Genomic DNA, 72,089 nt, shown 5'->3' on the forward strand with positions numbered 1-72,089 from the left:
AACACAGTTGCAGTCCCGTTTGTTATATACGGAACCGAATATAATCTAGTTGGCTGGAATGAAATTACTAAATGTTCCTCAGAAACAAAGATAAACAATGGTTTAAGACAGTTCAAATGGCTCTAAGCACTATGGGACTTAACAGCTGAGGTCATCAGTCCCCTAGACTTAGAACTACTTAAATTTAACTAACCTGAGGACATCACACACATCCATGCCCGAGGCAGGATTCGAACCTGCGACCGTAGCAGCAGCATGGTTCCGGACTGAAGCGCCTAGAACCGCTCGGCCACAACGGCCTTTTGGGTAAAATAAAAACAAATAACAGACGATGTTATAACGATAAGCATAGAATGCGTAGACACAGATTACCACATGCAGCCATGAACTATGCCCCAAACGGAAAAAAGGGTTTTACGAGCCTGCTTCTTGAATAGAAAATTAAAAAGAAGAAGATGATGATGAAAAAAGGAGAAGAAGGAAAGGAGGAGTGATTGTTAGGAGTGTGTACCTTGTTGTTGCTGTGGTCTTCGGTCCAGAGACTGCTTTGATGCAGCTCTCGATGCTGATCTATCCTGTGCAAGTTTCTTCATCTCCCAGTACCTACTGCAACCTACATCCTTCTGAATCTGTATAGTGTATTCACTTCTTGGTCTTCCATTACGATTTTTAAAATCCGCGCTGCCCTCCAATACTAAATTGGTGATCCATTGATGCCTCAGAATATGTCCTACCAACCGATCCCTTCTTGTAGTCAAGTTGTACTACAAATTTCTCTTTTCCTCAATTCTGTTCAATACCTCCTCATTAGTTATGTAATTTACCCATCTAACCTTCAGCATTCTTCTGTAGCACCACATTTCGAAAGCTTCTATTCTCTTTTTGTCTAAACTATTTATCGTCCACGTTTCACTTCCATACATGCCTACACTCCATACTTTCAGAAAAGACTTCCTGACACTTAAATCTATACTCGATATTAACAAATTTCTCTTTTTCTGAAACGCTTTCCTTGCCATTGCCATTCTACATTCTATGTCCTCTCTACTTCGATCATCATCAGTTATTTTGCTCCCCAAATAGTAAAACTCTTTTACTACTTTAAGTGTCTCATTTCCTAACCTAATACCCTCAGAATCACCTGATTTAATTCGACTACATCCCATTATCCTCGTTTTGCTTTTGTTGATGTTCATCTTATATCCTCCTTTCAAGGCACTGTCCATTCCGTTCAGCTGCTCTTCCAGGTCCTTTGCTGTCTCTGACAGAATTACAATGTCATCGACGAACCTTAAAGTTTTAATTTCTTCTCCATGGATTTTAATTCCTACTGCAAATTTTTCTTTACTGCTTGCTCAATATACAGACTGAATAACATCGAGGATACGTTACAACCCTGTGTCACTCCGTTCCCAACCACTGCTCCGATTTCATGTCCCTCAACTCTTATAACTGTCATCTGGTTTCTGTACAAATTGTAAATATCCTTTCACTCCCTGTATTTTACCCCTGCCACCTTGAGAATTTGAAAGAGAGTATTCCAGTCAACATTGTCAAAAGCTTTCTCTAATTCTACAAATGCTAGAAAGGTAGGTTTGCCTTTCCTTAATCTATTTTCTAAGATAAGTCGTAGGGTCAGTATTGCCTCGGCGTGTTCCAACATTTCTACGGAATCCAAACTCAATATTCCCGAGGTCAGCTTCTACCAGTTTTCCCATTCGTCTGTAAAGAATTCTTTTTAATATTTTGCAGTTGTGACATATTAAACTGATAGTTCTGTAATTTTCACATCTTTCAACCCCTGCATTCTTTGGGATTGGAATTATTATATTCTTTTTGAAGTCTGAGGGTATTTCGCCTGTCTCATACATATTGCTCACCAAATGGTAGAGTTTTGTCAGAACTGACTCTCCCAAGACTATCAGTAGTTATGACCAAACTACAAGAAGATTAAAGTAATGTTGGCTCATTATTAACGCTTGTGGGGCATCATTAGTTACTCCCTGCTACACGTAAGAGGCAGATTCATTCTACACTGCCCGTTAGTATCTTAAAGTCACTCTCTGCTTACAGACGAAGCGAGACGGCAATAGTTAAGACACTGGATTTACATTCAAAGTGACTTTACGCTTTCTATGCCGTTCTTAAATTGCCAAATGCGAATGCTGGATTGGTTCCTTTGAAAAGAATGTTGCCAGTCACCTTTCTGATGTCTCTTCAATCCGTGCTTGTGCTTAATCTTTAATGACAACGTCATCCACAGAACGTACTTTCTATACCCTGTAAGGTAGGTATGATGAAAGGCAGTCCCTCGTACATTTCAAATTTCTTGATTTTTTACTGTCCCTAGTAGAACACTGTCAGTCCATCAACAAGATAAGACATGTTGACGTATCAACGGGCTACAAGTCTTGAACTTGAGCGGATAACGCCTTCTTCGTGCGTCGGAGGTAGCGAGTAACTGCTCTGACGGCAGCATTCCGCTTCCTACCATCTCGCGGTCATCTCGGCCGATGTTTTCATCAGCCTTTATTGCCTCGGAGCTGCGCAGTTGGACAAATTGAAAGGCCCGTTGCAACAGCCTCCGATGCCACACTCGCCCGCTGCCCCCGATATTGCAATTTTTTTTAACCTTCTCCCCTCCTCATCTTCCGCGCATTCCGCCTTTTTCTCCTTCCCCGCCGCTCCCTTCTGTTCTCCGCGGGCGTCTTCGTCCACGGCCGTCTGCCTCTTGCGGCCATCGCGCCGGCAGCAAACTGCCTGTGCCCACCGGGTGAGCCCCCTGCAGAATTTCTTATTTCCATCCAGTTAAGCACACCGTTCCGCTATTACGCGCCCTGGACATTCCGCACCGCCAGTCAGCGCCGCTTAACTCAGACGCTGGACGGGCCGCGGCACTGTGCGTGCGCCTCACTGCCCTCTGTCAAATATTTCTTCTTTCTTTCAGCCCCCTTCACCGTTTAGCCCTTCTCCCTACCCGCCGTTCCGACAAAGTAATGCCAGTCACCAGTCTCAGAGAATTGATGGGTTCTTGTTTCCAGTCGGCTGAACGTCAGGTATGCTGGCCGTTGGCAGTATGTATGAAATTAAGAGATAGGAAAACATATATGGTACTGTTAAAGCTAAATCTATAATTCTCATTCCTTTGCGAGATAACAGCGAATGAGTAGTTACAAGCCGCCACAGACTTCAGTGGAGATGTTAACCTAGTTACTACATATGCATGCCGGCCGCGGTGGCCGAGCGGCTCTAGGCACTTCAGTCTGGAACCGCGCGACCGCTACGGTCGCAGGTTCGAATCCTGCCTCGGACATGGATGTGTGTGATGTCCTTAGGTTAGTTAGGTTTATGTAGTTCTAAGTTCTAGGGGACTGATGACCTCAGATGTTAAGTTCCATCGTGCTCAGAGCCATTTGAACCATTTGAACTACATATGCATATGAAACGTAAACTTACCGTAGACATACTTGGCGAACTAGTTCAGATTTCTCCCATAGACCATGAATTGGAAATACAATATACCTATGAGGGGACACCTCCGCATTTTACTGCCCATGTAGTACGAAACCTACACTGAGATGGCAATAGACATCGAACAGCGATATGCACATATACAGATGGCAGTAGTATCGCGTACACAAGGTATAAAAGACAGTGCATTGGTGGAGTTGTCATTGGTTCTCGGGTGACTCATATGAATAGTTTTCCGGCCTGATTATGGCCGCACGAAGAGAATTAACAGACTTTATTAAACGCGGAATGGTAGTTGGAGATAGATGCATGGGACTTCCATTACCGAAATCGATAGGGAATTCAATATTCCACGATCCACGTCGTCAATTGCGTGCCGGGAATATATTTCGGGAATTACCTCTCACCACGGACAACACAGTGGCCGACGTTCATAACTTAACGATCGAAAGCAGAGGCGCTTGCGTAGATTTGTCAGCGCTAACAGACAAGCAACACTGAGTGAAATAACCACAGAAATCAATGTTGAACTACGAGGACGTATCCCTCAAGACAGAGCGGCGGAATTTGGGGTTACTGGGCTATGGTAACAGACAACAGACGCAAGTGCCTTTGCTTCCAGCACAACATCGTCTAGAGAACCCCACCTGGGCTCGTGACCATATCGGCTGGATCCTAGACATCTGGAAAACCGTGGCCTCGTCGTATGAGTCCTTATTTCAGTTGGTAAGAGCTGATGGTAGTGACGCAGACTCCACGAACCTATGGACTAAAGGCACTGTGCAAGCTGGTGGTGGATCCCTAATAATGTGGGCTGTGTTTACTTGGAATGGAATGGGTCCTCTGATCCAGCCGAACCCATCATTGACTGCTAATGGTTATCGACGGCTACTTGGAGACCTTCGGCAGCCATTCATGGATTTCATTTTGCCAAACAACTGTGGTAATCTTATTGATAATAATGCCCCACGTCACCAGGCCACAACTGTTCGCGATTGGTTTGAAGAACATTCTTGATGATTCGAGCGAATGATTTTGGAACCCAGATCGTACAACATGAACCCCGTCGGACAGTTATGAGACTTAACTGAGAGGCCAGTTCCTGCACAAAATCTTGCTCCGGGAACACTTTCGCCACTGTGGACGGCTATAGAGGCAGCATGGCTCAGTATTTCTGCAGGGGACTTCCGGGAGTTGTTGAGTCCCTGCCACGTCGAGCTGCTGCACTATGCCGGGCAAAAGGAGGTCCGACACGATACTGGGACGTATCCCATGAGTTCTGCCACCTGCGTGTAATGCGACAATATGGTGCAACATGGATCACCTGATCTCAGTCATTCGAATTTTTCAGTGTGACATCATCTCAGAAATGAAATGTACACAAATCCTATTGATACGCTTAAAGACCTTGAACAGCGAACTGTACAGTCTTATCTAGATTTACAAGATGCCCTGGAGTGTTTAAAAGAATTCGTAACTCACTTCAAAGAAGTATGCAGTACTGCATCCAAATACAAGAATGAACCGTAAAACATATCTTTACCAGCTCGAGTATATTATATCGAACGTGCTAAAGCAGTAATGTATATCTAGTATACGTGAGCCACACATGAAATTTGAAACCAATTAGATGGGTGCTCAATCGTAAAGTTTACAATTCATATAGAGCATCCTTGACTAGTAAACAAATCGTCCTTGATCCCAGGTTCAAACCTATCCACTGCTTAAATCTTGAATAAAAATCATCAGCAATGATGGCCGAAGACTCTCTATAGACAGATTCCCCCGTTCCGCCAACGAATTTCCCAAACAGTGCGGAGGAGCGGAAAATTGCTGCTAAAAGACGGAAGAATCAGTAGTGATCAACGCCATTAGAATGCAATTTAACCACTGGATTGAAATCACATAATATGTGTCCGCATGCATTCACACGTTGGAACATGTCGGCATTAGTACTTCGACATTCCATAAAAGTTTTGTTTATTTTATTATTACGACTTTCCATCTGTTAATACTACATTCAATGTCTCCCTTTGTTATGGTACAGTATGTAAATAGTGATCTTGCTGCTTATGACGAACTAACAGCCTCGGCAATTGAGTCCCCAGTTACGTTTTAAATAATAATTTTTATCTTGCGGACATATGTTTTCCACTCGACAACGTACTTTAGTCACGTATCTTCCTACTTCGTTGCAGTTAAGTTTGCTTACTATTATCAAATCTTTTAATCCCTGTCTGAGAGTTAGAGAGGCATAAGTTCGATTTCCGCGGCTTCGACTGAATACAATATTTGTGATACCCACACAATGGTTCATATGTGGCAGCAGTGTGGCAGTCCTGCCCCAACCCCTGGTAGATTTCTGCAAAGCTTACTTATATGTGCCCTTTTAACGCTGCCTAAGTTGTAATTGGGCTCTTGCAAGACGGCCGCCCATCTTCTATACATAAAGTAGTTGTTGGGTATTACAATTTTCGTTTCCAATCGAAGATGCCGAAATTGAGATTATGCCTCCTCTTACCTCTCAAATACGACGTTCTAATTCAAAATTGATATAAAGCATAGAAATGATAAAAATAACAAATAGATCTTTAATGACATAAAGTAAAAAACTCAATTTTCTTATAGGTTCAGAGCAGTTTCCTTGCTATTTATTTTAATTCTAGGACATGTATATCATAGTGCTTCCATCGCCATGTGATAGGGAACTTTGTTTTCTTTACACTGAGAATTACAGATAATAGTCAGCTGCATTTATGGATGACGATTTAAGGTGCTATTCCGGAAGCGATACCCTGCATTTCTTGTTTTATTTCTTGTATATTTAGTAATCGTATTGACACTGTAATTATTTTTTTTTGCCATCACATATTCTGATAATGAGTTCGCAGAAGCACTTTCAGTGTATAAGGAGATCACGTAAAGTGAAATCCACAAGCAAGATTGGTTTTTAATTACAAAATTCACTGACCGTAAGGAGCTTTTATTGTACATTTGGACCATCTGCAAGCCACATCTTGGGTGGGTGAATCTAATTTGAACAAGAGTTTTCAGAACGCAATTTGATTACGGATCGGAATTCAGTTTAAAACGCTGTCACTTGAAGCTTGATGCTGTCACTAAATATTTATACGCCTTCCTGCATTTCACGCGCAGTACCGGGAAGCAATTCGTTGCTTGGTGCTTGGTAGTTCATCCGACCAACGTTCCCCCCCTACAGGCAAGTTCAGTATAATTTATTCAATCCAGTAATTCCCTACACTACCTTTTGTGACTATGTCATAAATATGTGAAACGCTGCAAAGCTGGTTTTGCGTGTATTTCGTGAAGATACTAGTATGGCTTTATTATACTAGGACAAGTTACAATACAGGTATGCCCCGTCATATTTTAAGCGCATGTTTCTATGTCCATGAAGGTAAAAGTTCTAGTTATGACTTATTTTATTGTTCTAAGACGTAATCTGTCCACTGGTTGTATTTATTTCATTTCCCATGTTTTGCTTCAGATTTGAAGACGGTCATTATAGACCGAAACAGGTTGTCTGAGGAGCAAAACCGTTGTGACCATTGGCGGAAGCAAGAGAACTTTGCTCTACAATACTTGCATAGCTGTTTTAATCCACGGCTATGCCACAGCTTGTGAAATTGTATTTCCACCTAAATCACATTTCCCCGAATTTCAACTGCGTCTCTCGAGAATCATGATTATAATACGCAGAATGGAAGCAGATATGTTAAGTGACATGTTTAGGTTGTGCATCAGAGACATTGAAACCAGTGTTTAATGTATAAAATTTTAGATGCCAGAGCGCACCTGTTCAAACATTCAAACCCCCTTCTCCCCTCCACCCCCACCTCCCCGGCCTCCCTCTCAGCCATAAAAGTTGAAAGTTTAGATTTACTTTTTAAATTTATGGTGAAACTTACAATGAGATATTATTTTGTAGAAAATACCGTTCTGAAATCTAGGTTCTTAAAAAAAATAATTTCTTGTAATCAAAAGAGTAAAACCGTGAAATTCCTGGCAGACATAAACAAAAGGCGGTCGCCACGAAGTTTACCCAATGTACCGATTATAACTAAGAACGGAAACGCAAATTTTATACTTACGTTGTGATTTAATATAAGTTTACAATTTTAAATTTCCTGTGCCGACCTATTCCAGTGAATTCAAAAAACATTCCCTGGCAAGTATCGGAATGCCGTTTCGCCGCGTTCCGGTTGAAATGAAGCCCTTTTTGGAGAACTGATTTTCATCCCCGTAGGTAGTCCTTAGTATTATTCACTTTCTCCTTGCAGCTGCCGAAAATATTCGCAAGTTTTCATGTGATTCCCAAAAAAGGCCAATCCCTGTTTGATTGCCGCGTTCGACTGAGTCTCAAAATCACAGCCTCAACACAAAACCATCAAGAAGGAACAGCACATAACTCGCGGGAGCTCGTCACAGTCCCGCGTTTATGCCCCCAAGTTCCTGTTCCCTCACAAAGGGAAAAAAGAAGTTCAATGAACTCGTGGTATGACGAGTACTCCGTTATCAGTTTACAACCCCTCTTTGAGATTAGGGTCTCGCACATAAACGTTAAAAGGACGGAGACGTATCAGACATAAAAAGTGCAATAATTTTCGGGAGCGCGCACGTGGTAATGGGTTTTACGAGCGCCCACCTCGCGAAGGAGCCTGACACTTGGCCGCGGTTCGCCAGGAGCGCACTCCGCTTTTTATGGCGGCCGCGCCATCTGACACGTCTGCACGCACAGCCGGCCTCAAAGTAAGGCCCGGCTGAGGTTTGGAAACAGTGAAGTAATGAGTCGGAACAGACGTCTCGGAGGCATACCCAATCCTCGTCTATTAAGTGATACTGATTTATGTAAGAAATAATAAACTCCATGCAAACAGGTCTTGAAGGCTTAAAAGCACCGACCGACCGACCGCCGTGTCATCCTAAGCCCATAGGCGTCATCGGTAGCGGATATGGGAGGGCATGAGGTCAGCACGCTGTTCTCAGTTTACGAGAGTGAGGTCGCGATTTCCTCAATATGCCTCACAAGCGCTGAGTGCACGCCGCTTTGCCAACAGTGCTCGCTAGATCCGAACGGTCACCCATCCAAGTGCTAGTCATGTGAAGGGAACCGGTGTTACCACTGTGGCAAGGTTGTCGGTGATACTAATTACAAAGTCCGTGATACGTTTCAAAATAATCGGTACAGATAACAAATGAGACAGTACGTGTAAGATACGATCTCAAAGTTTTGTATGATATTTATAAATGTCCTATGTGTCCACCCTTCGTCACAAGGCACACATGTGATTGGTTGTAAATTTCTGATCATACTCACCAAGACTATCACGAGCGACGGTAAAAAAAAAATGGCGATATTAGAGTACAAAATCATACAGTATGTGTGAGACAAACGGTCAAAGTTTTTTCCGATGTTTATGAATGTTAGAATGATGCCCATACCAACCTAGCATATCATGAGGAACAGTAACAGCAGCTGCTGCGTTGAAGTGTTCCAAGTCTTCAAGGTTCTGCGTTAAACGTGTAAAATAAAAGCTATCCTTGACGTAACCCCACAAGGGAAAAATATGATTGCAAGTCTTTAAGACGAGGACCGAGGTGGCCACTCGAGTAGTGTTCATTCAGCGGTCGCAACACGGCCTATCTAGCAATGCGGAATAGTCTCGTGCACATAATCCTGTACATAACTGTCGAAATGCGGAGGTGGCGCCATCTTTTTGAATGACTGAATCCCTGCTATAAGTGCTTACCGGACCTATACTTCCACATAATTTGCTATCAATGTCTAATGGACCTACACATCCGTTTAATCAGGATTTTTAAAAGACACGTGCACCTAATATTCGCTGTTGTTTTTGAAAGGCGTCTGTTTTGAAGAACAATGAAAATCCGGATAAGAGCATTTACAGTTATAACCGAATAATTACCGAACGACTTCTTTCGAAAGAAAATTTACCAAAAAAGTTAAAAAATAAGAAATAGTTAGAAAAGTTTTGAATAAATAAACCCAATCTGTTATTATTTTAGACAGCAAATTACTTAAGAACTGTCAGCAGCTCACAGTGAGAGGAAAAATTACTGTATGATAACTAAGCCTTCAATGTTTTAAATGGCTCTGAGCACTATGGGACTTAACATCTGAGGTCATCATTCTCCTAGAACTTAGAACTACTTAAACATAACTAACCTAAGGACATCACACACATCCATGCCTGAGGCAGGATTCGAACCTGCGACCGCAGTGGTCGCGCGGTTCCAGAATGAAGCGCCTAGAACCGCTCGCCCACACCAGCCGGCAACTAAGCCTTTAATACCAGAATATATTTCTACTTCAAAAATCAAAATTCATAATTTGTTATCAGTAATGAAGTTTTATGCAGTTCGTAAGGTCAAATCTGAGCTATATTATATCTGTCAGTTATAACTGGGTAGGTAGCATATTTTCGACAACAGGCATTTGAAAAAATGAAGCCGGCCAGGGTGGCCGAGCGGTTCTAGGCGCTACAGTCTGGAACCGCGCGACCGCTACGGTCGTAGGTTCGAATCCTGCCTCGGGCATGGATGTATGTGACGTCCTTAGGTTAGTTAGGTTTAAGTAGTTTTAAGTTCTAGGGGACTGCTGACCTCAGAAGTTAAGTCCCATAGTGCTCAGAGCCATTTGAGGAAATGAACACTTGTAACACTTCATTTACTAAAAGTTCTTTTTTATCATTTTGGCGATGCATTGGTAGGATCTCTATACTTACCAATGAAAAATATGAGGTGGTATACATTTTAAATAATTATATATAACACAACAAAGCCTTACTCGTGAAACTCTCGGAAACAGTTTACTCTTTCCTTTAGACACACACGACGTTTCATTCAGTATACCTGAATACTGTCTGTCCCTTATAATTTGGTATTTTTGATCTTTGCCTTGTGTCTATAACATGAGACCAATGACCTGCTATATCAGTTAGAGGAGACTTTTCTGGAACCTCTTTCGTTGAGGCGTGATGCCTCTTGCATAACTGTTCTGCTGCTTAATAGCTGAAGACCTATCCCACTTTTTATTTGTTATGTCTTCTCCCTGCTCGCAGAGTGTCTCTTCTGTTCTGGATTTGATTTCGAGTAGATCGTTTTGTTTATTAGGGGAATTTCGAAACTGTCGCAGTATCTCTCCGCAGGTGGTACACGTGCTTTGGAATCTCCTTATGCATTTCGTGGAGCATAAAACCGCGTTAATAGAATAAAAGCATCAACTTATTAGCAGGTCATATCAATTTATACTTATTAATAAAAATGAAATGAGGCGGGATGTCCACGTAATTATTGAATACTTGCAGTACATTTTATGTACGTAAATAATTAACACAATTGGTAATTGAAGTATTCTCGTGCTACATATCAGCTGAAATATTTGCTTCCACTTCAGTTGATTTCATCTCTTGCGTGCGCCCACATAGGTACGCAGACGCTTAATGGCACGTATTTTACACAAACAGTATATTCAAATTCAACTGAACGTACAACCAGTTTATTACATCGAAACGTGATCTGCATCACGTCTCGTTTACTATAGAACAAACAAATAATTTTCAGAACTGCACTTCCCTTTGACTGTAGCTGTAGTGGTCCAAACAACGTCTATAACTTATCGTGTGTGTGTCGTTAACAAATGCCCGAACAGGAAGTTGCTCTGGAAGTGCCCGAGACAGGAGACGGAAACACAAATCAGAGCCTTCGGTAGCTTCGTATAGAATCTACAACCAGCGTCAATCTCATTTACTAACGTCGCTTTAAGAGGTTAATTGTTCATAAACTGCAATTACGAACTAATCATTTAATTGTAATCAGGCGAGATTGGAACCAAAGGCACTGACTTGAACTCAGATGTAAAAATACAGTTAACACAATGAACTAAACTTAGTTACAGAACTAGTACAATAACTGGCACTGAACATGTGGACTTAGAAGTTAATTGTTTGCAAAACGGTTCGTGTAATGAATAGCTTTGCTTTACTCTCCGTATTGCTGTTATTGATTTTGGATATACTAATTTTCACAAATAACTGTTTTCTATCATAGTAATTTTTTTATGGAAAGTTCATGAAGTGTTATTTAGCGAAGAATAAGTAACTTTACACTACACTGTTACGTAATTTGCAAATGTGAGCAGTTTGCAATACACACAAAACACGTAAAATATACTTTAGTGGTGGTTTTAAACTGTTATTGTTATTTTCTTTTGAAATTATTATTTGTTTTTTTAGTATTTTGGCTTTTAAAAAGTTTGAACTGAAATGCAAATCTGAATCAAATTAAAATTATCGTTGGCTAAATGTGTCGTCAATTAAATCAAGAAAAATTACTTGCTTGAAAAATCATGTAAAAATATTTTTTTAAACATTGAAATTGGAACGCAATTATTACCACCATGGGTAATGGTTGATTTTTTTTTCTAGGCTTCTCTACCAGGATTCTCTGTTTGCGAGTATGATTTTGGGGCTCGATTTACGCCTAAAAGCTATCGGACCTCATTTTGCAAAAAGTGAAATTTTAGATGCGGGTTCTATTTTGAAAGCAAACCTAACGTATTACACTGATTGGTGACGTTAATATGCGGTCATTCACCAACAGACATCCCCACACACAGTCACATTTACTTATCAAATTCATTAAAAAAGCTGAGGAAAAAAGGCATGATTAGTCGTAATGATAAACACAATGAAATCAAATAATTATTATTACGCAAAATGAGCACAAAAAACGGAATCTCTACGTAACACAGATTACTGCGACCGTACCGTACAATGGCTGAACAGGAAGAGAGCGAACAAAAGGTTGCCGGTCCTGTTCATTTAAAATTAGATAGATAATGGATTTAGAGAGAGGTTTTATTGTAACCGTAGTGTCTATCAAGCAGCGATGAAATGGTCTCAGCGTTACTACGAGAAAACACACATTCACGAAATCCGCTAACACTTGGGGAGAATTACAGTATCATTATGAAGTAATATTTTGTCAACAGTTATTTAAATTATGATTAACACTTTAACTGGTAGACACTATTCTTTAACTAGTTATTCTACCAAGCAACAAAGTTCACTGCTGTTAAACGAAAGTTTTTGATAGTTCTCAGTCTTTTAGATTACACTTCTTTATCTCAGATACCGAAACTACATAAGATCTCAATATTTTACTATTCTTTTACTGGTGGTATTCTTGGAATCAATAATGGTGATAGGATACGGCCCTATTAGGTAAATTATTGGGGAAAAGTTCATTTACAGTATTAACACTTGCTGCGTTAAACATTCTGTTAGTCAATTAAGAACAACTACTACGCTGGCTAGCCTTGCACAATCTCAAGATGAAACCGGTCGGATCTTACTTTTATGAGCTGATAAAGGTGTGATGTAAGGTATTATTCGTCAACAATGTATGGCCACAGGTTCTCTTTTTCGTCGTTCCATATATCGGGTTCGAGCCCAGAGTACCCTCCTTGAATATTAATCTCTCTTCATGAAAATGCACTGCGCCCAATTACAACCACGTGATAGGCCGTAGTTTATTCCTTATTAGTTCATCTAATGACATCACAGTTACATTATGGTTACACAGTTACATAATGGATATGAGCAGAAAATAATTAGGCACTGTGTTGTTGTGTTTGAATTGCAGCAAGTAGAGAGATGCGTAAAACCCATAATTTCGTGCTGCTCAATGGTCTGGTGTAAGTCCTTCGACTGGACGCCGCTTCGGCGACTTGCGTGACCTTAACCCACACCAGTTACTCAACCAGTGAATGGAGACATACAGTTTAACGTGGTATCCGAGCCATGTGTGGTTACCGGGGATTTCTCACCTAGTTCAGAGGTGAAGGCTAGATTAAGGGTGTATTCTCCTCAGTTAGCTTCTAAAATAAGCGATTTTTATTGTTTTTTGGGAACAGCTAATGAAGCAATCAATGTAAGTCTTTTCGCAGATTATTTATTGATTCTTGGACAATATTTTTTGATTTGTAAAGGAAATCCAATCATTTTTGAGCTCCCCCTCCAACCCCCTCCCCCCCCCCCCCCTCTACGTGAGGAGTTCAAATTACTCTGTCCAAAATGAGGTGTTTCCACGACGGAAGTCCAGCAGTCTGCAAACCTTATCTGAAAAAAAAAGCAATTTTCCTAACATGTGGGATATTGCACACCGAGTAATAGAATTGGTTTGTAAAATTTGAAAAAAAAAAAAGAAAATGGCGAACATTTGAAAGAAAGATGTATTTTGCCTTGTGTTTTTGGGCCCGAGTTTTGCAATTACAAGTAATTAAATTTAAATTTAAAATATTATAATAGTTGCCAGTATGCCAAATCTTCCGTGCATAGCATTATGGTAGTCTACAGAACTGATAGCAATACCAGATAAAGCACTCAGACCATACACTTCCAACTATGGAACATAATGGAGCATCTGAGGTAATTTCCGTGATCTGTAGTGATTTTAAGAGCACCTTATGGTCACGCGGAAAGGAAAGTGGTACAGTTATAACAACAATATTAGGCGATGAAGTTTCGTAAGTGTAGCATGCATTAACTCCAGCATTAAGTAGCACCCATCCAGATAATGATGCCTGTGTTAGTACAGTTGTATCTGTCTACGACTGATCTGAAGGAGATGAAACGGTACGCGCTTTCCCTGGTTTCCACATTATCTGCATCTGGAAAATAGTGAGCCAGCGTGACTTTTAGTGGAAAAATAGGTTGTTTCCTTTTTTGACATGCTTTAGGGAGATTCTTTACAAAGATTTGTACAGGATGGAGCAGAGAAACTTGCTTATTTAGAAATTTAGTTGAAAAAAAGTCATGTACATACATAAAAGGCAGTGCCCTGGCTAACTCTTCATCGCTCAGTCATTACCACTACGGATAAAAACTTGAGAGTTGGAGAGGCTGTTCATCTTATACTATAGGCGTGGTTTAAGACGGGATTTTCTCGAAACTCCATATCAGAGGGGGTGAAGTAGGGGAAGAAAGGTATTTTGAAAATACGAGTATGTTGTTATTAAGGCAATTTAGAAGCTAGACCTACGGATTATGGTATTTGGCTTTTCTATCAGAAATATACGATTCAGCATTAAATTAAACCTCTATGAGATTTACATAGTGAGTGAATTATTTTTAGATAAATCTTTAAAGAACTACTGAAGTACATTTTAAACTACATCTATGACAACTGGTATTTGACTTTTAGGTTACAAGTAAAGAAAACACGTGTTCATTGTTTTTGGAAAATCAACCCCTAAGGGGAGTGAAATAGAGAAGGAACATCCTTTTGGAAATATTTCATTACGCAAGCATCTTTAAGCTAAATCTATGAAAATCTGTATCCAGCTTCTCTGTTAGAAATTAAAAATCCGCAGTTCACTGTTTTTGGAAATCCAGCCCGTAAGCTGGTGAAATGGAGGTGAGAGTTTTAAGATAAAAAATCGTTATTTAAAAAAAATGTAAAGCTAGATCTATGAAAGTTAGTATTTGACCTCTCGGTTGGATATAAAGAAACATTTGTTTGGGGATGAATGTTTCTACGGAAATACCATCATAAGAACGCAAAAGGCCTGATTAACAAAATATTTTGATTCCAGCTACCAGAATCACTTCTTGATCAGAAGTACATTTGGAAAATACCATGCTTCTATGGCCTTAATTAGCATAAAGTTTAGAAGGTGTTATTATTTGTGAACAACATAAAAATTCGACCTGTGCAGGCAATACAGCCTACGCGAGCGAATCAGCGGGCAGTTATGTAGTACAGATATATACGAGGGTTGCCCTGAAAGTAATGCACCCCACTTGTTTTTCTTTAACAGTTCTTCATTCAACATAATGAGAATTACAAACATGAAAGAATGGTGTTTTATCTACACACTCTATTTTTCGACGTCATCTCCATCCAGTTCTGCAGCCTTCCTCCAGCGCGAAACATGGGCGTGTACGCCTTGCCGGTGTCAATCCTTGTCCCGGTGATGGAGCCAGTGCTTCACTCTGTGTATCACCTCCTCATCATCCTCAAAACGTCTTCCACGAAAGGCATCCTTTAATGGGCCCGACAATTGGAAGTCCGAGGGGGCTAGGTCAGGTGTGTCAAAGGTGACAGTCGTGGTTGGCCTCCCCGACCTCTACAAATCGCGGATCTGCGCCGAACCGCCTTCTGATGACCTCAGCCTCCGTGACAGCGACTAACTGTACTTCTGTCGACAGCAGATGCTCCGTTGACTTTGCACAAGTGTTTGTCAATATTCATCTCAGTTCCTTTCTCTGCAGTGAGAAATTCAATGACGAAACGTTGCTTGTGACGTGCGTCACGTATAGACGCCATTTTGAAACTATCCTGCAGTTCTACAGCTACGCTCTCTGTCGAAAGTGACGGAAACTTGGCGCACTCATTCAGGAGACATCAAATAATGTAAGTACATATGTAACAATTCGCATTAGTAGCATAGTTTTTGGCTGAGAAAAAAAAATGCGGTGCATTACTTTCTGGGCAACCCTCATATTTTATTCACTGAACGGCGTCAAACACAACATTTATATTTTATGTTTATACAGTTTTAAAGATGATCTGGCATATGGCGTCCATTATTCTGAAGAGACTGCATTAATTGAACTCGGTAGTTTCTTTCAACACAATTCTGCTTATTGATGGGTATGTTGGCTACAGTTCCTAAATGTTCAGGTGTGCCAGGGTACTGAATGATCGTTGTAGATAAGTGATTTTACATAGCTCCGCAAAATAATGAAAGGTCTCTGTTGGATTCCTTTCATGTTAATTTCTTAAATATGTTGTCATTTACGGCATAATATCCTCTTCTAAATTTACTGTGGTATTTCTGACTATCTGGGAGGAGACTGAGCAGTGAAACGTGTTACTTTTACACATAAACAAGAACGATCTGTCACACTACTACACTTTAAAACACAGTTTATATGTAATTCATGTCACACAGTCTCATACGGAACCTACATCCACTTTCTTTTATATACTGTATATGATAAGATACTGTCATCCCCCTTCTCTTCTGTGTGAGAGGATGAATAAGCAAATGTATTTCTAGTTGCATGCTGGATGGTAGCAGACAAGCCTGTCTGCTAGAGAACAGTAGGACCAACGTCGGAACAGGTAGCTACGCTTTCTAAAAGCAAAGAGGTTTCTATCCTTAGTATGGTCCTGTCCGGTCCTTGTCATGTTGGTATAGGGAGCTGCCTCTCTGGTCACTTCCGTTTGTATTTGTAAAGCACGCTCGGTAGGAGCCCAGCAGGTCAGTCTGTCCGCGGCGAGCGTCTGAAGTGGTAAGATCTCCGGCTAAGCGCGTGTCTGCTAAGTCCGCAGGACACTGGATTTCTTAAGTTCAGCCTAACTGAAAATTTAATCGCCTTTATTTCAGGTTTAGCTCTAAAATATCTAATGTTATCTTAAAATGCAACGCAGTGTAATTCGAGTGTGAAGTTCAGAATATATTCCGGTAGTTGCTTTGTCACTACTTTGTGAGTAAAGTGGAACCACGTGTTGATCAGTAACTCTAACTAAGTTCATCAATCTTAAATGCGAATGTGCATGAGATTATAACGTCTCGTCTTGACAATATTTTTCAAGATAGCAACTTTTCTTTATGTTCAACCAACGTGGGGTGTACTTTGTGAGACCAGTACCACGTGCTTATACAATTGTTTGACCCATCAGGTTAATAGTAAGACGATAGTAACCAGTTCGAGGTTTTTCTTTTGTAAATTGCTTTTCGATCTAATTTATTTTAATTATCAAAATTATGGTGGAGTTACACTCTTTGTGTAAACCAAGTTGACCACGTGAAGCATGTGGTGTAAGCATCAAAGTAGCCCTCAGCTATTCTTTTTGGGAAGATTTCACAGAGAGTTTGTATGAATTTAGTATACCAGTGTGTGGTAATTACATGACGGACAGGATTGCACTACGAACGTAACTTCTTTGGGTGAAAATTGAATCGGTTGGTTGTGGTTAATTTCCTCTTGCATATGTTACAACGTTCTTCGTGTGTTATTTTATGAATGCAGTGTTGTATGTAGTCTCCCAATCTTGGCTCCCTATTTGATGTGTTCCATAAGATTACAAACTCACATTTTCACAGTCCTAAATAAGGCACCAGCTTAGTTATGACTCAGTTAAATATGCTGAAATTTCAATGATCAATGTTAAAATAAATTTCCAAATATAGACTGATTTATTTCTTTTTATTAAAATTCTCTTTATATATATATATATATATATATATATATATATATATATATATATATATATATATATGTCACCGGTTGTCGGTATGACTATTAAAAGATTATAATTAATTTTAGTCTGGTTGGGAATTTGGTAAGCTAGACTGGATATCTGGTGAAACAGTAGCGCAATAATGCAAGGTTAACTTCCCCAGACAGCTCACAGCTTTTAACCCGCTTCTATTGCCTATCAGTACCGCTTTCATAGCAAATTATAGCAACATCATTACAATATACTCGCAGGAGGCTTTATCACGCCAACGTGCTGGCCAGTGCAAGGAAGTTAGTGTACCACAGCCAAATTGTAGCCATGAAATTTTTGTTCTTCATGAAGGGTTGCCTCATAGAACAAGCAGACAATCCAGCAGCTGCAAGTGTTGGAGCAGAGCGCTGAGGGATTCGGAAAGCAGAAAGGCTTGCCTTATCAATGTTTTGCGGTGTCCTTGCTGTACATGGAATCCCAATTTTCTTTTTCTTGTTTATATCACCGGTTTCCCTGAAGTTATTTACCAACGAAAAAATCGAATGCCTTCCAGGAACACAACCACGGGGAGCAACAATGAAATGGGGGTCTGATTGCGCGTTGCGTGGCGACGATTGAGCGAGTGTTTTTCTAAATCAGTGTCGACTGTGTGTCAATAGACAGTTTTCTTCGAGATAATTCGTAATGTCCGAACATAATATACGTTCCAAAATCCTGCTGCATATGGACATTAATGATGTTGTTGTAGTTGTGGTCTTCAGTCCAGAGACTGATTTGATGCAGCTCTCCATGCTACTCTATCCTGTACAAGCTTCTTCATTTCCAGTTAACTATTGCCGCCTACAGCCTTCTGAATCTGCTTAGTGCATTCATCTCTTGGTCTCCCTCTACGATTTTTAGCCTCCACGATGCACTCCAATATTAAACTGGTGATGCCTTCATGCATTAGAATATGTCCAACCAACCGACCCATTTTTCTAGACAGGTTGTGCCACATATTCCTCTTCTCTCCAATTCCTGCCAGGACGTCCTCATTAGTTACATGATCTAAACATCTAATCTTCAACATTCTTATGTAGCACCACATTTCTAAAGCTTCTATTCTCTTCTTGTCTAAAATATTTATCGTCCACGTTTCACATCCACACATGGCTACTCTCCATACAAATACTTCGAGAAAAGACTTCCTGACACTTAAATCTATATTCGATGTTAACAAATCCCTCTTCTTCACAAACGCTTTTCTTGCCATTGCCAGTCTACATTTTATAGCCTCCTTACTTCGACCATCATCAGTAATTTTGCTCCCCAAATAGCAAAACTCATGTAAAACTTTAAGTGTCTCACTTCCTAATCTAATTCCCTCAGCATCGCCTGATTTAGCCGGACTTCATTCAATTATCCCCGTTTTGCTTTTGTCGATGTTCATCTTACAGCCTCCTTTCAAGACACTGTCCATTCCCAATGATAAAATCTTCTCGGGTTGACAGCCGTGTCAATGTGTTGTTTTCCAGCAACGTTTCAGGCCTGAAGATGGCAAGTAAGAAACTTGTTGAAACGTTGCTGGAAAACAACACATTGACTCGGCTGTCAACCCGAGAAGATTTTATCATCGTGATTCGCCGAGAAAGCCTGCATTCTCATACACTGTCCATTTCCTTCAGCTGGTCTTCAAAGTCCTTTGCTGTCTCTGACAGAATCACAATGTCATCGGCAAACCTCAAAGTTTTTATTTCTTCTCCATGGATTTTAATTCCAACTCCAAATTTTTCTTTTGTTTCCTTTACTGCTTGCTCAATATATGGATTGCATAACATTGATGATAGGCTACAACCCTTTCTAACTCCCTTCCCAACCACTGCTTCCCTTTCAAGCCCCTCGACTCTTATAACTGCCATCTGGTCTCTTTACAAATTGTAAATAGCCTTTCGCTCACTGTATTTCACCACTGTCACTTTCAAAATTTGAAAGAGAGTATTCCAGGCAACATTGCCAAAAGCTTTCTCTAAGTCTACAGATGCTACAAACATAGGTTTGCCTTTCGTTAATCTCTCTTCTAAGGTAAGTCGTAGGGTCCATATTGCATCACGTGTTCCAACATTTCTGCGGAATCCAAACTGATCTTCCCCAAGGTCGGCTTCTAATGATATGAGCCTGTAATATAGTGGATTACACCTACTACCTTTCTTAAATACTGGTGTGACTTATACAACTTTCCAGTCTTTGGGTACGGATCTCTCGTCGAGCGAACGGTTGTATATGATTAGTATCAGCATACTTCGAAAGGAACCTAACTGGTTTACAGTGTGGACCGGAAGACTTGCTGTTGTTAAGTGATTTAAATTTCTTCACTACTCCGAAGATACAGAGTTCTACTCTACTCATGTTGGCAGCTGTTCTTGATTCGAATTCTGGAATATTTACTTTCTCTTCGTCGGTGAAGGAATTTCGGAAGACTATGTTTAGTAACTCTACTTTGCCAGCACTGTCTACGATAATATCTCCACTGCTATCGTTCAGAGAAGGCATTGAGTGTGTCCTGTCGCTAACATATTTCACATACGACCAGAATTTCTTTGGATTTTCTGTCAGGTTCCGAGAGAAAGTTTCGTTGTGCAAACTATTGTAGGCATCTCGCATTGAAGTCAGCGCTAAATTCCGAGCTTCTGAAAAAGATCGCCAATCTGGGAGATTTTTGCGTTTGTTTAAATTTGATATTCTTATTTCGTTGCTTCTGCAACAGTGTTTTGACGCGTTTTGTGTACCAAGGAGGATCATCTCCGTTGTTTGTTAATTTACTTGGTATAGATCTCTTAATTGCCATTGATACTGTTTCCTTGAATTCAAGCCACATCTGGTCTACACTTACAATGTGAATTTGGAAGGAGTGGAAATTGCCTCTCAGGAAGGCGTCAAGTCGATCTTTTATTTTCTTTTTTGAATATGTATAGTTTTCGTTTATTTTTGGAGGATTTGTGGGTTACAATATTCAGTCTCGCTACGGCAACCCTGTTTCCACTAATCCCTGTATCCCTGTTGGTGGTCTCTATTAACTCAGGATTAATTGTTGCTAAGAAGTCAAGTGCGTTTTCACAAATGTTTACTATTCGCGTGGGCTCATGAACTAAGCGTTCGAAATAATTTTCAGAGAATGAGTTTGGCACTATTTCGGATGATTTTTAATGCGTGGGGCTAACCTCCGGAATTCAACACGTATTTCCGCCAATATATCGAGGGTAAATTAAAGTCACCACCAACTGTAATTGTACGAGTCGGGTACATGTTTGAAAGTAAACTCAAGTTTTCTATGAACCTTTCTGTAATTGTATCATCTGAATTAGCAGGACGGTAAAAGGATCCATTTATTATTTTATTCCGGTTGCCAAGAATGACCTGTGAACGTACTAACTCACAGGAATAATGTTTCATCTTTAACAATCAGATATCAATAGTGTGCAACGGTGGCATCGCTTTGGTTTAGGTGACAAGGTCGACTCCACTCTGGTTCGATGAGCGCTGCGCAGACATGGTGTGTGCTGCTTCTAACGGTAACAGTGATATCACGCGGGCCGGAGCCGCGGCAGGGAGTTCGCCGTGAGCCGAGTTTCTGACCTGTAGGCTAACGGTGTGCTGGAGGCCACGGGGGACACACTTGGCGTTCTGGGACGTGTCCCTCTGTGATGTTGAATGTGCAGGTGTGACTGTGATATCTGCCACGTTGAATACGGCACGTCACTGCTTGATTCGCAATTAAATGCAGTGTTCGATTTGTGCTTTTACCAGTGGGGGGGGGATGACTTAGGGGTTTATTATAATTATATATGTTACTAGCTCGGACCCTGGCGTTACCTATGGTTAAACAGTTATTTGTAAATAGATGTTAATGCCGAAACTCACTATTCACGCATAAGCACTATCAGAAAAGCGATCCCTTGTTATATATTTAAAAGTACATTATAGATAAATCTTATTAACAAAATAATCTACATGCAGGTATACGCTGCAATGACGTCTTCATCACTTTCAAATCTTCTTCCCTGTAGTGCTTCCGTTAAGGGTCCAAACATGTGAAAATCGCTTGCAGCCAAGTCTGGACTGTATGGTGGATGTTGCAGCACCTCGGATCTAAACTCCTTTGTCCGTTTGGCAGAATGTGGGCGAGCATTATCTTGCTGCAGGATGACACCTCTTCACAGTTTTCCACGACGTTTGGATCTGATTGCAGGTTTTAGTTTCGTACGGAACACATCCACCATACAATACAGACCTGGCTCTAAAGCCTCATTTACGCTGGGGCGACGTCTTGGAACATTGTGGCATGCTACGGCGTTTCGTTTAGTTCTAAATGTTTTGAAATGCTTACCTACGACATAACCCTGTGTTCAAAATTAATAAGCAAACATATTAATTGTATTAATAGTAAGACTGTATTAAAAGCTTTGAGTGTTCGGCTCCACAAATTTAAATAATATGTAAAGTATTACTCCAGTGCGTGGAAATAAACATCCCAGGTTGGGATGCATAAACTAAAACCAGAGGAGGGGATGGTCTGATGCAGAGGGGGGGAAATCCCCCCGATCCCCCCCTGCAAATCGCACACTGATTAAATGTGATTAGCACGTGCCTAGACCAACAGTGCTTCTATCGGATAGTGTAAGCTGATGGTTAGCTAATTATGTCCTCGCTTAGTCACCATTCAGTATCGCTGCAAACGGTTGTAACTTGTTTAAGAAACTGACTGTTGGTAGTCAGGTTACAAGCCGTAGTTCATGTAAGTTGATGTTGTCAGGATGTTGTTGTGTCTTTTGTTTAACACTGAACCGTTTCAGGTAAATCTTCTTGATATGCGCTATATACTTGGATGACGATGGATTGTTTTTAGCCAAGAATTGTGTTACCAGTGCGAATGTCTAATAGAACCAAGGTGGCGTTTAGCGGCAGCTAAGTTTGAGGAACATTTTCTGATGCCGAAACCAGGAACCAACAAAGATCATTCTGAAAGGGAAGCTACTTTTCTAAAATCCTTGATGACTAAGCGGCGTATAATTCGGAGCTCCCTTCATCATTTTGAAATTCTGTTCTTTTAAATCTATTACGCTGTGTTTTAAAATAGCTCTAGTTTTATGCTTGATGTACATACTCTTGTTAAGTTGCCATTATATTCTTCAGAGTTTGAGTTAAATCCCTTGTGGACCTGATTTTTACCGCTGTTAGTTTTCTTCTGTTTAGCCTGTTACTGGCTTCAGCTCAAGTTACATGTTCTGCTGAGAAACTGTAAGGAGCGATCTGTAGAGTTATTGTAGCAGATTGTGTAGTTTAAAGTTATTTTTAAATGGATTCACCAGTTCTCGCATTCGTAACCCAACATCTTCAGTCGGTCCTATCATTCCTTCCTACTACCCAGTACACTCCAGCAGAAAACAGTGGTAAATACCACCGTGGGCACACAACGTACTGTTTTTCTAGGTCGCGCCAGCACCTTGGATGTGGCTGACAAATGTTTATTTTGTAGCATAAGTAATACAAATACACTCGTTCCGCATTCCCTACTCATTGAAAGCTTTCTATCATGTGAAATATTCGTTTACGATCGATTTCACATCTGAACATACTCTAGGCCAGAATGGTCAGCCTTGGTCTGTATTTTATAGGAGATCTACTTTTCAGCTAACAGCGCAGCTATCGTCAGTACGTTGTAGGTAGTCATGCAGATTCAGCACAGTTACAACGTCACATAGTGCAAGAAGAGCATCAGTTGTTGCTTGTACATGCCAAACTGGTATTGTAATATGCGTCATTATAACTTTGTTGAGTCTACATGACTACCTACAACGCACTGATCATATCTGCGCTGTTAACTGAAATTTGTCTGCAATAAAATACAGATGATATTACGACCGATGCTATCCTTCTTTCTGTCCTGGCTTACATCAAGGTCGTGGAGCACAATCATTCCCATGGAATCAAACCTAATGAAAGTAAGGCTTTCTAGCTGTGACGGTACTCAACACGACTTTTCTCGATATTTAGGTTTCAAATGACACACTTTCCTACCAGACAGCAGTGCGTTTAATATTAAAAGTAAAGAAAATTAATGTTCTTCATCCCTTAACTCCTCCAAAACCACGCTGCTGATCACCAAATTTGCAACACAAGGAAAAATACCAAATAAAGCTATTTTACGTATCAGCATCCATAAAGCTTTATAGTACGAGAGGGAGTACACTTGGTTAAATTTGTAAATGGTTTGGGAGTAAACAGTGTGCGAAATGCAGTAGACAGACGTGCCATCTGTGGCAGCAGCAACGGCTCTTACCTGTGTGGGCACTGAGTCTAACTGAGCCTGAATGGCAGACCAGGCTTACGTCATACCAGGTACTTCAATTCTACGGCGGAGTTCATCAATGCTAGTCGATGGCGATAAGTGGTGAACCAGCCCCTCAGCAATCCATGGCCAGGTATTGTCAGTAGATTAGAGGTCTCGAGAAAGTGCTGTCCATGGAACCTCTCGAACACAAACATCACTGGCAATAAGGGGTTTTGCATATTTTTATTAAAGATACCATCAAAACGTCGATGACAGGGCATAGACACTGGCCTTCAAACCTGGTCAACACGTAAAGTTTCGTCGGCAGTCGTGCATGTTCGTGCAAGAGCGAGTACAAGACTGACACAAATTACGCAGCTCCATATCGCGTGGGAACGTTTACTTTCTTCTTCTCTTTGCGGTAAACTAATCGAAATGAGTTGATCTTTTTGGTGACGATCTCTTTTATTGCTTCTCGGCGCAGTTCCTTGTACTTATTAACCAAATCATCGCATGTCTGGTTTTTCTCGATTCTATTTCTGTATTCCTTAGACTTTACTTTCCAGAGGCAAGGAAAACTTTGGTAGGGGTCTATGAACACCGTGAAAAATTCTAGAGTCCAGTGCCGTAACTAAAATAACAGTTGGGCCGTCTAATGTCACTAAGGGTAGACTGACAGCAGAGCTAAGTTCGAAAGATAAAAATTACGTGCGTTTACTTGTACAGTCTTGCCGCCAGTCTTACATGTACATAAAGCTCGAGCCCAGACACGTTACGTTTTATTTGACAAATCCGGCACGATCACAAGACAGACGAGAAAACGTTACTTGTAGACCACGCTTAACATGTCGGAAACACAACGACTGCTGTCGAAATGCGAATCACAGGTGATCATGATGCGTACACAGAGGTACTCGATAAAATCACGCCAGGTGATGGAGCCAAGAGAAGGTGATAACTTCAGTGTGACAGACATTGTTTACCACTGAGCCTCCGCACATGAGTACGGGTACACTATGCGATCAAAAGCATCCGGACACCTGGCTGAAAATGACTTACAAGTTCGTGGCGCACTCCTGCCATTGGTAATGCTGGAATTCAGTATGGTGTTGGCTCCCCCTTAGCCTTGATGACAGCTTCCACTCCCGCAGGCATACGTTCAGTCAGGTGCAGGAAGGTTTCTTGCGGAATGGCATCCCATTCTTCACGGAGTTCTGCACTGAGGAGAGTTGTCGATGTCGGTTGATGAGGCCTGGGATAAAGTCGGCGTTCCAAAACATCCCCAAGGTGTTGTATAGGATTCAGGTGACGACTCTGTGCAGGCCAGTCCATTACAGGGATGTCACTGTAGTGTAACCACTCCGCCACTGGCCGTGCATTATGAACAGGTGCTCGATCGCCTAGAAAAATACAATCGCCATCCCCGAAATGCTCTTCAACAGTGGGAAGCAAGAATGTGCTTAAAACGTCAATGTAAATCTGTGCTGTGATAGTGCCACCCAAAACAACAAGGGGTTCGAGCCCGCTACATGAAAAACACGACCACACCATAACACGACCGCCTCCGAATTTTGCTGTTGGCACCACACACACTTTTAGATGACGTTCACCAGGTATTCGGCATGCACATACCCTGCCATCGGGTCGTCACATCGTGTACCGTGATTCGCCACTCCACACAACGTTTTTCCAGTGTACAGTCGTCCACTGTTTACGCTCCTTACACCAAACGAGTGTCGCTTGACATTTACCGGTGTGATGTGTGGCTTATGAGCAGCCTCTCGACCATGAAATCCAAGTTTTCTCACCTCCCGCCTAAATGTCATATTCCTGGCAGTGGATCCTGATGCAGTTATAATTCCTGTGTGATGGGCTGGTTAGATGTCTGCCTATTACATATTACGACGCTCATCAACTGTCGGCGGTCTCTGTCAGTCAACAGACGAGGTCGGCCTGTACGCTTATGTGCTGTACGTGTCCCTTCACGTTTCCACTTCTCTATCACATCAGAAACAGTGGACCGAGGGATGTTTGGGAGTGTGGAAATCTCGCGTACAAACGTATGACACTAGTAACACCCAATCACCTTCCCACGTTCGAAGTCCTTCTGTTCCGCGGAATGCCGCATTCTGCTCTCTCACGATGTCTAGTGACTACTGAGGTCGCCGGTATGTAGTACCTGGTAGTAGGTGGTAGCACAATGCACCTAATATGAAGAACGTATGTTTTTGGGGGTGTCCGGATATTTTTTATCGCATAGTCTATATCTATCATGGCACAGTACGAAAAGCAGGACCCGTTTATAAAGACAACGTGCTGCAACTCCTGTGTTCAGAGCTGTCGGGGGAACAACTGTAGGTGTCCCTCTCTATGCTGCTGTGTCAAGAGAAGCCGCAACAATGATCCGCGAGGTACAAGACATGGTCACGCAGTCTTGTGGGTACTTTCGCGGCTGCAAAGCAGCGGCGCGGCTGTGCAATCATGAACAGCCACGCGAACAATAAGTCTTTTCTTTCGGGCGTTAGCTGCGTCGATCGTTGAGCTCGTTCGTGGAGTTGAGTACTGCTCCCCTAAAGGTAGTAAATTCATTATTGTTTACGGTTGTGGGATACCGACCAACGCCAGCAACAATATAGTAGGAAGACGAAACGCATTTTCGAGAGACTACAGAATTTCGATACCTGTTGACTGACGAATGAGAAATCGCTGCGTAATCCTTCCGTACATGCAGACTGTTCCATGTCCGTTGCTAAATTTTTGCTTACTCAGTTATTAAAAAACACATAAAAGTTAAGGCAGTGGTTGTAATACTTCAGGTGTTCTACATAATCTCCCTTCACTTGAGTACAATGCACAAAGCGTTAATACAGCCTTGTGAAAAAGTCTTCAAAGCCCTTCTTTGGGATGTTGTTACACCCGCGCCTCACATTTGCTTGAACGTCACTACATCGTCAAAGCGTTGATCCTTCACAAGAATTTCTGCACTTTGTCGTTTGTCCAGGAATAAAATCAGTCTCGAAACCGACAGTGTTGATAGTGATATCTCCTCCACTTTGTCCGATTGTGCCTAAATGATAATCACTTAATACCGAAGCTTGTGATGCTCTTAACGCCAATTTGACGTTCGTTGTATGTGTTTTCGTCCTGTTGCTATCTTAATGAGGGGCAGTCTACTCGCGTGATTTTGAAATTTGTAACATGTGTGTCTTTTCCAAGTCTAAAGTACTAGCACCAGACAATACAATAATTACATTTCAAATAAGAACTGATGTTAAGATCTGCATCACTGTACTCACTGTTAAAACACCGATACAACTTGTAATAAAGTAAAGACCGTAGCAGAATTCATTTGTCTGGAAGCGAAATTACGATATCTTAAACAGTCGGATAAATATTTCATATTAACAGCATATGTACAACTGTTACGTAAAAAAAAATACCCTTCCCATCATTCAGGAGTAGATTAAATAAGACATGGATTCAGTGGATAGAGAATCCGAGTTACAACGAACGATAATGATGTGATGGTTGATGAAAGAAGAAGCGTCTCAAGACAAGAACTTAATTTGGAATAGAGAAATGTACTACTACTATTTTTATCCGAAACCTCTACACTCTATGCAGGGTTAACATTAATAAAACCGTCGAACTGCAGGGACGGATTCCTGACTAGTAATGAAGGAGAAACGGTTCTATGGACATGTATCCGGAAATGCGTCATGGACACGTGTTCTGTGTGTGTTGCAGGCTATGTGATTGACACTGCGTGACTATCCGGTATTCATGTCAGGAGCAAGTGGAGATAGTATTTGTGTACGGCCAAGCAGAAGGGAACCGTCGAGAAGCAGCATATCCTGTAGAATCCGAACTTCCACATCTGGTGTAGCCACAGTCCGCCCCCTCCCTGCGCGTTTGTCAGTAATCTGAAACTGCCCATGATCACGCAAACCCCCATAAAGGTTATGAAACGTTGTGTGTTGTGGCAGGTGCCTGTGAGGGTACCTGTTTTGGTATAGTTGTATTGCCTCGCGATGGTTTCCATCTGCTTAGCCGTATACAAACACCATACCGACTTGTTTCCGAGATGAATACTGAACAGTTCTGCTGCTTACAGTACGCTGCGTCAATCACGTAGCCTGCAACGTACAAGGAACACTAGGAACGTAGTCAGAGGAACCGTCAGTCGTCAGCGCCATCTACTGGGGCAACAAGGCATTTACGGACACATCGTCATAGGACATTTTTTTCCTTCATTTCGAGTCAGGAATTCGTTCCTCCAGTTTGTCGGTTTTATTAATGTTCACTCTGTGTTGACGACACTACTTGTATATAACCGAGTAATTAATGCTAACAAAGAGGATATTCTACAAACAGCAATATATCAACTTCAAGTAATTTGTGCTCCATACTAGTAGCAGACATATGATGACAAAACAAAGCCGATTTCATTTCATGGGAAAATAAAATTTGGTCCCTCATAGCTATAAATAGCAATATAATTACTTTAATTTTAATAACAGCGTAGCATACAGTACCGCTGTTGTTATCAACCATTGCATTGTGTAGGCTTTTGTTTGACGGTTAGACTGTCACTGAGAGACCACTTCGAATTCCTGCTGCCAATTAGCCGAGTACACCGTTCGTTTGTTACATATTTTTACGAGCTTCAAGCAGCAGCGACTGCACTAATAGAAAGGAAATGTGAATGCTGTGTACAGATGCGAGCTGAGTTGGCAAACCCTTCTCCACAGCTCCAGGCTGCGTTGGCTTCCATCACACAGCTCGAGGCTGCTGCCAAGGGGCCTGCACTGAGGTTGAGTTCTCACCTGTGGTCGAGTGAGAGATCTTTCCAAAGTGTGGCAGGCAGCGAAAAATTTTCCGAGGGGCCCATCGTAGGGCCTCCCCTGTTCGTTTGACGAACAGGTTTCGGGCGTTATCTGTCGCTGACAATGTTTCTAAGCCGCCTCCAGTCGTCCACTCTGCTCCAGAGGAAGCTTCTCGGTCTGCAAGGTCTGGGCATTCACAGAGGGTGGGTTTGCTGGTAGTTGGGAGCTCCAACATTAGGCGAGTAATAGGGCCCCTTAAGAACATTGCTGCCAAGGAGAGGAAGGAAGCCAGTGTGTACTTCGTGTGCATAGCGGGGGGAGTCATTCCGCATATGGAAAGGGTGCTTCCGGACGCCATGAAGAGTACAGGGTGCAACTAACTCAGGTGGTGACTCATGTCGGTACCAACGACGTGTGTCGCTTTGGATCGGAGGAGATTCTCTCTGGTTTCGGTTCAAATGGCTCTGAGCACTATGGGACTCAACTGCTGAGGTCATTAGTCCCCTAGAACTTAGAACTAGTTAAACCTAACTAACCTAAGGACATCACAAACATCCATGCCCGAGGCAGGATTCGAACCTGCGACCGTAGCGGTCTTGCGGTTCCAGACTGCAGCGCCTTTAACCGCACGGCCACTTCGGCCGGCCTCTCTGGTTTCGGGCTGCTAGTGGAAATCGTAAAGACTGCCAGTCTTGCTTCCAAGATTAAGTGCGAGTGGACGGTCTGTATCAGGCTCGGGCGGTTCTGTGACTTTGTAGGCTGCAGACTCCTTGACTTGTGCCATCGGGTGGTGGGTTTCCGGGTTCCGCTTAATACTGTAGGTCTGGAGCACGCTACACAAAACGGGTCAGATCCCTGTTACAGGAGCAGCGAAAGAAAGCATGCCAATTTTAAAATAACACAAAATAACCTAGACTGGCAAAGTTTTGCAGGAGTTCGAAATATTGCCCGTACTTCAATGCGAGATGCTTTTAATAATTGCCACAAAGAAATCAAGCAGAAAACCCAAAGAGATTCCGGTCATACATAAAGCACACCAGTGGCAAAGCGCAAACAATACCTTCACTGCGCGCCGGCCGGAGTGGCCGAGCGGTTCTAGGCGCTACAGTCTGGAACCGCGTGACCGCTACGGTCGCAGGTTCGAATCCTGCCTGGGGCATGGATGTGTGTGATGTCCTTAGGTTAGTTAGGTTTAAGTAGTTCTAAGTTCTAGGGGACTGATGACCTCAGCAGTTAAGTCCCATAGTGCTCAGAGCCATTTGAACCATTTGAACATTCACTGCGCGATAACAACGGTAAAGTCACTGATGACAGTGCCACTTAAGCAGAGTTATTAAACACGCTTTTCCGAAACTCCTTCATCAAAGAAGACGAAATAAATATTCCTGAATTCCAATCACGAACAACTGCCAAGATGAGAAACATAGAAGTAGATATCCTCGGTGTAGCAAAGCAGCTTAAATCACTTACAAAAGCCAAGGCCTCCGGTCCAGACTGTATAGCACCCAGCTTCCTCTCAGAATATGCTGATACAATACCTCCATATTCAGCAATTATCTACAACAGCTCGCTCACAGATAGATCCATACCTAAAGACTGGAAAATTGCTCAAGTCACACCAATACCTTGAAAGGGTACAGTACCGCCCAACATTGAAAATAGGTACGAAATTCTTGTCAGAACAACACATTTTTTGTGTAAAAGTAACTCAATTTCAATTAATACAGCGAAGCCGGATACCAGTGTGGGAAAGAATGACAATTTATTTATTTAATTGATCACATGTGCACTCCCTCAAAATAAATCCCTACATCCAGTTTGGTGAGATCTGTGAACTGAATGAATGTATGGTCGTCTGCTAACCACAGATAGTGAATGGGAATATATGATCATCTTTGAGTCGATCCTTTGGCTACCTTTGGTGAGATCAAAGAGATGGAAGTTACCAGAGCTTTTGAGCGTCTGAAATGTGGCTGACCAATAAGGTAGCAAGGTGCTTCTCCCACTTCGACAGAGGTGCGAGAGAACCGGAATACGGCCATGTTTCGGCACTCTGGCGCTGAACCTTCTGCTGTAAAGACCTGTTTTTTTGTTACTTTTACACAAAAAATGTGTTGTTCTGACAAGAATTTCGTACCTATTTTCAATGTTGGGCGGTACTGTACCCTTTCACCCTAAAAAGGGAAGAAGGAGTAATCCACTGTATTACAGGCCCATATCACTAACATCGATTTGCAGTAGGGTTTTGGAACGTCTACTGTATTCGAACATTATGAAGTATATCGAAGAAAACGATTTATTGACACATAGCACGGTTTGAGGAAACATCGTTCTTGTGAAATACAACTGGCTCTTTATATTCATGAGGTAATGAGTGCTATCGACAGAGGATATCAAATTGATTCCATATTTTTATATTTCCAGAAGGCTTTCGACACCGTTCCTTACATGCGTCTTCTAACCAAACTGCGTGCCTATGGAATATCACCTTAGTTGTGAGACTGGATTCGTGATTTCCGGTCAGAAAGGTCACAGGTCGTAGTAATAGACGGAAAGCCATAAAGTAAAACAGAAGTAATATCCGGCGTTCCCAAGGATGTGTTATAGGCCCCCTATTGTTCCTGATCTATATTAGCGACATAGGAGACAATCTGAGTAGCCGTCTTAGACTGTTTGCAGATGATGCTGCTATTTAACGTCTTGTAAGGTCATCAGATGATAAAAACGAATTGTAAAATGAGTTATATAAGGTATCTGTATGATGCGACAAGTGCCATTTGACCTTGATTAAAGAAAAGTGTGAAGTTATTCACATGAGTACTAACAGAAATTCGATAAATTTCGATTATGCGATAAGACACACAAATATCAAGGCTGTAAATTCAACTAAACTATTAGGGATTACAGTTACAAATAACCTAAAATGTAACTGTCACATAGATAATCTTGTGGGTAGAGGCAACCAAAGACTGCGATTCATTGGCAGAACACTTAGGTACAACATGTCTACTAAACAGACTACTTACACCACGCTTGTCCGCTCTATTCTGGAGTATTGCTGTGCGGTGTGGGATCCGCTTCAGTTGGGACTGACGGATGTCATCGAGAAAGTACAAAGAAGGGCAGCTCATTTGTATTATCGCGAAATAGGGGAGATAGTGCCACAGACGTGATACATGAATTGGAGTGGCAATCACTAAATCGAAGACGTTTTTCGTTGCGACAGGATCTTCTCATGACATTTCAATCACCAGTTTTCTCCTCCGATTGCCAAAACATTCTGTTGGCATCCATCTACATACGGAGAAATGATGGTCACGGTAAAATAAGAGAAATCAGGCATCGCACAGAAAAATTTAAGTCGTCTTTTATTCCGCGCGCTCTTCGAGAGTGGAAAGGTAGAGAGACAGCTTGAAGGTGGTTCACTGAACCATCTGCCTGGCACTTCATTGTGAATAGCAGAGTAATCACGTAGATCCAGGTGTAGATAACAGAGAAAGCGACATTTTTAAGTAGAATAAAATAAATACATGGGCATGTAATTGATCTTCATAATAAGACAGAGAAATAAAATATAATAAATGGTACAACTAGACGAACCTTACAAAGGAGAGTAAAGTAACCGACACTTCGAAATTTGTAAAACACTGTCACTCCTAGTTACTGTATGAAAAGTAAAACCATGTATAAACAAAATACTTAGACTCGTAAGTGTAGTAATGAGATGTTTAGGTATGTAGCGGGACACACAAGACTGAAAATGGATTACTAAACTTGGAGCAGAATTAATAAAATTAGGAGTGATATTTCGAAATGAGAAATTACATGAATACAGAAGCATATGTAGTAAACAGAATAAATAATAACTGGGAGACCCAAAACTATATGGAATGAGTCTAAACTCTGAAGGTAGGCATAACAGGCAAAACATGATTCGTAAAGAAGATGCTCTCATTTAAAACTAGATTTAGAACGATACACTGCTTGCCTCTAGTACTTAACATTGATGTCACTGTGTTCTCATACCGAATGACACTTGAAAGAGAGTAATTTACCAGTCTGGAATTGCATTTTGTCACTGGAGTGACGTGAGAACAACTGCATTAAGTCGGCGGCCTCCTCACAGTGGGCGTGGCCTTAACCGAGACTCGGCGTCGTCGTCGTCGTCGTCCCCGCAGCCGCGTTCAGGTGCGTGCCTTCACGCGCCTCCGCCACTCCCGTTTCCCTCGCAAAGGCAGGTTTATTTTCCCCCGGGCGAGCCGGCGTCACAGGCCGGCGGGAGCAGGGGGGCAGAAGAGGCGGTTGTTTACCCTCTGTCTTAGCCGGCATGCCAGTACAAAGGACTGGCGACGTGTTTCTGTTTATCCGAGCCGGCGGTGAGTGGTCGCGTTTGGGGGAGAACGGGCAAGGACGCCGCTGTGGAAAGGGCTTGGAGGGGGGTGGTAAGGGGAGAGGGGTGCTAGCCGAAGCACGGCGCTCGGGACTGGGACGCGGGACACCGCTGTGGGTAAATACTGGCCGACACTCTCAAGGTCACGTATACGTCTGAGGTGGAGAATGGCTCAACTGTGACTTTCTGAAATCTGGGATTTCTGTGAATGCTACTTCCAGTTGAGATTTTTCACAATTTAAAACCGATGTTTATGAAAAAGCTTGCATCCCCCCACAACATTAAAACTCGATTTCTGCGATTTATCACCGCATATGTTACACATTGGCCACATGTACCAACTGACAGACAATGGCAATTATACATGCTAAATGGTACACTGAGGTGACGAAAGTCATGGGATACCTGCTAACATACACACCAAAAATGTTTTGCATCATCTCGGCTCCGAGAGTTCCGGAACCTGTACAGAAAATTGGAATAGAGATCAACATAAACATCATTTCTGCTTTATTATTGCTCATGAAAGCCGGCGTGTGGCCGCGCGGTTCTAGGCGCTTCAGTCTGCAGCCGAGCGACCGCTCCGGTCGCAGGTTCGAATCCTGCCTCGGGTATGGATGTGTGTGATGTCCGCCGGCCGCGGTGGTCTCGCGGTTCCAGGCGCGCAGTCCGGAACCGTGCGACTGCTACGGTCGCAGGTTCGAATCCTGCCTCGGGCATGGATGTGTGTGATGTCCTTAGGTTAGTTAGGTTTAAGTAGTTCTAAGTTCTAGGGGACTGATAACCACAGCAGTTGAGTCCCATAGTGCTCAGAGCCATTTGAACCATTTTTTTTTGTGTGATGTCCTTAGGTTAGTTAGGTTTAATTATTTCTAAGTTCTAGGTGACTGATGACCTCAGAAGTTAAGTCGCATAGTGCTCAGAGCCATTTGAACCAATTTGCTCATGAAAATCACACATTGCATGTCGTACCACCAGACAGTGACACCTTCAAAGCTGGTGGTCCAGTTTTCTGTACATACCGGTACCTCTAATACCCAGCAGCACGTCCTTTTGCACTGATGCATCCCTGTATTCATCGTGGCATACTATCCACAAGTTCGTCAAGGCATTGATGGTCCAGATTGTCCGACTCTTCAAAGGTGATTCGGCGTAGATCGCTCAGAGTGGTTGGTGGGTCACGTCGTCCATAAGCAGCCCTTTTCAGTCTATCCCAGGCACGTTCGATATGGTTCATGTCTGGATAACACGCAGGCCACTCTAGTCGAGTGATGTCGTTATCGTGAAGGAAGTCATTCACAAGATGTGCACAATGGGGGAGCGAATTGTTGTCCATGAAGACGAATGCCTCTCCAATATGCTGCTGAGTCCCATAGTGCTCAGAGCCATTTGAACCATTTTTTTTGTGTGATGTCCTTAGGTTAGTTAGGTTTAATTATTTCTAAGTTCTAGGCGACTGATGAACTCAGAAGTTAAGTCGCATAGTGCTCAGAGCCATTTGAACCATTTGCTCATGAAAATCACACATTGCATGTCGTACCACCAGACAGTGACACCTTCAAAGCTGGTGGTCCAGATTTCTGTACACACCGGTACCTCTAATACCCAGCAGCACGTCTTTTTGCACTGATGCATCCATGTATTCATCGTGGCATACTATCCACAAGTTCGTCAAGGCATTGATGGTCCAGATTCTCCCACTCTTCAAAGGTGATTCGGCGTAGATCGCTCAGAGTGGTTGGTGGGTCACGTCGTCCATAAGCAGCCCTTTTCAGTCTATCCCAGGCACGTTCGATGTGGTTCATGTCTGGATAACACGCAGGCCACTCTAGTCGAGTGATGTCGTTATCGTGAAGGAAGTCATTCACAAGATGTGTGCCCGCATCTCGTGGTCGTGTGGTAGCGTTCTCGCTTCCCACGCCCGGGTTCCCGGGTTCGATTCCCGGCGGGGTCAGGGATTTTCTCTGCCTCGTGATGGCTGGGTGTTGTGTGCTGTCCTTAGGTTAGTTAGGTTTAAGTAGTTCTAAGTTCTAGGGGACTTATGACCACAGCAGTTGAGTCCCATAGTGCTCGGAGCCGAGCCACAAGATGTGCACAATGGGGGAGCGAATTGTTGTCCATGAAGACGAATGCCTCTCGAATATGCTGCTGATATCGTTGCACTGTCGGCTGGAAGATGGCGTTCATGTATCGTACAGCAGTTATGGCGTCTTCTATGACCACCAGCGGTTTACGTCGGCCCCACACAATGCCACCCAAAAACAGCGGGTAACCTCCATCTTGCTGCACTCGCTGGACAGTGTGTCTAAGGCGTTCAGCCTGACCGGGTTGCCTCCAAACACGTGTCCGACGATTGTTTGGTTGAAGTCATATGCCATACCCATCGGTAAAGAGAACGTGCTGCCAATCTTGAGCAATCCATTCGGCATGTTGTTGTGACCATCTGTACCGCACTGCGTAGTGTCGTGGTTGCAAAGATGGACCTCGCCATGGACGTCGAGAGTGAAGTTGCGCATCATGCAGCCTATTGTGCAGAGTTTGACTCTTAACACGACGTCCTGTGGCTGCACAAAAAACATTATTTAAAATGGAAGCATTGCTGTCAGGGTTGCTCAGAGCCATTATCCGTAGTTAGCGGTCATCCACTGCAGTAGTAGCCCTTGGGTGGCCTGAGCGAGGCATGTCATCGGCAGTTGCTGTCCCTCTGTATCTTCTCCACATCCAAACAACACCGCTTTGGTTCACTCCGATACGCCTGGACATTTCTGTTGATGAGAGCCCTTCCTGGCACAAAGTAACAGTTAGGACACGATCTAACCGCGGTATTTACCATCTAGGCATGGTTGAACTACAGACAACACGATCCGTGTACCTCCTTCCTGTTAGAATGACTGAAACTGATGGGTTGTCCGACCCCCTCCGTCTAAAAGGCGCTGCTCATGCATGGTTGTTTACATCTGTGGGCGGGTTTAGTGACATCTCTGAACAGTCAAAGGGACTGTGTCTGTGATACGATGTGCACAGTCAACGGATATCTTCAGGAGTTCTGGGAACCGGGGTGACGCAAAACTTTTTTGGTGTGTGTTTCATGCCGGACCTCATTTTGCTTTTCGAATGTGCTGTAACGCGACGTGGCACGGATTCATCAAGGCGTTGGAATCTCCATTCTGCCTCTATAGCCGTCCATAATTGTGAAAATGTTGCCGGTGTAGGATTTTGTGCAAGAACTACCGATCACACCCCATAAATATTCGATGCGATTTAAGTCGGACAATCTGGGTGGCCAAATTATTCACTTGAACTCTCCAGAATGCTCGGATATGCCGGGATGTCATCCACAAAAATTATATCGTTGTTTGGGAATATTAAGTCAATGATTAGCGGCATATGGTCTAGAATTAGCCGAACATAACCATTTCCAATAAGTGATCGGTTCACGTAGACTAGAGGACCCAGTCCATTCCATGTACATACGGTCCACACCATTATCGAGCCACTACCAGTTCGCTCAGTACCCCATTGACATCTTGGGTCCATGGCTTCGTGTGGTATGTGACACTCTCGAAACCTACCATCAGCTCTTACCAAGTGAAATCTGTATTTATAAGACGAGGCCACGGTTTTCCAGTCGTGTGTTGTCCAGCCGATATAGTCGCGAGTGCAGGAGAGGTACTGCATTCAGTGTACTGGTGGCCAAGACACTCGCTCGGTCGTCTTCTGCCATAGACCATTAACGCCGAATTTCGCCGCACTGCCGTAACTGGTGCGTTTGTCGTACGTCCGAGATTTATTCTGGAGTTATTTCACTCAGTGTTGCTTGCCTGTCAGCACTCACAACTCTCCTCAAACTCTTCTAATTTCTATCTTTAAGTGAAGGCCGTGGCCTCTACGGTTTCTGTGGTGAGAGGTAACGCCTGAAATTTGGTATTTTCGGCACACTTCTAGACACTGTGGATCTCAGAATATTAAATCTCCTAATAATTTCCTAAATGGTATGTCCCATGCATCTAGCTCAACTACTATTTCGCGTTCAAAGCATTTAATTCCCATTATGAAACTGTAATAATGTGGAAACATTTTCACATGAATCACATGAGTACAAATGACAGCACAACCAATGCATTGCCCTTTTGTAGCTTCTACAAAACTGTACAGTAAATTTGAATAGCGATCAACATAAACATCATTTCCGCCCTTTTCATTGCTCATGAAAACCACATATTGCATGTTGTACCACCATACAGCGAAACCTTCACAGGTGGTCGTCCAGATTGCTGTACACACCGTTACCGCTAATACCCAGTAACACGTCCTTTAGCATTGATGCATCTCTGTATTTGTACTGACATACTATCCATAAGTTCATCAAGGCACTTTTGGTCCAGAATGTCACACTCCTCAACGGCGATTCGGCGTAGATCCCTCAGAGTGTTTGGTGGGTCATTTCGTCCATAAGCAGCCCTTTTCCATCTATCCCAGGAATTTTCGATAGAGTTCTTGTCTGGAGAACACGCTGGCCATTCTGGTCGATCGATGTCCTTATCCTGAAGGAAGCTATTCACAAGACGTGCACGATGGGGGTGTGAATTGTCGCGATGAAGACGAATGCCTCGCCAATATGCTTCCGATATGTTTGCACTATCGGTCAGAGGATGACGTTCACGTATTGTACATCCGTTACAGCTCCTTCCATGACCACCAGCGGCATACGTCGGCCTCACATAATGCCACCCCAAAACAGCAAAGAACCTCCACCTTGCTGCACTCGCTCGACAGTGTGTCTAAGGCGTTCAGCCTGACCGGGTTGCCTCCAAACACCTCCGACAATTGTCTGGTTGAAGGCATATGCGACACTCAGCGGTGAAGAGAACAGGATGCCAATCCTGAGCGCTCCATTCGGTGTATTGTTGGGCCCATCTGTACCGGACTGCATGGAGTCGTGGTTGCAAAGAGTGACCTCGCCATGGACGTCGGAAGTAAAGTTGCTCATCATACAGCCTATTGCGCACAGTTTCGATTATAACACGACGTCCTGTGGCTGCACGAAAATCATTATTCAACATGGTGGCGTTGCTGTCAGGGTTCATCCGAGCCATAAACCGTAGTTAGCGGTCATCCACTGCGGTAGTACCCTTGGGCGGCCTAACGTGGCGTGTCATCGACAGTTCCTTTCTCTCTGTATCTCCTCCATGTCCGAACATCGCTTTGGTTCACTCCGAGACGCCTGGACATTTTCCTTGTTGAGAGCCCTTCCTGGCACAAAGTAACAATGCGGATGGGATCGCACCGCGGTATTGACCGTCTAGGCATGGTTGAACTACAGACAATACGAGCCGTGTACCTCCTTCCTGGTGGAATGACGAACTGATCGGCTGTCGGACCTCTTTTGTCTAGTAGACGCTGCTCATGGATGCTTGTGTACATTTTTTTGGCGGGTTTAGTGACATCTCTGAAGATTCAAAGAGGCTGTGTCTGTGACGCAATATCCACAATCTACGCCTACATTCAAGAGTTATGGGATGCAAAACTATTTTTGATGTGTGTAGTTTAAAGTACCAGGAAGTTTCAAGTAATGCCAATTTTCCCTCAGGAACCCGTTTTGACCAATGATGTTGCTCATACAATAGCTGCTTCTTCATATTTAACTGTTTCTATTAAACAAGCGAACTAAATAATCTAATGGATTTCTGATATATAGCATAAGCTTGAATCTGAACGTCTCGAGCACCCAACAACAAAATAAAGTAAGGAAACCTTGTCGAAAGGTATTTGTTGTGATGACAAAAGCCAGTCCTCTTGCAGCTGTCGTTTATTAAGAGCGACAGCGATGGATTTCTATATTTGCTGTTAGTAGCGAGCTGAAATAGTTATTGTCGTACCACTGTTCATTTTGAAGGACCAACGACAGCATCAGAAAGAGTTTTCCAGCATTATAGCGGGAAACATCGTTTTTGCAAGCATGTGGAGTAGTGGTGTAGGAAATGGTGACGGTGAAAAGTGGCTGGGTGTTGTGATTGGATGTAAATACATAACAAATTTTAAACATATTTATTAGCAGCAGAATTCAATAAACCAGAATGCACAAGTAAAAGCAAATCACAAGGAAAATTACCAGCAGTCAACCCACAAAAATGTATTAACTCAACGTCTAGCATGACATGCCAAATGGCCGCCGGCCTCGGTGGCCGAGCGGTTCTAGGCGCTTCAGTCCGGAACCGCGCTACTGCTACGGTCGCAGGTTCGAATCCTGCCTCGGGCATGGAAGTGTGTGATGTCATTAGGTTACTTAGGTTTAAGTAGTTCTAAGTTCTAGGGGACTGATGACCTTAGAAGGTAAGTCCCATATGCTCAGAGCCATTTGAACCATTTGAACATGCCAAATGGTGACATTCCTGCCATTCACAATAATTTTAGCCTTACTTAACAAGGTTTCAATAAAATAGTCAGTCATTCCACCGTTAACTACACGAGTTGGAAGGAATGACAAGAAACAAAATATCAAGGTTCTAGCTTTGGACACGATATTTAAAATTAAATCAACTAGAGTTAACACACCAAGCCCCAAAAAACTAATACAAATACAACTAATGAACAAGAGAAAAAGCAAATATGTTACTAAGCAGAGTGTATGTGTGTGTGCCTGGGATCTCTTTTCAAACATGTGGATCAAATGGAACCATATTTGGCATGGAAACAGCAGGCCTCACAAGTGTCAGTGCTATGGGGTTTAAAACCTCCTGGCCCCAATAGGAGTGGAAATCCAGCTAGGAAAGTGTCTTTCAACCTCGTCTAGCTTACAGACTGGCTTGAACGACAGGCATGTTGAGTTGGAACAGTATAGCCCTGCCATATCAATCTGTTTTGCTGGGCAGCCTACATGTTAGAGGCAAGAAATTGATATCCAGACCCAACATGTACACTGCCCTGCACGATAGGCTTGTTGTGTTGCAGCTGTATCAGCCTGCTTCATCGACCTAGTTTTCTTGGTGGCCTGAACGTCAGGAGCAAATAAATTATTTTCAAACCCTTCATGACACTCATGACTGGCATGTTATGGGAGTAACATTAGCCTATGTTCGAGGGATTACATGTGCCGATGAGTAAGACTCGTGAAAGATTGAGACAGATACAGGAGTGGAATGGACACAGTGAGAGGGAGGTGGATATGGACAGGGTGTGTTGTCCTTAGCGCAAGGTAGTTAAGTTAGATAAGTAGTGTGTAAGCTCAGGGACCGATGACCTCAGCAGTTTGGTCCCATAGGACTAACCACAAATTTCCAATTTACCAACATTAGGTGTTGCAGCAGTCCCGTCGTTCTGGCAATATAATAACTAGCTCACCTTAAGCTGAAACTGGGCCAGACATATGCATCTGTGCAAACAAAGTTTTCCGCCTCCCACAACCGGTACAACGCTCCTGTGCACCGCCGTCTAAGAGCACACACCACCGCAGATATCTGCTTGGATCTTGTCTGCATGTGACCACATGAACTTGCCGTTCCGTCTTGTCCATCTGACTCTCATTTCAGTTGCTCATCTCCGCTGAAGCTCTTCACAGCTCCACGTGATGCTTGCGATTGACCGTTGCGCTTTAGGCTACCTCTTAAGGGAGTAAAATGTGACGTAAATCACAGCAGCAGAAAAAACCGAAGCTGTAGAGTTCAGGAGCAGTTTTCGTTTATTAATTCCCAAGAACTAATAAAAAAAAAATTATGCAATAAATATGCTCCTCTGAGAGTAAGATTTATTTACGAGTTCAGATTAAAAGTTTTATCATGCAAGGCCTTTTCCTAGAATGCTGTCGCAAGTTCTCATTTAGTACGAAGGCAGAATCATCATACGGGGTGTTTCAAAAAAGAATATACATATTTAAAATGCGCGTATTTGTTAAACTGTAAGACATACAACTATGAAACCTAGCTCTTATACATCTGAAGTTTAGATTGCAGGCCTTCAGCGTGTCCTCCACCAACGACATCAACAGTATCACACTGATATTAGAATTTCTCCCCTACTCGGACAAGCATGTCCATCGTCACTGATGTTCTGGTAGTTCGGTTCCAGTTCTTCAACTCCACTAGGTTCTGTGGTAGTATCAGCGCATAAATCTTGTCCTTAATGAGACCCCGTAACAAGAAGTCACAGAGAGAATCGGCGACGGTGGAGGTCAGCTGAGAGGTGCTAAGTCGCCGGCTGTTTGATGACCAATACAACGGCTCGGTAGTTTCATTCAATATTCACGCACTTTGCGACTCTAGTGACAGGGTGCTCAGTTCTGTTGAAGCTGTCCTCATCGAACCTGAGGAAAAACCAGTTTTGTAACATTGCGGGGTATTGCTGACTGTTAACAGTGTTTCCATGGGCCGCAAGCAGATATCGCACAAAACACTTTGACTTTAGATGAATCGCATACATGGACAATGTGTGATTGTGGGTTCTGTAGGCCCCAAATTCGAGAGCTACTTTCCCACGTAAAGCCGGTAACAGTTGTAAATTTTACGGCTTCATAACCAACCGACTTCTCAAATTCCCCAAAGTGTTGTTGTAAGCAGTTGCAACTCACGACTAGCATGACAAGTTGGTTTTGTAGGACTGCGTAGGAAGGCGGTTTGAATTCGTGCTATATTTTCTTCTTAAACACGAGGGTGGTCAGGGCTTTTCCTGTACAGACACATCGAGTGTCTGCGAATCTCCCACGCATTCGAAGGGTCAGTTTGGTACATCAATCTGAAACGTCTTTGTACTGTATTCAAGCACTTACACTTCGAGAGCACCAATTGATTTCTGGATGAAGAGTAGCCATTTTGCAACATGGGACAGTAACAAAGCAAACGTAAGACAAACCAAGACATTTAGGAGCAACGAATATCAATTAGACAGTGTATTCGGGTGTCGAATAACCGAGCAGTGGAGCAGCGATCGATACGTGTACTCTGTTTGAAACACCTTGTATTTACACCACTCCAATTACCTCATTGTCGACGGGGCGTCTTTTTCCCCTCCTTCTTTCAATGTATTTACACACACATATACTGTGTTTGAGCTAATGTTGTTGCGTTCTTGGCAAGGAATTTTTACTGAAGTATCGCGTTGTGCAAAATGTGAGGACAATAAGTACTCAGTAGAACAATGTCATCTGTACAGATTTATTACATTAGCATGAAGAATCTCCTTTATCCTTGTTTGTTAGTTAACAGCGAACATCTTCATTTCTCGAGTGCAGTGTATCTCTACTGATGTGTATTTTGGTTCTTAACTTTCTGCACAAAATACGTGTGTTACAATAGCGGTTGATCTACAAAACCTGTAAAACTATCAAGGATTACAAAAATTGATCGTGCTGTCCCAGTTATATTTGCCTATCTTTGATACTTCTCAACACATTATTTTATTTCTTGGTTTTCTATAAAAATTTACTAAATACATGTAAACGAGTGAGAAAAAGCAGTCTTCAGCATTTAACATTAACTACGAAACGAAATAAAACATGCCTCAGTTTCACGTAATATTACTTTTATGTTCCAATCTTCTGTAGACAAAAAGTAGCACCGATATGTTGCAAATGTAACCTCAGATCAATAAACAGTAACTCTGATCACAATTTTGTGCAATTAAAATACGGTGACACTTTGTTACATGATATATTTTAAAAGTTGTCTGTTACATATGAATGCTAGGAAACTTCTTTACATTCAGTTTATCCCCAGCTGATTATCCTTCAGCGACTCCTTGATTAAGTTTCATCACAGAATCTGCTACGATAGTGTACCTGCCGACGTTCCTTAGAGTCTGAATGGCCTAGCCAAAGATTTGCTTAGGCGCGCAGTCTCTGGCTATGCTTTTGCAAACTTCGAAGGAATATATAACTGCGGCTTCTTTTTATTCCGCTTGTGATTGTGTTGGGAATAAAATGGTGTGTTGGGGATAAATGCTACTGAAAGAGGTCATTGGACGACACTGACCATTGGTATACAATTTGACATTACTAAATGCGGGCGAGCCCTGTTCGCTTGTAGAAATCTATCTGTCTGAAAAGTATTAAATGTTATTGCAGAGTGGCTCTCACAAATATGATTCAGTGTGCTATTTTTCTATTCTGTTTTTTAAACTAGATTTCGCTTGTGATCTGCTATAACAAGCCGATATATCACCAAGTAGGCCATGTCTATGTGGTTTTCTATGTTGAAGAACTGATCATTGTATGGGTGTTCATGTCACCATATTGGATGTGGGCTGTGAAGATTTTGTATGTACTACTCACAATAACAGTCATCTTTAATGTAAGTGTTACACTTTTGCTTTCAAATACATATCTTTCATATGTTCAGTTAAATGAAATACGTTCTTTTCAGATAATACATACGAGCAACTATAAGGACTAGCATCAGTCCTTTGTATGGAAGTAACAAACTAAATAAATTCATTGTCAATTCAATTTATATTTCATTAAGCACCACTTTTTCTCGTAGAAGGTGTTCAGAAATATGCCACTCCTTGTATTAAGCTAATATCAGGCACACGATGTAAATCACCTTTAGAACGTTAAGAGGACCGCTGCGTCACATTCTGATTACTTGTTTTGTGATAAGACGGTATTACAAGCTCACCACAGAGAAAGATAATCACTTTACATACGAATGCACAAACTTGGACCCACATCTTATCGATTAGAGAAAAGCTAGACGTTAAGAAGATTCTATCTGGTATCAGTAAAAGGAAAGTTAACCATTAGGCAGTATTAAGTTAATGCAGGTATCAAACATAAATTACGTTGCGACATTTAACTACAGATGTCTGAGAACCATAACTGAGAGTAATCATGCTCTGTTATAGTAGGTGGGGCTTATTCAGTTTTGTAGGTATCATATAATCAGTCAGAGAATCTTAAATATTTAGATGATTTACGTTACTGAGCATAAAAGTTGATTATTACAACTCTCCCTTCAGCAGCAATCCTGTAGAATTTCCTTCCCTGCAGACCTCAAAAAGCGTAAACGAAAGCACAGCTTTGTCGGTATTTCACTTGAAACTTCAGAAGAGAAAACACTTATTGCGCTACAACCTTAACAGGAGATGCTATTATTTCTGGAAGAGTCATGTGACTTAAGCCAATTACGAACTGAAGAATGCGGCAAACCGGGTGTGCTGACGAGGGGGGGGGGGGGGGGGGCGGTGATGTTCATTATTTTCCTGTCTTTCATTACGTCCGGTATCCTGACAGTGTCTCTAGTGGCCGTAGTCTGGCTGCGGATAGAGTAAGGGTTCGCTGGTTTCTGTGAGTTTCAAGAATGGTTATCACCAGTTGATTACACTAATAAAAGTATAGTGTTAATAAATTTACTCACATTATTCTCATTTTGACCATCTTCTGGTAGTATTTAATGACTGACCTGTCTCCAACAACTTCACAGTGGGACATTTATGTGTATTTCTATAGTTACTATTAATACTTCTAGAAATCAGACCCGTCCTACTTACATACCTGTGTTGAACTTCATTTGCATGTCATAGCCAAGATCAGAAAGAACTACGAAAAGAAACCATGTCTTATGGATAGCTGGAGGCACTGAGAGCTTGGCAGACAGGTGGTGTGCGTATATCAATATTTATTACGTACTTACGTACTTGTTATACGTATACTGCAAGTAATACAATATGATACATCAAGGGGCGACATGAACGCAAGGTAATCAAGAATTTGTAAAGAGTGGCATGAGAATTATCAAAGGAAACTAGTACGAATGATGACTGCATAAAAACAATAGCCGAGCAAAGCCCAACCTTTACATAGCAAAATGGGAGAAAAACTGATTCCCTATAGCTCTCTCTGAATCTAGGCGGCGTATAGATACCATATTTTTCATTAAAAAATTATTGTCGGTTGCAAAAGATAAATTTCGCTTAGCCCCTTCATGTTTAGCACCTTTCAGAAAGAGCATTTATCCATTAATAGTGGTTGTTCTGGGAAATCGTCGAGGAGATTGAAGTAGTTCAAAACATGTGCGGTATTTACGAGGTCCAGAGTGGCTCTTCAAAGACGGTAATTTTCCTCCCACGTTTAGGTATCCTGATGGACGCGCATTGGGATCCCCATCTAATGGTGACTCCCCGTTTGTCGCTTCCGACCGCCTCACCTTTAATTAAAAACATTTCCCGGATGTTTCTGGAAAATATTCTACGGTAATGTCCGCGGTTTTCGTATCACTATAATTTTAGAATGCACTTAACAAATAGGTCTATAAGTAGAATTCAAATGGAAAGGAGACAGAGGGAGAAAAAGTAAGCAAACTGTTCACTGTTACAAAATTATTCGCCACAAATTTCAATACATTTATCCCATTGTGAGACACGGTGGCCAATACCTTCTTACGATTATTATTACCTTTGCCAATGAAACCATAATAGTGCCTAGGGGTGCACTTATTTGTCCAAAGCAAACCGACGGCAACGAATGTCTTTCCTCAGAGCAGCGATAGTATGGATATCCCGTGATAAGAGATCAGAATGCGTAAGGCGGGCCCACGTGTAGCCAAGGCCATTTCGACTACGCTGCATAAGTTTCGCTGGAAAACCCTTACACATCCTCCATACGGCTCCAATTTCTCCTTATGCGATTTCCATATTTTTGGAACCCTGAAGAAAAAAAATTGCTTCTCCCGAACAGACGCGTGAATAGGCACTATCCGTCGGCAACCGCAAACATTTTTGGAACTGCTTTTGTCCCGGCGTTGTGCAGCAACTCGACGTGGCATGGACTCAACAAGTCGTTGGATGCAGAAATACAGGGTGTTTATAAATGAATATCAGGGTATTAACGCTTTATACTATTAATTACATTAAACTTACAGTTATAAATGATACGTCAAATGAAAGAGCAACTCAGATAGTTGTAACTAGAACCTTATAAATGTTCAATGTGAGCGCCATCTGTCACACGGCAAACATCAAGTTTATAGCCGAGTTCTTCCCAAACGTTGACAGGGCTTGCTTTGCATGGCCTCCAATTTCACTCAACATAACGCCATGCGATTTTTTCCATTGGGGCTTCATCAAGGATCGTGTGTACGTGCCTCCACTACCAGCAGACCTCCCTGAATTAAGAAACCGGATTGAAGCAGCTGTTGCTGCAGTCACTGAAGACAAACTTATCAAAGTTTGGGAAGAACATTATAAGGTTCTTGGCAAGACTGTTTGAGTTCTTCTTTCATTTGATGTATCATTTATAACTGTAGGTTTAATATAATAAATATTATAAAGCGTTAAAAACCCGATATTCATTTCTATACACCCTGTATCGAGGCATGCTGCCTCTGTAGCCGCCCGTAACTGCGAAAGCGTTGCACGTTCAGGATTTTGTGCACGGTCTTCAAAACAATCGCGAGCATTTGCTGCCGGTGACATGGGGAAATGTCATCCATAAAAATTCCATCGTTTTCTGCGAACATAATGTCCATGAACGGCTGCAGATTGTCTCCAAGTAGCCGAATATGCTTATGTCTCAGTCCATCCCAAGTAGACACTGGCCACACTGTTATGGTGCCACCACCAGCTTGCACAGTGCCCTGTTGACAGCTTGCGTTCATAGTTTCGCGGGTTTTGTCGCACTCAAACCATACAATAAGCTCTTACCAACTAAAATCTGGACTAATCTGATCAGATCACTGCTTTCCAGTCGTCAGGTGTCGAACTGGTATTGTCACGAGCGCAGGAGAGGTGCTGCAGGCGATGTCGTGCTGGTAGCAAATGCGTCGGCCGTGTGCAGCCATGGACCATTAACGCCAAATTTCGCCGCACTGTCCTAGCGGCTACCTTCGTCGCACTTACCACATTCTTTTCTGCCTTCATTTCACGCAGTATCGCTTGCCTGTTAGCACTAATAACTCTAGCCAATGCCGCTACTCTCGGTTGTTAAATGCAGACCTTCGGTCACTGCGCTGTCCCCGGTGAGAGGTGATGCCCGGAATTTGGTATTCTCGGCACACTCTTGACACTGTGGATATAGTGTAAGACGTGTATATTTCTATTGTCTATTGTCAAACCACAACTTATGAAAGATGTTTATATTTTATTAATAGGATTAAGTAGGAATAATTAATATTTGTCATGTTGGAAATAATTGTGGTAGCAGGGAATGTCTGCACCAAAGTACTGTTGGCGGGAGAGACCTCACTTTGGTATAATTTTAAAAAGGGCGGGAGAGACCGCGTATGGATACATTTTAAGAAAAGAGCGGGAAAGACCGCGCATTGATACATTTTGTAATGGTAGCAGGGATTGTCTGCACTAGAAAGCATTGTTGGCGGGAGAGACCGCACTTGAACGTTCCTAGGAAGTCAGTAGTAAGCGAAAAGTGAAGCGAGTCGGTAGCAGGTCTGAAGCGAGAGGTTGAGAGGAGCGGTGTGCCTGCCAGCCACAAGCTATGATTTACAAGAGATTATAAACGGATGTACAGAGACATCAGCTAACTATTATCATAAGAGAAACTAATGTTATTGATTTTTTTTTTTTTTGAGAAACTCAAAACTACTGAAGGTATGTTTGCGCAATGCTAGTTGTAAGATTATTGTAAAAAGTAAGTCCCATTTGAACGTTTGTAAAACCATTTCATTCAGAATATAATTAATTTTTGCCAGCAATTTGCATTACTGATTATAATCCATCCCAAAAACCATCAACGTAAAACTTTGCAAAATTTAATTGTTGCCAAGAGAAAGTTTAACTATGAATTACGTAACGTCAGTTAAATTAATTAAAGAATAACGTCAGCTTTGCTACTAAAGTATAACGTCAGCTTTGGTAATAAATACAGCCACTTATTATGACAGCCCACCAGCAGCTAATACAGTATAGTAAAGCAGAGTAAGTATATTCATGTCGTAGTTCGATGTAGCGGTCAGATGGTGATCCAGTAACAGTAAAAAAAGGTAAGGAACAGTTTTGGGTTAGTGCAGGTAACGACTGAGGGCCACGACGACGACACATTCTATGTTTCGTCGAAATAACCAGAAAAACACTTTTAATAAGTAGCAATTAAATTTGTATGCGAAGATTGAGAAAGAGAATAAATTTCAAAGGGAACATTTCATTTGTTATTATTAAGCAAGAGATAGAAATCCTAAGAGGAGGTTTCATAGGTTATTGTAGAAGGGAAGGTTGCGTAACAAAAGAGATATAGAGGAGACGGGAAGGTTTCAATAGGAATATTGAATTCTCTAACAATTTCCGAAACGGTATGTCCCATGCATTTAGCTACAACAAAAATTTCCTCGAGCAGCCTAATCACGTCGGAAAGCTTTTCACATGAATCACTTTAGTGCTGCCCTTCTATAAGTTGTGTATGCGATGTTACCGCCACCTGTATAAGTACATACAGCTATCCCATGACTTTTGTCACCTCATCGTATGCGCAGTTTACTAACAAGGGAACCTCCTCATCGCACCCCCCTCAGATTTAGTTATAAGCTGGCACAGTGGATAGGCCTTGAAAAACTGAACGCAGATCGATCGAGAAAACAGGAAGAAGTTGTGTGGAACTATGAAATAATAAGCAAAATGTACAAACTGAGTAGTCCATGCGCAAGATATGCAACATCAAGGAGCGTGTGACCTCAAGAGCGCCGTGGTCCCGTGGTTGGCGTGAGCAACTGCGTAACGTGAAGTCATTGATTCAAGTCTTTCCTTGAGTGAAAAATTTACTTTCTTTATTTTCGAAAACTCATGATCTGTCCGATCATTGACGTCTCTGTTCACTGTAATAAGTTTAGTATCTGTGTTTTGCGACCGCACCGCAAAGCCGTGCGATTAGTAGACGAAAGGACGTGCCTCTCCAATGGAAACCGAAAACATTTGATCGCAAGGTCATAGGTCAATCGATTCCTTCACACGAAACCACGTCTGATATATTCCATACGACACAAGTGACGGCATGTGCGTCACATGACAGGAATATGTTGTCGCCCACCTAACTTGTACACTTACCTAACTTGTACACTTGGCGAATAGGTAAAAACATTCTTCTACCTTTCCCGATTTAGGTTGTCTTGTGGATGTGATAATAACTCCCAAGAAAGTGATGAAAACATAAGAGTTTGTCGCATAAACTGAAAACAAAAAATTAAATTTTTCACTCGAGGGAAGACTAGAACCAAGGACCTCTCGTTACGCAGTTGCTCACGCTAACCACGGGACCACTGCGCTCCTGAGCTCAGAGACTCCTTGATGTTAATTATGTTGCGCATCAACTACTCAGTTTGTATATTTTGCTTATTTTTTCATAGTTCCACACGACTTCTTCCTGTTTTTTCGATTGATCTGTGTTCAGTTTTTCAGGGCCTATCCACTGTGCCAACTTATAACTAAATCTGAGGGGGGTGCGATGGGGAGGTTCCCTTGTAAGATGCCAATAGATATTTATACTTTTAGAGTATAGTGTTCCACATCATTGTCAATCCTGTTTGCCATACGAGTATAATCACATATTCTACCATTTTGTTGTTGTTACTTTTACCTTTACTGTGTCCTTTCACTTTCATTTCAACATTCCCATGTCCCTTATTACATCTGACATACCTAGTTCGGTTTTTACACGATTTTCATGCAATACTTTCTGTGTGGTCTACCTTCAATAGATTTCGCATATAATACATTGCGTGCTCGTTTGAATCTGTGGCAGAACTCGTTGAACGCGGCTACCTCTAGGCACCGTTGTCATTTGGACGGCCACGCCCCCTCCGGTTATTGCCGCGCGCTGTTCTGCTGCCGCTGTTGCATTAATAAGGCGTCGCCGCCTTTTTTTGCGTGCCAATAAATCGCGCTGCTGACAATTTTAATGCCGCCAACAACCACAGATGCAATGATTGATGGGATGTAGCCCTTCGATCAATACGCCGTGTTCGGCGATGGCTCCAAAAACTCTTTTTGCCGCAGCAATGTCCCTGAATTCGATGAGCAATATTCCTCCGCCTTATACCCATTCTCTGCCGCAGTGTAATATCCTACAATAGGACGTCCAGTACGAAACAACTGATTACCTGCAGCTCATAGGAAGTAAGTTCAGCTCAATTTTTTTTATGCTATGAAATGTCCAGTTCCGGCTTAATATACGGGGTGAACATTAATAAAACAGGCGAACTGCTGGGACACATTCCTGACTGGAAATGGAGGCAAAAACGTCCTGTGACCATGTGTCTGGAAATGTATCGTTGCCTCGGTGGATGACGCTGACGAATGAAAGTTTCTCTGCCCACGGACCGTGTGTTCCTCTGTGTTGCAGGCTGTATGACTGACGCAGCGTACAGTAAGCAGCATAATGGTCTTGAACAAGCCGAAACGGTGTTTCTCTACGGCCAAGCAGATGGAAACAATGGAAAGGCAGCACAGCTGCAATAAAACAAGTACCCATACTGACATACCCTCACAGACACCAATCGCATCACACAACATTTCAAGCCAATTTTGGGCGTATGTGTGATCATGGGATTCTTTCAGATGGACGAACTTCCAGGGAAGCGTATACAACTGCTCTGGAAGGCCGAGTTCTACAGGATATTGACATGAACCCGAGTACAAGCTCCAGGGAAGTGGCCCGCCAACATTGTCTATAAGTCAGAGTACAGTTATGTGTATCCTGCATGACAACCGCTACTATTCCCATCCCCTAAACGAGTGCAAGAATTATCAGCAGCGGATTTCCCTCTACAACATGAATTTTGTGTATAGTTTTTGCACAAGACCATACAAGTCATGGGATTTCTGTCATCTGTCCTCTTGAGGAACGAATCAGCCTTTAACACAACTGACATCGTCAGTCCGCATAACTGTCATCTGTGGGCTACAGACTAAACTAGGGGAATGATTGAGGCGTCTCATCAGCATCGATTCAGCATCTATGTATGGGTAGGGATCCTTGGCGACCTCAGACCAGTTACTATACCAGAATGCTTCGACAGAAGAGCGCACCAGGACAACCTGCTCAATACTCTGCCTGGGCCGCTTGAGAATGTGCATTTGGCAATATGACCTGATTTATCCATGACGGAGCACCATCCCACTTTCGCATTACAGTTTGCCGACACATCAACAACATCTTCCCAGGATGCTGGATAGGATGCGGAGGCCCTGTATCATGGCCTGTTAGATCACCGGACTTATACCCGCCAGAGTTTTACCTCTGCGGGCTTCGATATGTATGCTGAACCAGTTCCTGATGTGCAAAACCTTCTGCAGCGTGTTCATGACACCTGTGACACTGTTCAGAGGGAGGCCGGAACATTTGAAAGAGTGCGGCATTCCACGATGCTACGTGTGAACTCGGGCATTGCATCCCATGGAGCCACTGTGAATACTAACTACCGCCAGCCTATAATAGAATGCATGTTCGATTGCGTCAGCCTCTGTTTTCAAAGGGGCATGAGTCATGATTGATGCCTCTTTTATTTTAATAGAGCGTGAGTGCTGATATAATCATATAATAATAATGTAGTGGATGGGTGCCAGGAGATGCCGTATTAAAACTCGTCCAAGCTTTTCAAATGATTTATTTTTTCCACTACAGAGCATCGTTGACCTCAGTCCATGTCACAGGCCCCGCATGGCTGAGGTAGCACCCCAGTGGCCTGTGCAATGCACTGTGTCAAGCCGGCCTTGTACGCCAGCTGCAGAGTTCCAATTACGTCAGGATGGCTGCGCTAGAACCCGACTCAGCGGCCACCACCCCGTTGACTCCGCACTGCTCCGCTGGGAGTCGTAGGCTAGCCGCGCTGCTGCTTCTTCCTCGGTTGGTGTAGCTGGGAATACGGCGGTAATGACCGGTCCCGTTCCGGCGTCCGAACCTGCGGCCCTCACCTCGTAAGTCTGCGGCGTGTGTTCGGAGCTGAGACGACTGTCCGCAGTAGCGACCCGAAGAATGGCCTGCCCTGGGTGGCTGCGGACCCCCATTGGCCTCAAAGGGTCGAACCAACGACCTGCTATGAACTGGGACGCTGTCAACCCCATCTGTTGCCGTGTGTCGCCGGTAGTGTGACAGGCCCCACCGTCCAGGAGAGCTACCACACTTTAATGAACCTCGTTAGAAAACCACATTTATACTCGGCTTCGAGGTTCTGTTCCGCTAACGCAACGCTCCGAGTCACGTACGCCCCACACCGGGGTTGCGCCAGTGGGCCCCTTCTGCCTGTAGCTTGCGACATGCAAACCGCTGCGTTTACACTTTTCAACGGTTCGATGGCCCCTGTGGCCTCCATTCCACTTCGCAACTGCTGGTAAGCGTAACTTACTGCAATCCGGCCCGCACCTGGCTGTAGCTTGTGCTCAGAACATCGCACAAAACTAGCTTTCCCTATCCTAAACGGTGGTGCTGCTACAATAATAACAGAATCAGAGTCGTGCAGAATGTACACTACCTGGTTGATACCCTTCTAATACATATCAGTTAGTGGTGTTACAAAAGTAGTGCGTGAAACAATAACAAACATAAACTAACAAAATTCGCACTGAAGCCCTTTTAAAATATGCTAACGGAGTATTGGAGTGCACAAATATTTGACCTGAACAATTCCTCAACAGTGCTTCCTTCGATATGTAATAAATATGACAGGTTTAGTGTTTTTCTAATTTCCTTACAGTGCACTGCCAGTAGTCCTCCGACATTTAAGGCCGAGGCAGGTCGAATGCCGAGATGGCGAGACTTCTGGTCGACGTCGTTCGTTAAACAGACCGTCAGCGCACCGCGGCAGTCGCCTTGCGAGAGCGATCTGTCGTAAGCCCAGACGACGTTGCTTGTCGGGAAATTACGCGCTGTGAATATGCATGAGGCCGGTGGAGTCGAGACGAGGCAGGGTGGGGTGGACGCATGTCGGTGTTGGTGGCGGTGGCGAGGGCTGCCCCTGCTCTCGCCTGATGGCGGCATCCCGCACAACACGCCACTTCGTGAGAGGAATGGGCTGGAGCCTGTCTTAACGCGTCAGGGTGCCGATGTTCCAACTGTGCAGTATCCCCTTATAGTGGGACACATAAGGCGTGGGACATCCATACTTAGCAAGCATCCTTAAGGTGTGGGGCGAAGGGTTCTTCCTTTTCCACTATAACTTCTTCCCTTCCCTTATCCATTCGCAGATTTTACGTGCAAGAACGGCTCTCGATAAACCTCCGTATGGCCTCTACATTTTCTGATTTTCGCGTCGAGGTCACTTCGTGAGACATACCTGGAAGAGTTTATACGGTACATGAACGTCCTTGAGGCGTACGCTGTCAGGGTATCAATAGCGGACCTCCCCGTCGTACACCAATCCACTGTCACTGTTTTTGGTTGTTGAGCATCTCTGTAACGCTCTCGCGATTGCTAAATCACCCTGCAATCAAACGCGCATGGTTTCGTTGTACCTTCCCCATCTGTTCTCTCGAACCAAACTGGAAGTCGGACCTGGTGGTCTATCGGCAGAGTGTTTTGCCAGGAAATCGAGAGATCGGGGAATCGAATCCCGTTTAGACCATGGCTTTATCTTTCGGCCTCATAACTGAGCACTCACTTCTCTGCGATGCGAGGGTTTCGCCAAAAACGACAGCTAGTCCGTATTATACGCTAAACTATGGGTCCTCTCTCCCCAGATGGAGAAAGGGGGTAGCTTAGGGACATGCGAGTCGCCGAAGTGGCATCCAATTAAAAGGCGTGCACCAGGCCATTGAATAATACGAAACTGTTACTATCCAGTTGTGTAAGAGAACCAGACTGATGAACAATATTGAAGAATTATTCTTCCAAGCGTTATCTATGTGGACGAGTTAAATTTCCTTGAGGTTTTACCACATTCTCTCAGTCCGATATCTGATTCTGCTAGGTTTTATTTTATATGGTCATTGCACTTTAGGTCACCCTGAACAACTGCTCTCAAGTATTTTACTGTTATCACTGTTTACAATGTTTTATTGGCTGTACCGTAATAGAACACTAGTTCATTTTACTGTCTATTCATGCGCAATACGTTATATTTACTTACGTCGAGTGTAAATTGCTAGTCTCTGTCCAGTTATCGATCGTCCACAAGTCTTATGCACTTCGGTATAGTTTTGTAGCATTGCAGCCATCGGCAACAACACTTCTGAATAAAGCTTCTTGGTGGTTCCGACGTTAAGCAGTGCGTTCTTCCTAAGGTTCGTCAGCTATATTTTGCTCTAGGATTTCGACAGATATTTGCAGTTTCGTTTCTGCGATATGTAACAGCATCCAGTCCAAACAAATGCTGCTCATCACGTCCTTCATGGGACGCCCATTGACGACGGAAGGCATCGCTCTGTGGTGACATTCCAATAGTGAAAATAAATAGTTTCCAGAGTCTATAACGAATGTGATGTCCTTGTGGGACCCATCCATATGAAGTTAACCGTTTTCTTTTACGTTTGTTGTTATTGTTCTTGTAATATCACACCATACATAACCGAAATGGAACACGAGTGACTTAGTAGGAATATTCTGCGTGATAGTTGGTCCCATACCAATAAACTGCTAAGTCTAGTTCCGATTAAAATTAATTTTGAAGATTACGCTGGATTTGAAAATATGACTTTAAGTTTTGTGACCGAGGGCAGAGTAAGACAAGAAATTATCCAACATCTACCCAGTTATCTTCCAGTGTCATTTACTTAACGATATTAGTTCATCTCATTATCTATGTTAAAATGACAAGCTGATGGTCTTGTGTGCGTCCTTCTTGCTAGTACCCAGAGACACCTCTTATCATGAGATTCTTTGCTGCTGAGAAAAACAGATAATAGCGAAATCCACAACTATCCGGTTGAAAAAATGGATAGCTTGTAATTTTCTCACGAAAATTGTGTTTTATTGCTGATAGATTGCTGTTTTCTTGCAGCACAGAGCTGTTTAAGGAATCACGAGAGATATCTTTTTTCTCGTTCGGAGTCTTCGTATCATTCTGTACCATTGCAAAAGAGATTTAACTTCTTTTGCTGAAGTTCCTCTGTAAAAGTCTTTGGTGTTCGCGCAGTCGACCGCGATTTCGAGAGCCAGGAAAAGAACTCCCTCTCAAATGGCCCACCATCATGCGGGAAAGGGCTACAAACAGTGATCTCAACTATCTTGAGAGTGCTCACAGTATTCTTAACTCCGTCCTTTCCCAGGTCAGCGAGCCAAATGCGTTTCCATTTCACAGTTACGTGACGTTATTAAGACGCTATCTCTTCAATGTATTTTCGTACTTTTTTTATACAATCCTGCTGTCTTGTGTACCGTGGGGCTGCAAAAAGCTTGGAACAAGCGTAGCAGCTAATTCAGTAAACAAATGTGTTCGTACGTCACTGGGCTGTAATCTACTTTATCTACGCCTGCATTTCCGTCTGTGCTTCAGAGGTAACACTACGGTGGGTGCTATACGCAATGCAGTCTTAATGTACTAATACGCATAGAACAAAAGTAGCATTTAATTCAGTAAACAATTGTGGGAATGTGTCGCTGTGTTGCAATATACCTTATCCACATCTGCATCTACATCTGTAATTTACACGTGCTTGTTACACGTTACGTACTCTTAGTAAAACAGAATGACCTTCCTCCTCGAAACCCTCAAATCACATTTTCCTATTTCATATGCTAGTCGTACGTGTGAAGAAAAGACTCTCGGTACCAGTCTGAAGTTACTACTCCAAGACGTACAGGGTGACCCAAAACATTGTTATTGTTGTTGTTATGCTCTTCAGTCGAGAGACTGGTTTGATGCAGCTCTCCATGCTACTCTATCTGAGCAAGCTTCTTCATCTCCCAGTGCCTACAGCAACCTACATCCTTCTAGATCTGCTTAGTGTATTTATCTCTCTGTCTTCCTCTACGATTTTCACCCTCCACGCTGCCCTCCAATACTAAATTGGCGATCCCTTGATGTCTCGGAACATGTCCTACCAACCGATCCCTTCCTCTAGTCAAATTGTGCCACAAATTTCTATTCTCCCCAACTCTATTCAATACCTCTCATTAGTTACCTGATCTACCCATCTATCTTCAGCATTCTTCTGTAGCACCACATTTCGAAAGCTTCTATTCTCTTCTTGTCCAAACTATTTATCGTCCATGTTTCACTTCCATACATGGCTACACTCCATAGAAATACTTTCAGAAACGACTTCCTGACACTTAAATCTATACTCGATGTTAACAAATTTCTCTTCTTCACAAACGCTTTCCTTTCCATTGCCAATTTGCATTTTATAACCTATCACTTCGACAATAATCAGTTATTTTGCTCCCCAAATAGTAAAACTCATTTACTAGTTTGTGTCTCATTTCCTAATCTAATCCCGTTAGCATCACTCGACCTTCTTCGACTACATTCCATTATCCTCGTTTTGCTTTTGTTGTTGTTCATCTTATATCCTCCTTTCAAAACACTGTCAAAGTCCTTTGCTGTCTTTGACAGAATTACAATGTCATCGGTGAACTGTAAACATTTGAAAATCCAATACTTCACGGAATAATATGGTGAGATGTAAAAAGTGATGCACGTGCTTGAAATGACATGGAATTTAATTGAAACAAAAACGTGCGTAAAATGACCAACAGATGGCGCTTCATATGATATTCTTCATAACAAATGCTTAACATGTCGGCCGTAATTCAACGACAATACATGCAGTCGAGGGGCACTGTTGTGAACAACGCTGTACAGTATATTGGAGGTATGGTGACAAATTGCCGTCGGATGCTCTTTTAGCATCCGTCATGATGTCGAATGATCGCGGTAGACGTGCGACTTTAGGAAGCCCCACAACCAGTAACCAGACGGTTTGAGGTCTTGGAATTTGGAATCCCAAGCATAACGAAAGTGGTCACTCAGCACGCGATCCTCTCCAAACGAGGTGCAAAAGAGATCTTTTACACATGTAGCAATATTGGGTGGAGCGCCAACCTGCATAAAAGTCATACCTCCCACCAGGCGTTTATTAGCCGGACTAGGGATAATGCGAGTCATATCAAGATATATCGCGCCCAAAATGCTGACAATCTGAAAAGTTTAAACTCACAAAAAAAGGCGAAACGCGTCTGGGATAAATAAATGAAGTGGCAGCAGGAAAAGGCGGTTTTATTAGCAAAACAAGTATTAATATACAGAAGAACTGAAAAGAGAACTGATGAGTATTAGATAACGATCAGGTTGGCTTTAGGAAAAGTAAAGGCTCGGATTGGAAAAGGTGTAAAACAGTGGTTTAGTCTTTCGCCTTTACTGTTAAGGGTAAATATCGAAGAAGCAAAAATGGAAATAAAAGAAAGGTTCAGGAGTGGAACTAAAATTCAAGGTGAGAAGATTGATACGATTCTCTGACAATGTCGTCTTCAGTGAAAGTGAAAAAGAATAACATGATCTGACGAACGGAATGAGCTGTCTAACGGATATGGAATATGGGTTGAGAGGAAATCGAAGAAAGACGGAAGTAATGAAAAGTAGCAGAAATGAGACTAGTGAGAAACTTGACATCAGGACTGTTGCTCACGAAGTAGATGAAGTTAAGGAAGTAGCATAGGCGACAAAGAAAGTAGACCAGCACCGCCAAAAAAAGGCATTCCCGACCAAGAGAAGTCGACTAGTGTCGGACATAGGCCTTAATTTGAGGAGGAAATTTCTGGGAATGTACGTTCGGAGCACGGCATCGTATGATAATGAAACATGGACTGTCGAAAAACTGAGACATAAGAGAATCGAAGCATTTGAGATGTGTTGCTACAGACGAATGTTGAAAATCAGACGACCTGGTAAGGTAAGGGTCTGCGTGAGAATAAGAGAGGAAAGGAATATATGGAAAACACTGACAAGAAGAAGGGGCAGGATGAGAGGACACCTGTTAAGACATCAGGGAATAATTTCCATGGTACTGTAGAGGGCAAAAACTCCAGAAGAAGACAGAGAATAGGATACATCCAGAGGTTGGCACAGGCGAGGAATTCGTGGCGGACTGCATGAAATATGTCAAAAGACTGATGACTCAAATAAAAAAGGAAAGGGATTTTTTACTGAATCGGTTCGAACGGACGTGGCCATTGTTGACAAGCAATATCATCTATATACACCTCTACTATCAAAATCTATCGTCATTCGTAAGATAAGAGTATGCCTCACTGTTAACGACCAGATTACTATAACTAGGTAACAAACGTATTTCGTCTCCGCCCCACATCAGCATGCGGTATTAGTGGACAAGTGGATAGTGTTAGTTTTACGTGGGGAAACACCGACACAATATCTATGTGTATGCGTCACAAACTTGCAGTCATAGAGAATCAAACCCAAATTGTGTTAGCGTAAAGGAACTTATTTTCCCGACAATCTCCCGTAACCACACACTAGGCCACATAAATATAACGATGCGGAAAGCAGATGCTAGATTTATTGGAAGAATTCTATGGAATCGTAATTCACGCACAAAACAGTTCACTTACAGATACCCTTGTTCAACCAGATGTCCAGTATTTACGTTGATCTGAGACCGCTGGAAGTTAAACTAATGAAAGAGATAGAAAGGTTTCAAGGAAGAAGTGCACTTTTCTTTGGATAAATCGGTGCGAGCGGATATTCCTAATTATTTGAATCTTGTTACTGATCACAGACCTTATTAAGCACTTAACAATACTTTTTTATGTTTAGAGCCCGCTGTCATTATTTATGAGGTTCTTAGGATGCGATATTTAAGTTATATCAGTACGCAATAATTTTTTAGTTAAGATAAAGAGTCCAAATGGGTAGTAACAGCTAATTCTGCACCACATACAACTGTCAGGAGTTCGTTCAGATAGATCATATTAACAGCAGGAATTACTATATTTCACTTCGGACAATGGAACTTGATATTGCTGTCTCTGTAGCAAAGCTGTGAGACGCGTTTCCAAGTTATACAGTGAGAACTGTCTACTAACTGAGCTCTATACGAACAGGGACAAGGATATCTTTTACCGCTTCGAAAATACTGAAGTTGACAGCGTTGATGTCTTTTCAGCATACTTAAGAAAACTTAAGTTTTTTACAATACATAGCAAATTTTAGATGTAGTAATAATGTAGAACTGAATTTTTTTGAAAAATTTGTGGAATCGCTCCACGATGTTTGACAGGAAATCACTCATATCCGGGAACAATGAATGTCTCCCTCACTTCCGTCTGCTCTGCGTCATTGTTTGTTCACAAAGCAGTTCGCTAAAGGGGGCTATTGTTCTTTCCAGAAATAACAAGTCTGTTTAGAAGGGAGTGCAGTGGCCCGAGAAAACAGGCTTGCCCTACAGACAGTTATTCGCAGCGATTGCTTTGATGGTGGTAGCTTTAATGATATTTTCACAGAATGCTTAATTCATGAGCATTTATATATACAGAGAGGAAGTATAGTTTCTTTTGTGTCAGCTCCATTAGCTGATTCACCATATTTATGCACATGCTTTAAGCTTATCCGATAGCTTATATGCATCACGTAATTTGTAATTTTCGGCACCAAAAGAAATGAACATGTATCAACTGAATTCTCGGCGATTAATTCCTTTTTTTTTCTTTTAATTTTAGCTTAACTTCGGCAGTAGACAGACAAATATCGTATCACAATGCGACACAACTCTGCTATGGGTTCTAGTATATTGTCCATGAGATGTATTTACGAGCTAATACAGGCTGAGGTGAAAAACTCGAGCGACTGAAGACAGTACGGATTTATGTGAAAGGAGAAGGAATACTTTAACCAACGAAAGGTCCGCCTCATGAAACATTCGAATACGGGATGGTCCCATTATAGGTCATTTCACCTGTTATTTGACGTTTATTTCTTACATGGAAACGTTAACACAAAATACAATTGTATACTGCTGTCACACAAAGAAGGATGGCATGTTTCGATGCTTTACATATTCTGAATATTTTTTATGGTAAGAGGAATACTTGATTAATTTTGTAGGTAACATTGGGGTAGACAACGTACGAAACGAAGTGCACGGTATTTTGTAGGTAACATTGGGGTAGACAACTAGATAACGTACGAAATGAAGTGCACGGTATTTTGTAGGTAACATTGGGGTAGACAACTAGACAACGTACGAAATGAAATGCACGGTGTTGCCACCTCTAGCAGCAACGGAAGTCTACTAACTCTTTTATTTGTTATTTTCTTTAATCTAGATGCGAGAGCAGACCTAATGTGACATGAATTGGCATGGACATAGCAACAACATTTTACCATGATTTCAAATGTGTTAATACACTGTGGTGAGAAAAGATCGTGGGACACCTCCTAACGTCGTGTCGTACTTCCCTTTTCAGGGCGTAGTGCAGAAACTGTACGTGGGATGAACTGAAGAAGTCGTTGGAAGTCTGCTGCAGTAATACTGAGCCATGCCGCCTCTATAGCCGTCCATAATAGTGAGAGTGTTGCCGGTGAAGATAATTGTGCCCAAACTGACCTCTCAGTTGTGACCGATAAATGTTCGACGGCTTCATGTCTAGTGATATGGGTAGCCAAATCATTGGCCCGAACTGTCCAGAACATTTAAAAGCGGTGGCTCGTTTTTATTTTACATGTTACTATTCCTTGCTGTAGGGGCTGTGATTTTTTGATATTTTTGTATAAACCAGCAAGGTAAAACAGAGGCCACTACTTCCACCACATCAAGCGGATTTAGTGCTCACGTACTCACACTGAGCCGTGAACACTTCCCAGTTTACCTATGGGGAATAACTGAACAAGATTACTACTGTTACCGGTGCTATGCTTGTCGTGGTCGTGCCAGGTGTGCGATATTAAATGTTTATCCTATCGTCAATGGTGCGAGACCTGCACGACCTTATAGCAACCGTTATAGTTGTGCATTATTCTGTGACACTAGGTATGATTTCACGTAATGAAAGAGATAGAATGTAAGGTTAACGGACTCATTTATTAAACAGTTGAGAATCGAACAATAATTCAACCAAATAGGGGTGGGGGGAAGAACGAGTTCAGCAGCCTGTCCCAACATATGTTCATAACAAGCCACGATAGCAGGAGAAAAGGAATTTTGGGAACGATCGCCGTATTGTCAAATAGCATCCCATTTAGTAAAGGAAGGGGTTGCAGGCATGCAACGACCACCACCATAAATCAGCCAAAGACTAAGAAGATGCTACTGTGTGTGAATCGCTAGGTAGCCTCCCGTACTGAAGGAATAAAACCCGCAAGACGCGAAACTATTCACAATGACCTATCAGGTTCCCTCTGGGCCGCAGGGCGCGAATCTACAGTGTACGCCGGCGCTCATGCTTACCGAACTTCATCTCCTGGAAGCGGCACCTCCGGTCTCCGGCACGGTCACACTAGAACTGAGCTACTGCCCCTTTGTCCACCACCCATCAGCGGAGGGCCGTTGGCGCCCGCCCGCGAAAAACGGGCGCGCACCTGAAGTGGCCAATCATAGGACCGGAATTTCACAGAGAGGCGACCTCGCGACGTTAAAATTGAGCAGAAATAGCGGTAACAAGGATGGTAAGGCTGGTTGAGGAACTGAGAACAGGAGAAACTTGGGCAACTACAGAATGTTCAAACGACACCACGTGCTACCCTGGCGATCGGAAAAGGGATGGGAAACGGGAAGCCATCATGTCTGCTAGGAAGACTGCTGCCCTCGCCCATAAATAAAGAAAATTCCTGTCGCCAAGCTCCTCTCACAGATCATTGTGAGACAAACTGTAAAAATCGTCAAATAAATCAGGCAACCCATAGAAATTATTAATATTACCTGAATTATTGTTTATTGAGTACCAGAATGCTGGGGTTAGAAATATGAAATACGAGCACTGAATGGTGAATAAAGTGAACGTCTTTCACGCTCTTCAAACCAATCGCGAACAACTGTGGCCTGGTGACGCGATGTACTGCCATCCATAAAAATTCCATCGTTTTTTGGGAACAAGTAGCCGGATACAAGCATTTACAGTCAATAATCGGTTCAGTTTGACCAGAAGACCCAGACCACATAATTACGGAGCCACCACCAACTTGTTCGGAGCCTTGTTGGCAACTTGGGTCCATGGCTTCAGGGTGTGTGTGTCACACTCGAGCCCTGCCACCTAACTCTTACCATCTGATTCGGCCATGGTTTTCCATTCGTGTAGGGTCCAACGAATATGGTCACGACCCCAGGAGAGGCGCTGCTGTTGCCAAGGGCACTCGCGTCCGTCGTCTGTTGCCATAGCTCATTAACGTCGAATTTCACCAAACAACCTAACGTAAGTTCGTCGTACTGCCACGATGATTTCTCTGATTATTTTAAGGAGTGTGGCTTGTCTAGCAGCACTAACAACTCTACATAAACGCCGCTGCTCCTCGTCGTTAAGTGAAGAGCGTCCGCCAGCGCGTTAAGCGTTGCGAGAGTTAGCGACTGAAACTTGTCGTTCTCGGCACATTCATGACAACTGTAGATTACCGAATATTGAATTCCCTAACGATTTTCGAAATAGAATGTCGCGTGAGTCTAACTCCAACTTCCACTCCGTATTCAAAGTGTGTTAGTTCGCGTCTTGCAGCCATAATCACTTCGGAAACCTTCTTACATGAATCAACTGATTACAAATGACAGCTCCGCCAATGCACTTTCCTATTGTACCTGGTGTATTCGAACTACCGGCACCTGTATAAGTGCATATTGCTATCCCATGACTTGCAACTATTTTGATGTCTAATGGGGAAAAGCTACATAAAATATCTACACGAAAGAAAAAAAAAAGAAAAGAAATTTTGCCATGTGGTGCATATCTTGGAATGCAGGACGCACATGCTGCTCGTCTGCTACATTATGCTGCGTTTCTAGATCACAAATTTTTATGTTTATAATTCTGAACGGCACTGTTACATAACACTACACAGCACTGCACTGCAATACGATACTTGGTATTAGAACTAATTTTTTTCCTCCTTTCTCTAGATGGTTAGCCCTGATGCGCTCAGAATTCACAGGGGCTGTGCTGCTCCGTCAACCAAGGTGTAGAGATCGGGTGATGGCTGTCAGGATATCTGAAAATCCTTCCCTGTCCTCCTCGAGGCTCTTCTCCTCACTGCTCCTGGAAGGTTGTTGCAGGTGGATGTTCTGTCGTAGTGTGTCAGCCATGTAGGCTTGCAGTTCATATGAGGATATTTCATCTGTCAACGAGTTCAGCCTATGGCACAGTTTTTCATTCATTATGTTTTGGACTGTTATATTAGCGAAGATGTTCCTGTGCTATTCTGTAACAGCTTGTCTAATGACCGTATATAGCTCCCTAGGTCGGCAGAATCTGTGACGGTCTTGATCTCTCCTTTAAGTTAGGAAGGAACAGTTAAGTTTTCCATATTTCTGTCCTGTCCTAGATTTCTAGCAGTTCTCTATCAATGCAAGTTTTTACTTGTTTATTCTATGTGGCACTTGTGCCCAGCATATCTTAACATATTCGCCCGATTTAAGCCAATATTGTGCACTTCTTTCTTACCGCTAAACTATGTGGTCAAATGTATCCGGACATCTTGCTGAATATGACTTACAAATTCGTGGCGCCCTCCATCGGTAATGCTGGAATTCAGTATGGTGGTGGCCCACCCTTAGTCTTGATGACAGCTTCCACTCTCGCAGGCATAATTTCAATCAGGTGCTGGATGGTTTCTTGGGGAACGGCAGTCCATTACTCACGGAGTGCTGCACTGAGGAGACGTATCAATATCGGTCGGTGAGGCCTGGCACGAATTCGGCGTTCCTAAGGTGTGCTATAGGATTCAGGTCAGGACTCTGTGCGGGCCAGTAAATTACAGAGATGTTATTGTCCTGTAACCACTCTGCCACAGGCCGTGCATTATGAACAGGTGCTCGATCGTGTTGAAAGGTGCAATCGCCATCTCCGAATTGCTCTTCAACAGTGGAAAGCTAGAAGGTGCCTAAAACATCAATGTAGGCCTGTGCTGTGATAGTGCCACGCAAAACAATAAGGGGTGCAAGCCCCCTACATAAGAAACACGTCAACACCATAACACCACCGCCTCCGACTTTTATTGTTGGCTCTACACACACTGGCAGATGACGTTCACCGCCCATTCCCCATTCCCATACCATGCCATCGGATCGCCACATTGTGTACGTGAATCGTCACTCGACACAACGTTTCTCCACTGTTCAATAGTCCAATGTTTACGCTCCCTACACCAAGCGAGGAGTCGTTTGGCATTTACCGGGGTCATGTGTGGCTTATGAGCAGCCACTCGACCATGAAATCTGAGTTTTCTCACCTCCCACCTAACTTTCATAGTACTTGCAGAGGATACTGATGATGTCTGGAATTCCTGTGTGATGGTCTGGATAGATGTCTCTCTATTACACATTACCAACCTGTTGAACTGTCGGCCGTCTCTGTCAGTCAACAGACGAAGTCAGCCTGTACGATTTTGTGCTGTCGTGTCCCTTCACGTTTCCACTTCACTATCACATCGGAAACAGTGGACCTAGGGATGTTTAAAAGTGTGGAAATCTCATGTATAGAAGTATGATATAAGAGACGCCCATTCACCTAACCATGTTCGAAGCCCGTGAGTTCCGCGAAGCGCTCCATTCTGCTCTCTCACGATGTCTAATGACTACTGAGGTCGCTGGCGGTAGGTGGCAGCACAGTGCAATCAACATGAAAAACGTATGTTTTTGGGGGTGTCCGGATAGTTTTGATCACATAGTGTAGGTCTAGAGGTAGAAAGCCTATTATCACCAGCAACGTCTCAGTTAGTGTTGTTCTATAGTTGCCTCTTATGCGCAAGTGTACACTTCTCTATGCTCGCTGTAGAGCCTGTGCTGTCCTTACCTTTCTGGCTCTAAGCACCCAAGCTCTCCACCTGCAGCCCACTACAGTGAGTAAAATTGCGTTGTGTTACGTTCTTACTGCACTTACTGGCAGCTGAAAATATTTTTGGCCAGTTGTTGCTGTTTTGTTCAGGATTTTAATGCCTCTCTGGCAGACGATTTGAGCATGTTAATGAACGTTTTATTTTGCTTCCCGGCTATACCAAACTACCTATATACTTCCTCTCTTTGGATGGGGGGGGGGGGATGGTCATTTATTCTGAGTGTGCTACTATCGCTAATTTGTTTTCTAGACGCTTGTATTTAGTCTTTGAAGAACTACTTTACTATTTTTCAATAATTTGGTCCTACAGTTGTCAGATACCTGTATCACAAGATCGTCTGCGTAGATGTTGCAGCAAAAATGCCACAAACCAGGGTGGACATACAGTGTTCGGTCTCTTATCCTTACCACTCCACGGGCATCACAGCAACGGAATTACAAGTTTCCGTAAGAGGCCTACAGCGGTCGAGCGAGATCTGGCGGACCCAACACCACGCCCACGGGGACACGCCTTTAGAGCCTCGGTAACCACTAGCCCCATTACTGGAACATTATAGGACGGCTGGCGGTACCGTCTCAGTCCACTTGCGCTCAGAGCCACTTCGTGATTACACCGTCGATCGTGCCTTGTACACTGAGCCCCATCCTGTTTGGCACTGTGAGAGGTGGACTTCGACGACAGTTGCCGTAACGCTCTGTACCCCACCTGTCCTTAGTGCCACGTACGAAATTGTACTTAACAGAATGGAACAGAGCTCGGGTGGCATGGACGGATACATCATTACATACTGGTTTAACTCCACGCCAGAGTTCAGCTACCGTGGAAGCGTACCGGCCTCGCAACAACCAATGATGAAATATTTTCAATGGACGAGAGATCTGGGGAACATGCCCGCCAGGTCAACAGCCGAATTCTCCCTGCATCAAGGTGGGTGAGGTCAGCACAGGCAAACTCACCACTTTTAATACATCTGAACCGTAAGAGTTTATGTCAAAATTAATAGAAAACTAGTGAACCAGGAGTGTACCAAGTGGCACTGCATACTATCTCGCCAGATGCTGTGCCCATGCGATAGTGACGAGCGCAAACGAAAATGTTCATTCCCTGGAAACCTCGACACATGGGGACGTTAATCGTGGCGCTGTATGCAGAACAAGGACCTATCTGAAACGACTACCTGGTGTCACTCTTGGGTCCCGTGTCGTCGCTTTGTAGAAAACTGTTAGCGCGCCTCGCTCTACTACTGTGTCAAGAGAAGCCGCAACAATGGTTGCCGTGGCAACAGTTTTCGCTGTTTCAGAAGTGTCACATTGTCATAGTGGATACTAATCTAGCTGCCAGAAAAACAATTTCCTGACGAAAACTTCGAGCATTTGTCCTCTTGGGCGCTAGTTTGGTGGGGCCATTGACGTTGCATGACGCTGAGTATGGCCCACCTGAACCCATCTATTCCACATTGGCATGAAAGTCGTGAGGTGATAGTTGTGGAAGCCCGACCAAAGTGAGCTGTATTACCACAGGACAATGAAATGCGTTCTTGATAGACCTTTATACTGCTGCCGCTGAATTCGAAACATGTTGGTAAACGTTTATCCTTCTTACGAGAGGCGTAACACGATTTCAACAAAAACAATCAACTTTCACGTGAATGAGAAATCAGCTGCGTAATTTTCCATTTGTACATGCTTTGTGAGGTTGCGTTGCGATGCAAAACTTTTTCCTTCCGAAGCATGTAGTATACGTCATGCTAATTTGACATATGCTGAATGTCATGTTCATAGCGTTGCAGTTTTAAGTGGAAGCAGCGTATTTCGATGCCATATTCGGAACACACTAGCACTGGTGCGTAGTGGAATACCGATCTTATCATATTTCGAAATAACCAGCAACCAACTGCAGAAAAATTTAATTTCTTAACCAGTTTCATGCATTTAGTGCCCTCCTTCAGAGGGCTATACAGGAAATATACCACAAATAAGCAGAAGTTAGATAACAACAAAAAGTTTAAAAATTTTAAAAATTATAGATAATCAGCGTAATTAATAATATAAAAACCCAATGACGAATAAAATAAGTTAATATCAAAGAAAAATGGGGCTATGGATAGGAAATTTCGGAACTGATCTTCAAACAGCTGTAGTGAGGTCAGTAGTATGCTAGTAGGTAACATGTCAACAATAACAATGTGCGAAACGCATCATGGGGCTAGAACCCGTGACTGGAGTAAGTGGAGGGACTATTCTCAATGATTAGCTAATATTAAGTATAGGAAAGTGGCTACAGAGGAAAAGTAACGTGGGCACAATTATATTATAGTGAAACAACTAGTACAGGCGTATTTGCAGGTCGCAAATACTTTCCTGGAAAAAATTGTATATCGCGGCTTTTCTACCAATTTTATGGTACTATAAGTTATAGAACACATCGCTAAACTGGTGTAGGGATGTCAAAAGCATGGCAGCTGAAAATCCGACGCGTAAACACTACGCGCGATTCATCAAGAAGAGAGAAGCAATAACCGGACTAAATGGAAAAAACAGTTGCTAGTCATTAGCTGAAACGGAGAGTCAGAATTAACTACACGAGAAAGGAAAAGTTGTCATCGTTGTATACCTTTGATACAGTGGATAACTAGTTCAGAAACGTGTACAAAGTCCTAAACACACTTCGTGAATTAAATATAACTAGCAAAATTCACATACGATGTATGAAATAAGTACAATAGCTTTGAACACTTTAACGTTTCTAGTAGACTGCTTATTAATCTTAAACGTTACTTATAAATATAGAGTAGAGTATCTGCAACTTAACAGAATGTCTGTAGGTCATTTTTTACACATAGCTAACCACCTGTAGCAGAAGTAAATCAGCATTTGTAGGTTGCTGATGGTTTAGTATCTGCAATAATAAATGGTTATCTAACTGGCCAGGTAAGTGGATGACCACCTAGATCTGAAAATGCTTCACTACTTAGAACTGTAGATGCCTGACAAATATTAAACAAACCTCTTCCTCACCATCCGGCTGTTCCTGTAGTGTCCCTCGTCGCCTAACACGATTATCAGAAAGAAACTTTGACAATGGCCGAGTTCCTGCTGTATTCTTGTCCTGTCCGTTCACTTGCTACGTCTCTGACAATTCTGTCATTAAACAACTCAGGATCGAAGAAAGCAATAAAAATAAAAGCATGTCAGATCCTATATTATTAAAATATTGAGGGACCCTTCCATATATCGAGAAAGGTGTGTTCATTGACTACAAGGAAAAAAACACCTTTGGAAAGATCTATTCATTACATTGTTTGATTTTTTGGGTCTTCAGTACATTAAAAACTTTACTGTAGGTAGAAAATACTGCTTCCACATGATTATGTTGGTCCTTGGATTACAGTGTGTAAGCCAGGAGCAAGCTTTGTTTTACAAGATCGATGTTTTTCAAAGCCATGTTGATTGGCATAATGGAGATCTTTCTTTCCGAGGTCATTTTTGCTACCCTTCTCGTAGAAGGGTGTTCCGTGGACCTTCTTACAAAAACTGAACACAGTTTTTGGTCAAGGAATCTTCAGTATCTTGTGGTTAAAATGAGAACTAACTCTATTGAAAATTCTGTATAGAATCTGACAGGGAATACATCGGGTCATACTCCCGTTTTTCATTTCAACAACATTAGATGTTCCTTAACGCCGCTGGCCACAAGTTCCATATTTGCAAAAGCGCGACAAATTAAGTTGGGGGAAGTATTTCCGTATTTTACTTAGTCGCGGAACACTTGAAAACTGAGTTCAGAATTTTTGTTTTTTCTACCCTCAATTTCTGTTCATGTGTTATCCATGAGTGTCTGGGCACGAACTTAAGAGGCCACTGAGAGCATTTACGTGTGACCAGAATTTATTTGGGTTTTGTGAGAAATTATTCGATAATTCCGCTCCGTACGATGAGTGAATGTTCTTGATGGACCCTCTCACAAAGAACTTTAATATAGCTAACCAGTGAATGGACACTATTTGTTTAAAATTCACCTGGTTCCCTTACCTGTTCCCCCGAAGGACAAATGTTTCGAGTTTTCACTTCGTGATATGACACTATTTTTATCTGGCTTACTGGACATGTAAATTTTCCAGCTTGTTTTAGCTGCCCTTCGTCCTCATTTTCACTGTTCTCTCGTGGTCACCGGCATCAGTTAAATATGGACATCCTCAATGAGGTCAAATCTACTTCTAGCTATTAGATCTAACATGTTTCTATTATGAGTGGGTCTCCGAACAACTTGCTCCACTTTGTTTTCTTAGAAAACACTTAATATTATTTCGCAGAATCTCGTGTTACACACAGCACTTATAAAACTGTAGTGGCCCATATATTTCAAACTGTTGTTGGGCAATTACTCTGCTCCGCTAACGCTAGAAAATTTGAGAATATACACACTAGCAAGTTAAGAATTCTCTAATGTTTTCAGTTGAATTAGGAAGGAGGTTCAAATGGTTCAAATGGCTCTGAGCACTATGAGACTTAACTTCTGAGGTCATCAGTCGCCTAGAACTTAGAACTAATTAAACCTAACTAACCTAAGGACATCACACACATCCATGCGCGAGGCAGGATTCGAACCTGCGACCGTAGTGGTCGCTCGGCTCCAGACTGTAGCGCCTAGAACCGCACGGCCACTCCGGCCGGCAGTAAGGAGGTCTGGTGGTCGATAGAAGGACCGAGTTATAAGTCTGTTGACTGCATGAATTTCACCTTCTACGTGAACTCCTGCTCAGGTAACTCGGCAACGTCTTCGAAGTGTCGTCATTGAAACCTCAGAGGTCGTAAAATATCGCGGATATTCATCTGTCGGCTTGAAGCTTCGTCCTATTCTCTGCAACCCGGTGTTCCAACAATCGCTGTGCCGGCTAGCGTATATGTGGCTTTTCGGCTGTTTCCCACATCCGATTAGGTGGAAACCGGTTTGGCACCCACGACCAATGCCGCCTTTAGTTGCACGATTCGTAAACGTTTCGAAAACGTCTCTCACACTTTTCGACAGACTGCGTCTGACGGCGTACCCGAATTTCGTCCGTCAGCGGTGTCAAATGCAGAATACAATGCTGATCACGTGAAGATACGTGATCGGGTCATAAGAAACAGTAACTCCCGAAACCTGGCGTTACATTCTTCTCCTGCTTTGAGATTATTCGGACATCTGTCGCAGTTGGTACGCCTGTAACAACTTAGTCACCTTGGTGTTATTCCGTTCGCTTCATCTTCCTCACTCAATACAGAAATCTCTGCCTTGAGCAGTTCCTGGAAGAGCTTGACCACACGAGACTGCACCGGAGCGGAATGAAATGTACGATTCATGGCCAGCAGGTTCATTTGCATAAGGCATTGTTGCTAACTTCAACGTGTCTCGGGAACACACACGCACACGCGTGCACACACACACACACACACACACACACACACACACACACACACACACAGACACACACAATAACGCGAGCGTGATCACGTTGAAAGAGGAGAGGGACAGGGCTTCTGGGAACCCCCCGCGACGGCCGCTCGCGACAGACGACCACACACGGCGGAGCACGGCCACTTTAAGGCGAGGCAGCCCCTCCCCACATGGCACAGTGGTCACGCGATCCCGCCATCAGCTGGTGTCACGCCTCGCGTGGCCTATGTGGCCCTTCCCTCCCCCGCACTCGCCACGGGTCACCATTCCGCTAATGCGGTTGACATTTGCTTTGGCCACGACCGCCGATACTCGAAACCTCCGGCCTGCCCACTATTGTTACACTGGGGCTCCACTGTGCTTGCCGCTGTACGTTTCTGCCAAAAAGCAGCGAGGTGACAAAGTGGTTAGCACAAAAAGAACTCGAGTTAGAGAGACCTGCGCTTTAAATCCAAATCCGGATAGGTTCTCTGCAGGAATGGCCAACTTCGGCCTCTATTTTTCCTCCAAATTGAGCTTACGACCAGCGTGTTACAACGTCGCTGTCAACGGAGCATTACACCTTAATATTCTCTGTCTTCATGCTACGCTTTCCACTAATGTCTGTCTTAGAAAGAATAACGCTGAATCCCATAGCCAGCCCACGCGGGGTGTTTGAATGGAACACATCCGTGTCTGAAAGACGATTTTATGCAATAACCACCAAAATTACGTTTAGCGAAATCGACATTGTATGAACAGTGTACTTAAACTAATTAATCTTAAGTTGGTTCTAGTGAACATCCAGCTTCGTAACATCATTCCTAATTATTTATAGACAACCTAACTTGCATAACACGGAAATACCACGTCATCAGATTAGTTGCACAGTTTGACTCTTAACACGTACAGTCTTTTTGAGTCATCACTGATCTGACTGGATTTACGCGGCCCGCCACGAATTCTTCACGTGTGCGAACCTCTTAATCTCAGAGTAGCCATTGCAACCTATGTCCCTAGTCATTTGCTTCATCTGTTCCAATCTCTGTCTTCTTCTACAGTTTTTATCCTCTACAGCACCCTCTAGTATAATAGAAGTTATTCCTTGATGTCTTGACAGATGTCCTACCATTCTGTCCCTTCTTCTTGTCAGTGTATTCCATACAAGGTGTTCGCAACTTCCCGTTACAAACTTCTAGGACTAGTAACGTGGAGTAAGTACAAAATATTTTGAAGGGGAACAAATGTCCGGAAACGGCATCCAACAACGATACAGAGTGTCGAAGTTATAAGCGCCGGCTCCTGTTAGTGCATGTATGCAAATAATGTTACAAACTTTCAGGGATGAAGGGGAAGGATAAATGTATCATTTTAAGGTAAGGGTTCCTGTACATATCAAAAGTAGTAAACGAAAACCGTTTTGATAAGTCTACCAGTGGAATAAATGTACCGGTATAGTTGTCGCTAAGATTGTAGGGTAGGCAACATTCAGGGGTGGTAGTATGGATCACAACAAGAAAAAAAGTCAAGTAAAA

The sequence above is a fragment of the Schistocerca nitens genome, chromosome 5 (genome assembly GCF_023898315.1).
Source record: "Schistocerca nitens isolate TAMUIC-IGC-003100 chromosome 5, iqSchNite1.1, whole genome shotgun sequence".
Lineage (NCBI taxonomy): Eukaryota > Metazoa > Arthropoda > Insecta > Orthoptera > Acrididae > Schistocerca > Schistocerca nitens.